Genomic DNA, 72,089 nt, shown 5'->3' with positions numbered 1-72,089 from the left:
GAGGATAGTTCCGTACTAGGAATGATATATTCATGATTACTACATTTCATCCTATCAGAAAATCCAAAGGGAAAAATCATAATCATTTCCATAGGTTCCTAAAATACATTTGGCAAAACTCACCATCTCTTTAAAAAAAAAAAAATAATAAAACAAACCAAGTGAGGATTCCCTAACGTGATAAAGTAGATTAATCTCAGTTCAAAAATAAATAGTATGTTTGACAGGTATGATATAGGAGGGAGGGGAGAGGGAGGGGGAAGAGCAACGGGTAATGGGTCATGAAAATCGACTACAATGTATATTGAGAAGTTAAAATTTAAAAATTAAATAAAATTATCTTTAACTTTTAAGAAAAAGTGTGAAAAATCAAAAAATAAAATAAAAGTCCTTTAAGACAAAAAAAAATAGTATGTTTGAGTTGGAAAAGATATCTACTAACTGCACTGTTATTTGTATAGTTAATTAAGTTGAATTAAATTCAGGTAGGCACTAATAAAGTTAGACCGAAAAAGATAAAGAACATTAGAGGAACAAAAACTACTACAAAAATAGTTAATTCAGCAATTAATGGAGTAGCATATTAATTCATAGAAATCAATTTTTTGACACATATAACTCACAATTAAATAGAAAACATATGGAAGAAGGAAGTTTACTTATAACACAAGCTAAAAAACTAAAATACCTTGTGATAAACTCAACGTGAAGTGTTAAGAAAACTAGTTTTCCCAAGAGACACAAAAGACTTCAATTAGTAAAATTTGTACCGTGTTATTGAGTAGAAAGATCATAAAGACACCTTTGATGTCAATTCCCGTTAAGTTGTGATCTCCATAAATTTACTGTGGTCTTAAGAAAAATACCAACAGAATTTTTAAAATAGATGTACTACATCTAGAGTTTATGTGGAAAAGAAAACAAGCATGAATAGCCAGAAAAAATTTTTAAAAGAAAATGAGGGATGATAGACCCACGATAAAGCCAAAATAATTAAATAGTATGGTATTGGCACATCAATAAAATTATCAATCAGGGGAAAGAAATAGTTCAGACATACGCTGAATACATGAGAATTTAGTTTATGAAAAAGATAGCATGTCAGTTCAGTGTGGGAAAAGGTAAATTCAGTAAATGGTACTGGGGGACAACTAAGCAGGCATTTGGGACAAAAAGTTGGATCATCATTCCTTACAAAAATATACTCCAGATGGAACAAAACTTTAAAAAATAATGCCATAAAAGGCTTCCAGTCAAGACGGCAGAATAGACAGTCCTCAGCATCACTGTCTTCCACAAAGCAACCAATTTACAACTATAAAAAAGCAACAACAGCCAAGCTGGGGCTGCTAGAGCTCAGGGTAAGAGGAGGAAAGACCTATAGAGTATATGAAGGTGGGAGAAGCCATGAAGAGAGAAAGAAAAAACCACTCCTACCATTTTGTGCCACATCCACTTTAAAGCTGGAGCTGCTGAGCGCACAGAGCAGGAGCCGGCAAAAGCCACAGCTGTGCCCTTCAGATGAAGTTGCTTGGAAGTGGCAGGGGAGAAGAGGGCCTTGGTGGCCCCCAGGACAGCAAGACCACTAATAGCGTTCCCATGGACCCACATAGGAGCAAGGAGCCACACAACTGCAAAAAAGGAGCCACTCAGAGGCTGGTGAGTCATTGCAAGGGATGGTGCACAGCCTGTCCCATGGGAAGTGTTTCCAGCATAGGCAGTGGGGGAGACCAGCCCACCAGGGGAACACTGGGGCACAGCAAAGACACCTGATCTACCGCCAATCAGTGTAGGCCCACTCAGAGGAGACTGGTCAGGAATATAGAATTGCATGGGGTGCAGTTTGATGAAAAGACTCAGGCCCAGATCAGAGTTTCTACACAACCCAGATGCAACATGTCTCTGGAGAGCCAGAAGTACCTATAAAGTCAACCATTAAAACCTGAGCTGCACAAAAAGCCTTCCCTAGGGAATCAGCAGCAAAGCAGCAATTTAGCTAAACTACACAGCTCAAGTACTGGTCCCCACAGGAAGTTTTAGAAGTAAGCAAAGGACAAAAAATTAGTTCCAGTCCAGGCACACCACCAGCACCTCAGGGCCCACCCAGGGACCTGAGGCTTGGATCTGGGGACCAGACCCCCCTGCCATAACCAGGCACACTGCCAGCACCTCACGGACTGCCTGGAGACCTGAGGTATGGAGCTGGGGACTGGACTCCCCTCCCACAGCCAGGCACACCACCAGCACCAAGGAGCATGCCAAAAACATCACCTCCATGTGGGTAGCCCACCACAGCCACCACAGTAACGATGGCTGCCACAAAAGTGGCTATATGCCACAACCACCGTGCAGAGTCCACCAACCACTGGAGTGCATTGACACAAGGAGAGTTACCAGCAGAGACCAAAAAAAAGAACAGGATGTCTCTCTCCACAAAGCCCCTTCCAGAGTGACAGAAGAAGCATCTGCTCTATGATAATACTGAGTAACCTGAACACACCTCTCAGCATTGGAAAGATCATCTAGGTAACAAATCAACAGAGTAACAATTACTCTTTCAGAACGAGAGAAGAAATCTAGGGTAATTAGAGGGGGGAGGGGGGAGGTAAAGGGGGATGGGGAGAGATTGGACAAGAGGCATAAAGAATAAGTACGATTTGTAACAATATATATGCTAGTAATATTGATTTAATCAACATATGTCAACATTGAACCCCAAAATATGTATAATCAATTATGATTCAATAAAAAATTTTTTAAAAGAAAGAGTCACATAAGTGGAATAAAAGCAATTTTTGGCTTTGAAAAGTGTACTGCTTTGATAGGAGATAAAGTTAATACATTAAATAGTGAATTATTGAGGGCTAAAATTGTACTATTAGTATTCCAAAATTAGAGGTTATAAATGTAAATGGAGGTAATTAAGGATGAATTGCTTCAATCGTTCATTTATTTAGTATTTGAGTTCATTTAACTCACAATTAATTATTCCTCTATATGGATTACTATACTATCTACTTTATATATATTATGTAAAATTCAAGACAACCTCATTTTATAGAACATAAAACTGGGGCCCAGATATATCAAAAATCTTGTCTAAAATCATATTTAGATACTTATTTGATTGATCAAAGTTTATGATCACCTTATATGTTTTAGTTTATACAATTGCATTTTAGGAGTTCTACATGAAAAATTGGGTTTCTGCCAACTGAATTGGATGTACATGGGTTATGAGCCACATAATTTAAACAGCTGTGCTTTTTAAGAAATAAATTATACTAATTTTAAATAGTGAAAAATAAATAAATAAAATAAAAATAAACAAATAGATAATAATGCCATAAAACTACTTGGGTATGCATAGGAAGATTCTTTTATACCTTCACATGGAGGAAGCTTTTCTAACTATAAATCAAAATCCAGAAGCCATCAAGAAAACAACTAGCAAATTAGACTACGTATAATTTTTTTTAAGTCCTGCATGATGAAAATCACTATAAACAAAAGACAGATGACTAACAGAAAACATTTGCAATTCTGTCCACTCATTCAGCCCTTATTTATAGAGTGCCAGCTATTCTTCTAGATGTTTGGGACACTACAGTGAACCAAACAAAGAAAGAGCTAATTGCCTTCGTATATAAAGAGTTCCTAGAAATCAGTTTTTAAATGATCAACAGCAAGTGGTATAAACAGACTGTTTACAATTAAGGAAACAAGAAGCTCATTGTATTAGTCCAATATGAGACTGGGTAATTTATAAAGAACAGAGGTTTATTTGGCTTATGATTCTGGGACAGCTGCACCTGGCACAGGCCTCAGGCTGCTTCTATTCGTGGCAGAAAGCGGCTGAAAGCAGCAGGCAACTGGTGGTACAAGCAGATCACATGGCAAGAGAAAGCAAAAGAGAGAAAGGAGGTGCCAGGGCTTTTTAAGCAACCAGCTCTCGCAGGAACTAACCTGGAGAGAACTCACTCACTACCCCTCTTGCCCCAGGGAGAGCATTAATCCATTCATGAGGGATCCACCCCCATGACTCAAACAGCTTCCAGCACTGCCACATTGGGGATCAGATTCCCATATGAGTTTTGGTGGGGACAACACAACCAAACTCTATCACTCATAGACGTGAAAAAAAATTCAACCTAATTTATAAAAAGGGATGAAACAAGATGAAACTACTACACTGAAATACACCTGTCAAATTAGCAGAGACCCCCAAATTTGATCACCCCAGTATTGATACAAGTGTGAAGAAGGGGCAGCTTCACACATTGCTTGGTGGATGGTAATGGCACATGAATAAAGATATAAATCAGTGAAACAATAAGCTAAAACGTAATTTGATTCACTAGCAATTACAGTATTGAAGGAAGGTAAAATGCTAAATTGGTACCATTATAGTAGCTATCAAAGCACAAATGCACATAACCTTTGCTGAGGAATTTATCCTGCACATAAACTGCACACCTAAACTATGATACATGTGCATGGTTATTCTTTTGCACCTTTCCCAAAATTTGTATCCTCAGTCTAAATCATGAGAAAACACAAGATAAAACCTGATGGAGGAAAAACTTCTACTATACTTAACGTGCCCTCTTCAGAAGCATCAAGGTCACAACAAACGAGGCAGAAAAACTCAGAGTGGAGGAGACCATGGAGGAGTGGATCTTGGAACAGAGAAAGCACACTAGCAAAAAAACTAGGGAGATCTGAATAAAGCCTGGGGTTTACATAACAGTACTGACCCAGTGTTAATTTCTTAGATTAATGAGTACATCGTGATTATATACAATAACATTAGCGGAGATGGGTAAAGGGTCTCAACCTCCGCACTGTTGGCATGTGGGGCTGGATCATTCTTTGTTGTGGGGGGCTGTCCAGAGCACTGCGGGATGTTCAGTTCAGCAAGCCTGGCCTCTACCTACTGGATGCCTATAGTAACACCCCTCCCAACATAGTGACAACCGTAAATGTCTCCAGACATTCTCTAATGTCCATTGCAAACTCACCTGGTTGAACAGAACTGATAGCTGCTAGTGATACTCTGATATCAACTAACTAATGAAATCCTTTACCTCTTGATGCATGAAAAGGAGAAGAAACAAACGTCTTCGGTGTCTATGACAATGGCTTTTAATCGACACGTTGATTTACCATAGAAGGCCTATCTAGCAGTGATTCACTTAATGACTGCCTGTAGCTCACCAGGAGAAAGTTGCGGTTTGTCAGAGGGTCTTTAGCCACAACCCTGAGATATGACGCCCTGTGTCATATTACAAAAAAGACATGGGAAATTCTGTAGACATCGGAAAGAAAAATACATTGTAAGAGTCCATACCCAGTGGGTTTAGACTGTCCACTCTGATGCCATTGCTATGTTGAGAGATATCTTAGAAAAGTCATTTCTATCATTGTGAAAACTCTCTTCAGAAGAAAATTATAGCATAGGAATATCTCCGTGTTTTCAAAATCGTATACGTGGGGATCATTCCTTAAAGCAGGGATCAGCCAAAAAAAGAACTCATGAGTGAATGGACAGTGTTAGGGGTCTCATTCCCTGCACCCCCTGGGTCACCCACCCCGCATCCGAAAACGCTTGTTCCCCTCTGACCTCAGAAACTTTTTGGTGCTTCCTCATTAAGCTCTATTAAGTGTTATCATTGGGCTATCTGTCTGAGATTTGAGCCAAATCTGTTGCCCGATCCTGAACTCGTTGCCGGCTTCTACTCTGTCTCCCACGCACTGCTGCTTTCCCACGGGCGCGACAGCTTCCTTCTGCACGTGCTTTTGAGGGAAATGACTTCAGGAAGAGGTTGTTTCACACCAACTTGAACAGATTTTCTAACTTAAGCACTATAGTCAATTACCCAGCAGCCTTTGGACACTGGTTATGAAGTTAGATCTTTTCAACTCTTGGAGGGAAATGCCTCATTTTACTCCAAGATACCAGTAGAAATGAAAGGAGAGAAAAGGCATTAGCGTTCAGACAGAAAACAGGGACGTATGATGGGTGAAAATTACAGGAGAGTCCACGTCAACTCAGCGCTATCAGGGCTAAAACGGAAATCCTAGGCGGCTTTCACCATTTCCTTAAGAGCTAAATTGCAGAAAGTGACATTACAGTCTGTCCTAGAAGAAGGAAACGTGCATCGCCGTTACTTATGGGAGCGAATCAGTTACTCGATTTTCTGTGTTGTGGTCGTTCTCACAGTGATGAGAGAGAGCACCCTTCTGTCTATAGCTATCTGCGGTTTTCCGGACCAGGCAGAAATTCTCGCATTTTCTCTCTTTAACTGTCAGCTACAAAAGCAGAGGCAGCTGCTAGGCCCTCGTGCCCGAGCCAAGGGCCTGGGGCCAGCAGGGGGAAGGACAGGGGTTTGAGCTTCCCTTGTCCTCCGGATGGCACGGGGTCCCCGGGCTGCCGAGCGGTCCCCTCCCGCGTGCCCAGGCCGGGGCTGCTGAACTGCGAGGACGGGCGGTGGCCTCGCTGCCTCCGCGGGAGCCGCCTCCTGACCCCTGACCCCTGCCCCACCCCGACCCCGTCGCTGAGGCCACCAGGTCACCTCCCACGGCTTCAACCACCCCCAGACCCCGCTCCCCTCGCCCTGTGGAGCCTCCTGCCTATTCCCCGGGAGCAGACTGAGCGAGGCGCGCGGCTCCCCAGCTGGCCCAGGTGTGCGGTGGCACGTCTGATAAGTGATCATCAGTCGTGACGAGGTGTCATTCATTAATACCGATTACCAAACTAATGTTTTATTTCTGTTAACATTTTACTTAATGTTTAAGAAGTATTAAAATGTTCACATAAGCATTATTATTTAGTGTCATTTAAATAATAATAATAACAGGCAGCTTTATTGTCATAGGTATCGTCATATTCTTTTGTTCAAAGACTACACCATGGTTTCTCCAACTTGGCACTATTGACATTTGGGGCCGATCAGTCTTTGTTCTTGGATGTTATCCTGAGCATTGTGGGGTTTTAGCAGCATCCCTGGCCTCTGACCAATGGGTGCCTGTATGGCACCCACAGCTGGGACAATCAACAATGTCTCCAGACATTGCCAAATATCTGAAGTACCAAATAACACCCTGCTGTCAAGCACTGTACTATAGCTACATTTATTTAAAAAATAAAAAGGATAAATCTCAAAAACACACTTTCAAATGAAGAAGATTGGAAGTAGAATATTATGTGTAGCACAGTGCCATTTATGCAAGTTATATATTTTATGTAATTATTTTATATAATTCTGAATATAATTTAGTTCATATTTATTTTATTCATATATATTTATGTAGTAATTTATTAACTCAAATATTTATTAGATATGTATTCATAAAATTGACTAAGGTAATTTTAAAATATAAATTAATATATTAATTATAAAAATACAGCCTATATTACATTAAATATAGTAAATATTATACTATTTTATAAATTATATAAAAAAGGAAAACAAAATGGTATTTCTGGCATAATAGAGGAGGCCAGAAACCAGGCAAGAGGTCATTTGGATACCTTACCTGTGTTGTTCTTTCTACCTAAATCCTCTTTAAATATTTTTCAAACACCAGTTTCATGATATTCCCCTTATAGAGTCGGACAATATAGCTGTAAACAAAGCATTGTCCCTTCTCCCATGGAGTTTGCTTTCTAACGGGGTGGAGACCAAAAATAAACAAGTAAATAAATGCATATACTACCCAGGGGGTGGGGTAAGTACTATAAGAAAAAATAAAGCGAGGGATATATACAACTCCATCAACACAACTGAGGGTCCCCAGTACTTTCCTCTGTCCTGTCACCATGGAATTCCACTCTCCCTTACAATGAATTCAAGTTATTTACACTTTTGAATAAATGTTTCCATTTGATGGCAACACATACTTCATTACAGTATCTCAGCAAATAAAAAGAAGATATTTTATCTACTTAGAAATAAAGATTCCCAAAAGATTTAAATTGTTGCTGAAAATATAAAATCCTGCACTTTCAATGCGACAATTTTTGTTATATACCAAAAGTCCTGGACTGAAACTGTAAAAGTCTAGTTTTTAGTGTGGAATTTTTCTCTGACCCATCCCTGGGCTTGACAAGGCATTGGAACATCATGAAGTTCCAGAATGGGCTTGGGCTCTGAGTGCATCCATGGAGACACTTTTGTCATTTGGGTGAGATATTCCTTATTATGTGGGGCTCTCCTGAGCCTTGGACCATGTTAATTATCTCTTGTCCCTACCCTCTAAATGCCACAGTCCTCTCCAGTCATGGACACAGCTCCAAAACAACCCCCCACATTTCCGGATGCTCCCTGCATGGGGTCAGTACCATGCCTAGGTGAGAAAGACTTCTCAATCTTTAACATTTATTTTTGGACTACATTTGCCTACTTACCCAAAATTTCATATCTAACAACCATATATAGTTACCCTAAGCAAGAGCTGGTAATCATTCATTCGTTTCTTGGGGCTTTGTATTAATTTCCTCTTGAGAATTACTTTACCTTTAGAAGTTTTATTCTTTGTATAGCTTCAGAATTTACAAAATTATTAGTTCTTTGAAATACTGTCCTGCTTATTTGATGTAGATTTTTGTGGGCATTAACCCCATAGCTCCTTTCCACAAGACTTATATCTCAGCTAACAATTAGTATTATCCAGTTGTATTAAAACACAATATGTGTGATAACATAGGTCCACGATTCCCTAACACTCCTCTCTCTAGGGGTAAATCTTAATTCCCCTCCCCTGAGCGTAAGGGCTTAGAGATTCGCTTCTAACAGATACAGGGCAGATACATGGCACATGTCACCTAATCCATGGGATCAAGGTGAACATACAGTGGTGTCATGTGGACAGCATGCACCCCTGATGACATATGCTGAGAAGGGCACTTCACCTCTAATTTTCTTCTCCAAAAATCCCTATGCTCTGCTTAAATTATGAGAACACATCAGACAATATCAAATTGAGGACTTTTACAAAATACCCAACCAGCCCTCTTCAGAAGCATCAAGGTCATGAAAAACAAGGAAAGACTGAGAAACTGTTACAGAGTGCGGGGAGACTAAGGAGGGGTAGATTCTGGGATGGAGAAACATTAGCAGAAAAACTGGGGAAATCCAAAGAAACTCTGGAGTTGTGTTGCTCTGATGTTAATCTTTCAGTTTTGATGAATGCATTGTGGTTAATATCGCATTAGGAGAACTGGATGAAGGATCCAGAGCAGGCTTTCTCAACCTGGGCACTATTGACATTTGGGGCTGGGTCATTGCTGTGAGAGCCTTGCTATGCTTTGTGGAAAGTTTAGCAGTATCCCTGGCCTCCACCCACTACACACCAGCAGCATCTCCATTTTACTGCACCCCCCTACCCACCCAAGTATTGAAATCCAACAATGTCTCCAATATAGTTCCGTATGTTCCGGAGTGGAGAAGGGGCACAAAATTGCCCCAGGTTGAGAGCCATTGTTACATAGGAGCTTCCTGTATCTCTGCAATTCTTCTTAAAATCTAAAACTATTTCATATTAAAGCACATATATGTATATATCTATAAGTAGATATATAGTTATATTTTAGCAATAGCTAAGCAGTTGTTGAAAAAGTTGCCTGGGCACTATAAAGTGAACTAAAGATATGAGGTAAAACAAAGCAATGGAAAAATTACAAGTTCAATTGGCATCATAGATAACAACACAACAGACAGAAATGTACTTTAAAAATAATAACAACATGTATTCAAATGCAAGATATTGGCACCCATCAGCATAAGGATGGTCTTAATAATTATCTAAAATTCTTTTTAAATGAGTTATGTTATACATCCAAATGTATTAAATACTTATTGGGATACCTCCCACTGTACTAGTGTCATAGGAAGCACTATTTCCATTATTACTCCTAAAAGTGATATTAGGAAAAAAGGTGCATAGTTTTAGCTGCCTGGGGTCTTCATATTAAGTATCCTTCCTGCATGATCATTCTGCCTAAAGATATGATTCCTCTAAGATTTTAAGCTGACAAAAAACTAACCTAGTGTTCAACAAATGTCAACCATATAAAACATAATTGTAGAGAAATGTCTATATTTTGTTCACATACAGACAGTTGGACCAGGAATTAGTCAGCCCACTTTCTAAAGTAGAAAGGTTGTGGGAAAGGGGCCGGGGAAAACCCCCCCTGCTCTGAAGACAGACACAAGACAAGGGCCGTATATGAAGACGGAGACACACCCACGGGCTGGGCCTTCCTTCTTGCTTGAATGATGATTTGAGAAACTAACTAGTATCTTGGCTCCTCCAAGAGTAGGAAACTGAGGCCCAACAAGAGCTAAAGCCCAGGCAATGCAGAACTACTACTGTGGCCACTGTGTGCCACATCCACCACGGGAGCATCCTCCCAGGGGAATAAGGTGCAAGAAGAGGAAGAAACAGGTGGGTGGGGGCACTGTTCTCTTGTGTCCACTGCACCTCAACAGACAGGCCCTTGGTTTAAGAGGCAGGATGTTAAGCGTGCTTCATTCACTCACACATACTTGCTAAGAGCTAACCGTGATTAGCCAATATGGTTGGGAAGAGTTCCTACTGCAAGGGCATTTAGATTCCATGAACTTTTCCAAAGTAGCAGGTGCAGAAATTTAGTGATGCCAAGACCCTTGACCACCAAGGCCAGTGTCTTGAGCCCATCAGAACATGAAAAACCAAAGTGGAGCCAGTAACTCCTGAGATGCCAGAATGTGCACATCATTCCATGCCCCATTTGAGAATAAGCCCAGGACATGGGGAGGGCAAAGGGCTTCTAAGATTTCATGTGGCTTGTCCCCAGTCTTTGTCAGGAGGGTCTCCAAGTACAGAACACCCCATTTTAATTTTATGAGCTGTAGGGTAACCAGCGAGTCTATCAAATACTTTGTCCATCTGCAACAAATAGATTTCTCTGGGCCCTCGGACATGAGGACAAGGCCCAAGTCTGTCCTGAGCTGTGAGCCCCTGCCTGAAGGGTGGCCCCACATGAGCACTCAGTAAGTGATTGCAAGATGGATGGATGGATGAAAGAAGGTTAACATCTCACTGTTTCTAGGGTTTTTCCCTTAGAGAACCCGTGAAGAACTCAATTGGGCAGGGGCTGCAATAATAAATAAGGGAGGGAAAGAGGAACAGTGATTACTTCCCTGAAACTTCCCCTACTCAGATACAAATATTTAGAGATGCATAATAATACAAAATGCTACAGTGAAAGAAGAACCCTGAATATAGTATAGGTGGGGGTAGCTAAAAGGAATTAAAAATGTAAGGAGAGAAAGTTGGTGCTGAAAAGGAAGTAACATGAAAAATAATTGTACAGAGTTCAGTAGTCGATTTAAGAAACCAAAGGATACAACTCTCTTCTAATAATAGATTTTGTACTACTAGTGTGACTTCTCCATGGTCTTTCTTCTAAATGTGACTATGCTGAAAGTCTTCCAAGATTTGTACAGATGGAAAACTAATCAAGCAACAAGCACTTACTGAGTCAAACATGTCTTTTAAAAGTGTGTTTTGATGTAATAAATAAACTGAAATACCATTAGCACAGCTAAATAGAAATCCTACATTTTCAGGGTGTTAAATATAGATGAGTCTGATGAATTCACTTCAGTAATCATTTTGACCAATTGTTTTACCAAGAAATTATATTAACACATACACAAGTAACTTCTTTAAACAAATGACTAAAAAGAGGTGAAAATGTTCACTCGCTTTCCTCAAGTGTGGGAAGCCCTGCTTTGATGCTAATTCTCTAAGAATTGGCTCCACTGCCATTTCTCATCAATGGGGCCAGGCAGGGCCAACTGTATCCAAGGGGTGGTAAGAATCAGGCTCTTGTTTCTGGAAATCAAAAGGACTAAATGGGAGCTGGGCTGCTGTTTTATAAGCACAAGACCATTAATCCCCTTACCTTGGATACAACAGCACATTGTTCATTTTTAGATCACAAGACTTATCCTTAAATAATTAGGCAGAGGAGGAAATCCATTACATGCCCTGCACCATCTAACTCAGAAAGAGAAAGCCGTGCCTGAGTTAGACTTCTACCTCTCTTGCTAAAAGGGACCAATTATCCTACAAGCCAGCATTTGAGTAAATGCTAATGTATGTAGGCAGATACATTTCCCATCTAAATTTAGATTATTGCTTTCTTAGAAACTACTTTCAGCATTTTAAAATTCCTGGTAAATCATTTTAGTAGGTCTGGCCTAGATCTCATTGTGAATAGTTGAAAACATGTGGTTGCCATCTTCAAGTCCCAAGAAAACCTCAACTAGCGTGACATATGGAAATCAGAGCTTTCTATCAACTAAGTTTTTTCATCCATCTTCCAGTCTGCTTTTAAGAAAAGCCAGGAAATAACAAAGAAAACCATTTGATATCAAGATTTGTGAATAATAATTTTGAAAGAATTGTCTTCTTGCTGTCACATTTAGTCCATCTTCCTATAATATCTACTACGGCTAATTTCTTGGGCATGGGACCTGTGCAGTCACACAAACCTATGACCTGCTGTTAAAGTGTTGAAATTCTTAATCATTTTGAACAAGGAGCCCTCCATTTTCACTTTGCACTGAGCCCTGTAAATTACATAGTCCATCCTAACTTCTAGAACTATAGAATAGCACATCAGAATTTCATACAGATTAATAATGTACAACACTCATGTTTTTTTCTATACACTTCAAAGTAATTCCCATATACAACTTAACTTTATTCAATGGCAAAATTAGTAGATGCTTAGCTTTTAATGAACGATAAAGTCAGATTCAGTCTAAGGACTAAATATGTATATATATATATATAACATCACATTTTAAACATTTTCAAAAACACATTAAAATTTGTTATTGCAATGAATTCTTTTCCATTTCCCTTTCTAAACTGATCTCATCTGGGATCAGAGGCCATGTCTTCTGTAGGGGTCAGCAAGATTTTCCAAAAGGGCCGGATGCTAATATTTTGGGCTTTGGTCGCATGCTGTTTCTGTAAGGACGACCCATCTCTGCTGCTGTAGAAGGAAAGCAGCCACAGACAAAAGATACACAAATAACCAATGCTGTATTCCCATGACACTTTATGTGTGCGTACTGACATTGGAATTTTAGATGATTTTCAGGTCTCACAATTCTTCTTTTTCATTTTCCAACCATTTAAAAATGTGGAAATCTTTGCTAGCTGTGAGTCTTATAAAAAATTATGCATTGGGCTGGATTTGGCCCGCAGGCTGTGGTTTGCTGACTCCTGGTCTCATCCCTCATTTCAATCCCAGTTCCCAGCACGTAGCAGGCTGTCAACAGCGGTCACTTAACTCTGTGGATCCGGCCACAGCAGCGCCGCTCCACGGGCCGGCCTCGAGGGCCGCGATGCGGGCACAGGGTCACGGTGCTCTCACTTCTGCCTTTGGCACTCTGTCGCCCTTTCTTCCTCTCCTCCTGGCAGCACCTGGAGCCGAAGCCTGAGCTCCCCTGTCACTTCCGCCTGTGAGAGGGTCGGGGTGGGCCGGTCTGGCCTCCAACAGAAGGCGGCTCTCCTGCCAGCGGCTCTGGCCCGAGCGGGGCCTGGATGGCGGTCACTCCCGCGCTCCGCTTCCTCCTGCGCGGGCCCCCTCCCCGTGCGCCACTCTCGCTCATTGGGGACGGCAAAGGGAGATGGGGGATCACAAGGATAAGAAAAGGCCAAGCTCTTTTTCCTCGACCAGGCCGGTCCTCTGTGTGGCAGGCATCAAAATGCTTTCCATTCAGAGTGCAGTGGAGGGGCTTTGGGGACCCCCGGGGACCTCTGCAGGGCATCCTCCCCTGAGCGGCTTCATCCGTCTCCGCTGCACCCTGCCCCCCACCACAGCCTCCCCAGACTCCTGTGGCCCAACAGGCAGCCTCTGCTGGGCCCCAGGAACGTGTCGACGTGCAGATGGCTCACAGGGCCGCCCTCCCTCGCCCCAGCCGCAGGCGGCTTCCAGCTTTGCCCTTCTCCAGCTAAGAGGCAGCCGCCGTTTCTGTCCCACGATTCACTCTCAGTGACTGGGGACACCATCGAATTCTCCAGAAGTCCAGCTGCTGCTGCTCTGGTGGCAACCTGAGAGAGTCCTCAGGGTGTCCGCAAGTTGGCGAGCATCCGAGCAGGAAATAACATGCCAGCCTCTCCCTTGTTGACACCCCCCACCCCCAGAAGTTCTCTCCCTGACTTGAAGCAGTTGGGGAAACAAGCGAGACTCTCACTCAGAACGTAAGCTCACTAGTGTGGAACGGGCACCAACTAATCCGAATGGACCCCGTTGTCTACACCTGCACTGGCTGCACTGGTGTCCATGCGCATGAGCCTGTTCCTGCCCCTGTCCTATGGGGAAGGGAGTGGAAATGGCACAGCACTCTCTGCATTGTGCCTCTCTGACCTTCTTAGGGGATCCCTGGCTTCTCTTCCACTGCCCACTTGGGGTGATGGTGACTGGACCAGGTCAGTCCTTCAGCAAGCCCTGCATGGAAGCAGCCTGGACCTCTGCCCCTGTCCTATGGGGAAGGGAGTGGAAATGGCACAGCACTCTCTGCATTGTGCCTCTCTGACCTTCTTAGGGGATCCCTGGCTTCTCTTCCACTGCCCACTTGGGGTGATGGTGACTGGACCAGGTCAGTCCTTCAGCAAGCCCTGCATGGAAGCAGCCTGGACCTCTCTTTAGAAATCACGTCTTCTGGGCCGACCCCGTGGCGCACTCGGGAGAGTGCAGCGCTTGGGTGCGTGGCGGCGCTCCCGCCGCGGGTTCGGATTCTATATAGGGATGGCCAGTGCGCTCACTGGCTGAGCGCGGTACAGCTGGTCACAAAAAAGACAAAAAAATAAATAAATAAAAGAAATCACGTCTTCTTCCATAGCCAGTCAAGGTTATGCTGTAGGCATATGCCAGTCGTAGGGTTCCAGATATGAAGAGGCACCCTCACGGAGGTCATGAGCTCTGTGTCATTGGTGCTGATGGAACTCGATAAAGGAGATAGTGTAGTAAGGACTGGGTACGAGGCAGAATGGAAATGAGAGTGTTCATTATTGCATTAACTACTTCAGTAGCTTTAATTATTTCTCTTCACATTTTCAAGTCAGGTTATTTTTGTTTGATTCTTTGTGCATCTCAGTATCTTCAAGTTTTCTGCAATATTCTAGAATAAGGAATGAGAGAAAATCAATAAACAGCCAATGTCCAAGATCACTGAAGCCATCCTGGAAAGGAATATTCGTACTACGTTAGTTTCCTAGGATTGCCATAACAAATACCACAGGCTGGGTGGCTTAAACAACAGAAATTTATTTTCTCATAGTTCTGGAAGCTGAAAGTCCAAGATCAAGGTGTCAGCAGTGTTGATTTCTTCTGAGACCTCTTTCCTTGTCTTGTAGATGGCTGTCTTCTCCTTGTCTTTGCGTGTTCTTTCCACAGCGTGCATCTGTGTCCTAACCTCCTCCTCTTATGACACCCATCATATTGGATTAAGAACCACCCTAATGACCTCATTTTATTTTAATTACCTCTTCGAAGACCCTATCTCCAAATATAGTCACATTCTAAGATACTGGAGGTTAGGACTTCAACATAAAGGGTATACAATTTATCCCATAACAAGCTACCGTCCAGAATTCACTCTGCCCACATTGCAACCAAAAGACCTCTGGAAGGCAGATGATTTAAAACCTGACCCATTTGCCAAGTTACTGGTGTCTTCCATCCACCCACCACAAAACTATTTTTCATCCCATAATGCACTGCGTGGTGCATTTTCCCATAGGAGATGCCTCTTCATGTAGAGATGCAGCCTCTTTTATAGCAGCACATGTAGAATCCAACCCAGCACTTGAATTGCATCTTAAACACACCCTGCTTTATTAAGCCACCCTCATCACTCATCCCCCTGACAGCAGTATTGCCGGGACTCCTACCGCCTGGCAGCAAGATCTGCACACCCCTCCATCCAGGGCGTCCTGCCAAGAGCAAATTCCTCCCACTTGGAACATTTTTCCTCTTGCAGATTCCTTCTTATTAGTCCAGTCTCAGCTTAAATGGCACTACCTCAGGCCTTCCCTTGACCACCCAACATAAAGAAGCCCCCACCTCAGCCCACCACACCCCATCATATCATATCATTATCAAGGTAGTCAGTAGTTCTCCTGGTTTGTAACACATATTTACCACCAATCTCTCCACTGGTCTACAGACACCATGAAGAGCATTTCCTAAGGACACTCACAGTGGTCAACCATGTGTCCCAATTTTGTTTTGCAAAATTTTGCATACCATAGGCCTAACAACAGCTGTCATTTGTGTCATTTGTGACCTATACAGTTTGTTGCTGCTTTTTTGTGCAACATCACACAAGTAAAGGTGTAAGTAGCCACAGGGAATGGATTGGGGGGACTTTAGCCCAGGATAATTTCCATCAGTACCTCTCTCATAGCCACTCCATATAAATGTGGGATCTCAGCAAAAGGGGAGCTTGCTGTCAAAATGTAATGTCAACACAGGTTCCCCATAGCCTCCCCACTCATCAACAGAGAAAATCTGTGTTAAGTTTAGTGAGATGGAGAAAAGAGAGAGAGACCCGAGTCAGGAGCCATTTCAGCCAAAAGGTTTATTCCACTAATGTGGTGGGGAGACTGAACAAGATCAGTTCCCGTGAACTAAGGAAAGCACGGGGTTTATAAGACTTTTAGGGAGGGTTCAGACAGAGTAATGGGCAATTTCAAAATCAGTGGTATGCAAGGTGACACAGACCTTGTATTCCAATGACATCCGGTAGGTTAAGTCATAGTTTCTTGATTAGCCACTATCTCAGTACAAAGCATTCCAGCCTGAAGCCTGCTAGATGCAACCCACAAGACGTTCCCTTGATGATAACGGTACTGTTTGCCCCTTCCCAGGAGAGGAATCTCAGTTTTCCAAGCAGAAAAGGGAAAGAGGAGAGGGAGAAAGGAGAAAGTTGCTTAACCTGGCTGTGCTGATGTTAGCCATGAGGCCTAATAATCTGAAGCCACCACTGTTTCTGAGGATAGATATTCTCATTGACTACTGAAAACCAGAAGGAATGCCTCATATGTCATTAATGGCTCATTTCTTCAGAGGATGGGTTTTAAAAACTAGTTTACACTGGAGTAAAACAACTCCCTTGAGCATGAAGAAAGAACTGGCTTTGGACAGGCTCCCTTGCATATCTGTAATAACTTCAGACAAAAAAAAGAATGACTTACTGAAATACAAATAAAATCCAATCTTCATTTTGGTGAATAATTTTAATATTCTCTTTCCTCAAAGCTACTTTCATAAATACAAGGAAAAATAAGTTTGAGTTTCATTCTCCCTTTGGCTCCTTCCCCTGCTTAAGGAACAGAAGTGTACCGACCTCAAATCTATGAACTTGGAAATCAAGAATGACTGCTGGGGTTTTATTGTGTCCTCTAAACTTCATGTGTTAGAAAGTTAATCCCCAATGCAACAGTATTGACAGGTGGGACCTTTAAGAGGTGATTAGGTCATGAGGGATCTGCCCTTGTGAATGGATTAATGTCCTTATTGCAGGAGTAGGTCCCTTATCTCTAGAATGTGGCTTCACAGGCCAAGTGAAGTTATAAAAGTTTGGCCCTCTCTTGCTCTCTCTGACACACTCTCACCATGGGATGCCTTCTGCCATGGTATGATGCAGCAAGAAGGTCCTCACCAGATGTGGCCCCTTGCTTTTGGACTTCCCAACCTCCAGAACCGTGAGCCGAATAACATTTTATTTTTAATGAATTTCCCAGTTTGTGGTATTCTGTTATAGCAGCACACAAAGAACTAAGACAAGGGCCATTGTTGATCAGAGTCACACTATTCAGACAAGGAAAGCTTCTTAAGAGAATGTGGAGATGGAGGATGAGCCTGCTCAATTGTGGATGAGAACAATAAGCTCAGTGCAGGAGATGAAAATGAAGATGCTGCCAGGCTGTCACCAGAGCATAACTTTAAATTGTTTTTCAGATCCTGGGGATGATTTGACCTGATCTCTGTCCTTTCATTTGTTCCTCTTAAAACCAAGAGCATGAACTGGCTGGGTGAGAGTGTAGTTTTGGGTACAGAACAAAGCCCTGAGCCATTTAGATCAGAACAGGATTGACACAGTTCTAGATTGGGTTGGGTCTCTTGCCAGTGGAACAAACTTATCTCGAGTAAGGGTGAAAGGATTGAAATCTTGTGCACTGGATGTAGTAGATTTCTCACTAGGGCATTCAAAACATTTCAAAGAGAGAGGCTCCACACATAAAAGGAATTGAGTACACATACTAGTGAGAAAATGTACAACTTACGAGAGGATAAGAAAAGAGATACTAAAACTAAACATATGCATATTCTATGACCAGCATTCCACTTCTGGGTAAATAACCAAGAAAAAGCAGATGGAAAATACATGTACAAGAATTTTCATAGCAGCTTAGCTGCCTGCTGTGCATATACTTGGCACATACTACATGCTCAATAAGTGAACGAAATTGAATAAACACATCTTTATATCCCACATGTAGCATCACAGGCCAGGTGACACATATTAGTTATGTCATCAGTTCAAGATTTCTGGTATATACTATACATTAAATACTTTAAGCAAAACCATTTTATTAACAACCTCCATTTCAATCTATTATTACTGTAATAAAACATCAGACTGAGGTCTTTAGGAATAATTTGTTCAAGCTTAAGATAACTATGCAGAAGGACCCATTAATAAAAAAAGCACAGTGTTATTAGAAAATCAATTTGAAAAATGTATAGCAGGTGATCCAGTTACTGCTTTATCTCCCAGAGCTGGTCTGAAATTCATTTAAAAAACATTTTCTTGCAACAAGATTGGTTTTGATTGGCCCTAAAATCTGGTAGTTGTGAAAATCAAAGTTAATGATATGGAAAAGTGCTGTCCAATGGAACATTCTGTGATGATGAAAATGTTCTATATCTGTGCTGTCCAGTAGGGCAGCCACCATACACAGGTGGCTATTGAGCACTGGAAAGAGCAGCAGATGATGACAAAATGATTTAATGCAACACAAATAAACAGAAAACAGATGTACAATTAAGTGGTCCCAAATATTCCTGAAAGTTTACCCTCAGGCATTTTAGGTGATTTAATATTTTCTTTCCAAACTTGTGAAACAGCTGCAGGCGCAAATTTCAAACTTCAACACATCTGCAGATTTAAAGAAATAACAAGTCCTTTAAGCCAAAAACTTGCACTAAACAACAGAAAACTGTTAATCTATTTTTAAGTTTCAAGGCCATGTGCTTGGTTGTCAGAGTTCAGCATGAATAGAAGTCACCAGAAAAAAGGGCAGCTGTAACATTCCTCCAGAGTGGAAAACACAACACAAACAGAAAAAGAAAATAAAATCCATCTTCCACATAAAGCTGCCTTTACCATTCTGTGACCTGGATTAGAATATCAGAGAAACAAGGGAGACACCGCCTAAAAGATTTAATTATTAACACCTATCATTTGGGTTAATACTTCTGTAGAAGTGGCCCATCTCCTGTTATTTTCAAAATCTGTTTGGAAAACTCCAAACTCTACCACAAAAGAAAGTCCTCTGCTGACAAAGTCAGAACCGTCCTGCCACCCCTCTGCAGTTCTCTCCTGAAGTGTAGGTGGGAAGAATTGAATCTTCTCTGCAGGTTTTCCTTTCCACCTTTTCAAGGCTATTATCTGGCTCACAGATAGGCTATCTTAATTTGGGAAACAACGATCACTGTTTCCTATCTCTAGTGAACAAAGGATGCCCTTCAGAGACTGGCCTCACCTGACTCAGACCACAGCAGGTGAACACACCAGGAGAGCTTCTGCTTCCAACAGAGGGATTGGTTTTGCTCAGCACTAAGGTCTGGCACTTGTATAAAATCTAAATTGATGATATAAAGCAGTGTGGTCCAATGGAATATTCTGTGATGATGGGAATGTTCTATATCTGTCCTATCGGATATGGTAGCCACTAGACATGGCTGGCTATAGAACATTTGGAATGGGGCTTGGGCTGCTGAGATATGGAATTTTTGATTGACGTAATTCAATTTAAGTTGCAATGTGTGGCTGGCTAGTGACTTCCTTGGTCAGTGCAGCTATGCAGCAGCAGTTAAGAGCTACCTGCCATGAACTAGGTTCACTGGATTATTTCTCTTATACCCAGAACAACACCTCAGAATTGTGAGTATAATCATCCTCCCTGGGAGGGAACTGAGGATCTGGTGTTTAAGTCACTGGCAGCAACGAGATGAGTGGAATGGGTGTGGACTTACCAGCTGGGCTGAATTACACTGGGTCCCTGTCCCCGCCACATGGAACCACACTGCATCTCTGGCCATCATCGGTTAAAACTGATGTTGCAACAAAGCCTCAGAGAAGCGCTGAGTATGGAGATCATGGGTGTGAAAGAGGCTTTCTTTCCCCTGCTGGGTGTTCCACAGTTGCCACAGCAGCCCCCGAGGGTCCATGTCAGGGCTTTTCTCTCTGCCGTGCTGCCTCTTCATGAATTCAGTTCCCAAATCACACCTCGGTCATCGAAAATCATGAATGGAAAAATCAGTTTGGGTAACCCTGATGTTAAGTAGAAAATTTGGATTTTTAAAGCAACAATGAGGGCCGGCCTGGTGGCGCACTGCTACAGTGCACCGCTCGGGAGCGCGGCAGCGCTCCCGCCGAGGGGTCGGATCCCACATACAGACCGGTTCCCACTCACTGGCTGAGCGAGGGGCGGGCGCAGCACGGAGGGTTGCGATCCCGTTGCCGTCCCGGTCCGAAACGGGTGCGACACTGAGAGTTGCGGTCCGTTGCCAGACACGAAAAAAGACAAAAAGGAAAAAAAAAAAAAGCAACAATGAGGAAAATCACAAGGACCCTTCTGCAGCGCCTTGAGAGACATATTTCCCCCTCCTGGGAAGGCTGGTATTTTATCATAGGTGACCCACTTCTGTTAGCTAAATCCACCCAAGGAAGAGCTCGTGTAACTAATCCCCGAAAAAAATGTCAGACTAGTATAAAGTCATCTTGGGAAATGTTAGACTAGATAAAGTCATCATGACAAGAAAAAGTCAATACACATGGAGACAGAGATTGTAACAAAATGTTTTATTTGCGTCAAGGAACATAGCCATGTGAGAGGCATAGAAACCTGATTCAGCTTTCCTGTAGTCTTGCACTTTACAAAAGTGACAAATTGCTCCGTGTATTTTTACTGAGTCATCTATGTGAATAGGACTGAAGACAGTAAAATACTTCAGTGTATCTTATTCAGTGTAAGCCACTCATTTGGAAAGAGAAGAAAATCTCATCTTTTGAATTATGACTTCTCAATGTTTGTTGTATCATTTTTTAAAAAGAGCAATAGAAATTCTTTATAGAAAATACAGAGAGACAAAAAGAGAAAAGTAGAAATCACCTGTAATTCTACTGGCACCACTGACCATTGTTAATGTTTTCTAAATATTTGGAACATATCTTTCCTAGCCTTATGTTTTCTTTTGTGTGTACATGTGTAAATACGGATACATTTCCTCTTTTAAAAAAAAGGGATCATACTATTATACAGCTTTGTCGTCTTCTTTCTTGAACTTAGTGTATTTTAAATGTATTTCCACATCACTAAATATTTTTTTATAATACAGGTTTTAATGATAATCTAATATTGCATTTAATTTATGGATCTATCATATGCCTTTTAATCTAATTTCTTATTTTCTTTTTGTCATTAAAATAAACAATAGAAACTAACACTTTTTCACTTATTTCTAGTAATATTTTTGGTATAAATTTAAATTTGGGGGTAAAAAGGTGTGAGAAATGTAGGGTTTTAATTTGTGTTAATTTTTCTTCAAAAAGGTTATGTCAGTGTGCATATTTTTTGCAGTATATGAGTGTCCATTTTCCAGTATCCTGCACCAAATATTATTGGTCCTCAAAACAAATGGTATAACAGTATATGAATACTGCTTTGATTTGCAATTCTTTGTTTCATAGTAAAGCTGAACATTTTTTTATGTTGAATGATCATTTGTATTTCTTTCTTTGTTAATTGTTTAATTGATCCTTTGCCTCTTTTTCTGCTGAAGTGTTTATTCTCAAATTTTTTGCTTGAATTTGTGTGTCCACAGACATTCTTTGCCAGTTGTCCGTTCCCATTTTAATTTGATATATGAATATTCTCTTGCATATTTCTGGAAAGCAATCGTATATTTTATGTCATCTACACATATTTTTAAGTTTCTCTCCTACTTTTCAACAGTAATACCTAGCTGTTGATGTCATTATTGTTTTGTCTCATTGTGGTGGCACTATCAGAACACGGTGACATAATGATGGAATATCATGGACGTGTGTTTTCTTCCTTATTCTAAGAGGAATGTTTCTCCTCCACAGAATCTGGTGAGTCACTGTCAAATATGATGTGTCTTGTGATAAAAGAATCCTGTTATTCCTAGTTTATTAAAGATTCTTTTTATCAATCGATTTTGAAATTTAACTATCTTTTTAATATCTATTAGTATGATCATTGGGTTTTTGTCATTTGGTGCATTATACTAATAAATTTCTTTAAATTGATCCAACCCTTAGATAAACTATTTTGGATTATTTTTTATTTGATTTTGACTATTTTGATTATTTTTAATATGCTACTAGGCTTATTTTGTAATTTTTTCTCCTAGGATTTTTAGATCTATTTTCAGAAGAGGAATAGTATGTAGGTTCCTTTTCAGGTGCTAATTCTTGAGGATTTTTCTTGCCATTATATTACCACCTTGAATATTGTATAGAAATATTTCTAGCATTTTCTATGTTTAAAAATACTTTTAAAAGGATAAGAAATAAAACTTTGCAGGTTTTATTTTGGACCATGCATATTTGGGGCAAGGAGTTCTCTGAAAACTTTCCATTTCTTCCACTGTCATTTATTTCAGATTTTATACTTCTTTCTAAATCCATTTAGACTCTTCAATTTCTAAGGAAGTCATTTATTTCATTCAAAGTTTCCAGTATTCCTATGAGCATTATATAATATTTTTAATAAAATACCTATATTTGTTGATATGTTCTCTTTAAATTTACTAGTGAATACATTGATTTTTTCTTATTTTTCATTACATCTGCCAGAATTTTGCTATTTCTTGTTATTTTTTCAAAGAACTTGCTCTCGGATTAATTTTTACTTCTATTCTTTCTGTTTTCTGATTCATCCATCTTACTTACATTTATTAAGTCATTTTTCTAGTTGTTGTTATATTTGTTTTATGTTCTTTTTATAACTCTCGAGTTGACTAATAAGCTCATTTGTTTTTAGTCTTAGTTAATAATGAAAACATCCATGGCTATAAATTTTCCTCTGAATACTGCTCTGGCCACATGGCATAAGAAGTATAGATGTAGAGTGATTTCTTTGTCATTAATTTTCAAAATAGTCTATAATTCTAGTTTTCATTTTTTTCTATAATCCAAAAATTACTTTAAAAAGTGTTTTATAAATTTCTAAGTTCCTTTCAGATTTAACTATAAATATATGTATATATTATATTTTAAATAATATTCTTATTAATCTCAAGCAAATTAATGTGTTTTTAATCTTAGAATTTATAAGAGGAAGTCTGTACAGTTCACCCATTAATTTCCAAATATATTTTATAAATAACTTCAAATAAGCATCTGACAATATTCTTTTTAAAGGAATTATAACCGAATACTGCACTGTTAGAGTACATTTCTGTTTATACAACAAAAGCATTATCTGTGACTTTTGTATTATTATAAAACAGATCTATCATACAATTAAAGGGTATGAAATGGAAGCTTTCTTAATGGAATAAGATTTTTATATCTGGATAAGGAAAATTCATGCCCATGGGCTGAAGTGCTTGTATGTTTAGATTTGTTTGACAACAGCAAAAGAAATTGTCAAGTGTGTGGCCCAAAGGGGCATGATTCAAAATACAGGTAGGTCCTGTCAGGGGACTAGAAAGACAAAAGCTCAAATGACAAATATGAGACACTTCAATAACTCGACTTCAAATCTGAAGATGCCACAAGTTACTTGTCACATGGAAGGTACTAAAAACAAATTCATTGTTAAATTGCTTGATGGAGAGCTCAGTAAAATAAATGGAAAACAGAACTAGATACTAGGGTTTTTGCCTCTCAACATACTGTCTTTATTTGCTTACACTTTTCAAAACCTTGCACAAAATTAGTGTCTGTTTTGATATACAAGTTTTAAGTAGTAAACTTCCAGAGGATTCATATCTGTGTAACTTGCTTCATAAAATGCTCGTTCCAGCAATTTCACATATGGGAGCTTAATAACTTATTAGTAACCATGGTAATGACGACAAATAAAGCAGTTTCAATCATTCTGAATATGTTGCTATTTATTTCCAAATGTTCAGAGTTTAGAGAATGTAAATAAAAGTTCAGATTACTGTTGCCACGAGCAACACCAAAGGGCACCAAGTCTCCTGAGACAGGAAAAAGAAATCGCTTTCTCCATGTTTTTGACACTCCACAGCACTACTGAAAAGCAGTTTCTATTCACGTAACTTCTGATCTACTGCTCTGGAGTAAATAAAATATGAGGTCACCCAAAAAGACAACAACATCTTGTGTTGTTCTTTTGATTCATGCAGGATGCCTGTTAAAGTTCACCAGAGCCATAAATGCATGTGGGGATATGTAGACTCCATTTACCTGCAATAAAGCAAGAAGTAGGGAAGGCCTTTTGCTTTTAAATTTTTACCCTGATTATTTGGTTTCATTGTCACAAACAGGAATTTAGTAAACCTACAGCACTTAAAACTAGTAGAGTAAACTGTGAAATAATTTCAAGTATTACGTTACTCTGTATATTTTTATTGGATTCTGAGAAATGTATCTGGCTGTGACACATTAAAAGAAATCAAATAAAACCTTTAATAACTGAGCATAAAAACTTTTTATAAGATAAAAACTTTTCATTTTTTAAGTTAACATCTTAATTAAATGGCTCCACTTAAGGATTTTCTAGAATAGAAGTTGTAGAATTTCGAATAAATGTGATCCTTCATAGTTTAAATTGGAATTGATAGACTATGTAATAGGCAATATCAAGATGTTTATATTCATTAATACAATATTTTCAGTATAATTAGATAACAAAATGATTTTATTCTCTTTAAATTGGCAGTTGGCATTAAGATGCATGAAGAGACAAGATATTTGTCTACTGCGCAAATCTATTCTATTTTAACCCAGTGGTTCTCAATCAGGAGCCATTTTTCACTGTCCCCCCCCCCCCCCCCAAGAACAACTGGCAATGTCTGGAGACATTTTGGGTTGTCACAACTGTGGTGGGCAGGGTGGGGATGCTACTGACATTTAGTGGGTAGAGACCAGGGAAGCCGCTCAATATCCCACAATGCATAGGGCAGCCCGCACGACAAAGAGTTATCTGGCCCCAAATGTCAACAGTGCCCAGGTGGGGAAAGCTTGTTTTAAAGTACTGGTGCCACTCATTGTGCAGATGCTTTTGGATAATGGACCACGTATTCTTTCCCAGTTTCCCAATTTTAGAAAGAGCAACTTAGGATCTAGTATTTTGGAGTAAATATGAGGGTACTTCTAAAAGTTCATGGAATTAAAAAATAATATGGACTTTCTTTTTTTTTTTTTTTTTCCTTTTTGTCTTTTTTTCGTGACCGGCAACAGGATCACAACCCTCGGTGTCGCGCCCACACCGCGCTCAACCAGTGAGCGGACCGGTCTCTATATGGGATCTGAACCCTCAGCGGGAGCGCGACCACACTCCCAAGCGCCGCACTCTACTGAGTGCGCCACTGGGCCGGCCCATAATATGGACTTTCTGAAGTACCCCCATATTTAGTGCTGACACCTTGGTTAATTGGCATCATTACTTTTATCGTTCACATATATAAATAAATAAGCCATATTCAGAGTAAAACATCCTAGCTGTAGGTGTAGTGAGTTTTCTCTATACCTGCTTAGGTACCAATGATGGAGTTCAATTTTGACCACTGTGTGGAAACTTCTGGTCTAAGAACTGCACCGTCTACCTTGGAGAGTTCTCAACTTGGCATATCTATCTTATACCTTTTACACTGCTTGTGCAACTTGAATTTTTACTTTGACTTGAGTCTTTTTTTTTTTTTTCTTTTAAAATTCTGTTTTCCTCTATGGTGAGCACAGTATTTTGGTATATTCTTATGAAGGTTTCCCCCATATTACCACCTTCAGCCTAATTTATCAATTTACAAATTTCCTCTCTTTTTGTTTCTCTTTATTAACTCCTGTTCTTCTTATTTGGGATTATTTCCCTTAATTCAATTGATAAGGAGAAAGAAATTACCAAAGGCCTGAGTAGTGTTTCCCCAAAGATTATCGTTTAATAAACTCCATGGGATACTAGTTAAAATGAGAGCTTAGTCTAACATATATATAAAATAAGCTTATAACTTATCATTTGCTCTGTATTCTGAATTTACTATTACAATAAGATCATTTATCCTCTTAAGATGGCTAGTGAGAAAGTAGAATAATCAAACCTATGATTCTTATTTCCAATCAAATCTCAAGGAATGTCTTTGTTACTATAACTTCATTTTACCCTCCCTCATGTACTTTATCTAACTTGCCTAATCAAAATTTCATTTTATTTTTCTGTTTAAGGCTCATGAAAAAAATACCTGGCTTCAATTTTTAATACAAATTTTGTACTCAAGTTTAATCCCTTTTATATATCCCCTTCTTAAGTAAACATTTGACTGTTCATATTGAGTAATAAGATGGAAAATTCTTTATAAGAAGTATCTACATGTTTTTGGTACCTTCCTTTTGGGACCAGTTTTGATTCCCACAAATGCTGTTTGGGGAGGAAGCCATGTCTCCCTTCTTTGTGTTCCCACTAGGGTCCTGCTGGCCCTCACTTTCCATACATCCTGCCAGTCCAACAGCCCTTGATTAGTAAGAACAGACATATCAAAACTCACTGTCATGGACTGCCCTTCCTACCTTCCATTATCTTTCTCCTGTCGTTTACACGGAAGTCCTTTTCACATTGAAATCTTCATTAGTGCCCCAGGGCCAAGTCAGAGAATCCAAATACTTTGTTCTCTAAGCTCTGAACCCAACTTGGCTTTTCAGGTGCATATACACTCATGCTCCCTCCCCTAGCCCCTCTGAGCCATTCTACCTGCCAGTCCCTGCAAGTTGGTCACATCCTACCTCTGTCCTCTGTGTGTGTGTGTGTGTGTGTTTTCACACCGTTTGCTTAACTTGAATCCTGTGAGTTTTGATTTTTTACCTTTAAACATCTTAGCCATTGTTCCAGGTCTATTTTAATTTATCATATCACCTCCTTTGAGAAACCTTTCCTTTCTTTTGCTTTTGTTGTAGAATCTTATAATTGGCTCATCAAATCCATTTACTTCTTATCCTCTCCATCTCCTGTGTTCCCATAGCTTTGTTTTTTGTTTGTTTGTTTGTTTTTTCTGTAGAAGACTTTCCTGCATGTTTTATCTCCTCATTGTCCGCAGACTCTGAGAAGTTGTCGGAATATGCAGGTGCAGTCTCAAGGCCCAGCTTCTTCTCCATCATCACGAAAAGGGACTGTTCATCATGGGGCAGAGCCCTGTGCCCCCCCTCCCAATGCCACTTGGACAGAACCCAGGGAGAGTGACCTCCTGGGAGTATCCATGTGGGACCTAGCATTTTGTCCACATTTGTATATGCATCTATTGCCCACATGATCTACTTTTGTGTCCTATAAAATTATGAGTTTCTGGAGGGCAGAGACTATATTTGGTTCATTTTTGTACTTCTCATAGCTCATGAATATTTGATTTCTGAATATAACTGAACTGACTAATCCTAGTCATAAACTGGACTTCTATGGAGCCCAAAACTGTTGGGAAAGTAGTGTCTTCAGGTATATTGCACTTTTTATCTCATTTCTAGCTAGGAAAAACAAAAAGCAAAAAACAAAAATAACTTCCAGGATCGATCATAAACAAAGAATCCTGGGTTTTAGAATATTTTGTCTCCATCCTGATATTTTACACTCTATTTTATGAGAAAATCTCATGAAACTAGCATATTCAAAAGTCTCATCAAATTTTGTAGGTTAATTAACAGCCATAACTGTTATGAACTTTGACTTATTTTTCACAGTCTAACATTTTTTTACTTCAGGGAAAGTTAATCACTACTGCTTGGAAATAAAAATTAACTCAGACAAACTGAGTGAGTATAATTTTGCCAACATTATGGAGCGGTTTTCAAAAAGTTCATGGAAAGATTCACATTATCTTTTAATTTATTTTTCCATGTATTTTTTTGCAGTATCCTCATATTCTTAAACCAGAGGTGTAAAGGACAGTTTCTTAAACACTACGCATGAGTACCTCTTTGTGGGTCTCATTCTGTGAATGAATACCAGTAAGTCATAGTGGGTCCCATACAGTCAAAGCAAGACTGTACTGAGTCTTCTGATATTCCTTCCTAGATGTTCACGTATTTATACTGCTTCTTAGGCATTATCCCAAAAGTTTTCCATGATCTTGGCACACAATGCTTGTATTGCTAAGCTAAAATTCTTGCAGCCGTACACAGCGGTAGGATGTTTGGTCTTTAGTCATCCATTTGTTGTCGGTTGGAGTTTACCCAAAAGTGTTTAGCCCTGCCCATACCTACCTACTTTGCAAGCCTTTATAAAGAGGTGGAGGGGTCCTCAGGCCATGTACCACTTTGGTTAGATGCTCTCATTTTTATAACAGAACCTTAAACTATCTTCCTCCTGGTTGACATACAAAGCATATCAATTAATCAACATCTCAAAGTTTCTGCCCTTGTTTTGGCCAGTGACAATGACTTTGAACTCTCTCCCATGTGATAATTATCAACAGCCCTATAATAAGAAATGTTGTTTTTGGAGGACTGTAATATCTCTCTCCATTCCTACAACTCAGGGATGCCAGCTAGGTTGTTGTATGCTCACCTGTCCTGTACGCACGACAGACAGTGTTAATTAATCACAGAACTTTTCCTTTCTGAGCCTGGACTCAGCCACAAAACTTCACAACACAGTTTATTTCAGGCAGCTACTATGAATGGACCAGAGTTGACATGCGAGTTGAAACCTATTTGTCATCCTGGGGAAAGACGATCATTGAGGGCCTGTGTGCTCAAGTGAACAGAAGTTTTGATGGTTTATAGAATTGATTTAATGCACTCTGATTGTGCCAACAGTTTCTATTGAGGGGATCTGCGTGTAACTCCTTATGACACTTAGTCTCCACTCAGCTCACTACATCATCTTCATGAGGAAACAGACTTTCCCACAGGACTAAAATTCAAGAAAAACTGTGCTTCTAACAAAACAAAACAAAAACCCGGGTGATTTTTATTTTATAAATACTGGAAACCTTAAAATAGTCACTATCTATCTTTTCTACAGAAATTCAAAAACTTAGAGTCAAATTTCTGGCCTGCCCTTGACAACTGCTCTGGATCCAATGGAATGCATGCTTAAGTGTTAATTTTATTGGTTGCATTATTCTCCTTCCATTCAGCTTCTTTTTCCTTGGTTTCTTTAACTCTTTTATCTAGTACTGTCTGTATTTTAGTATGGTGCCTCAATCATTTGTGGAAGAAGGTGAGGTAGAATCACTCAATAATTTTAATACAGGTTGCAATCAACTCACTAATTTTTATAGAGGTTGCATTTTAACCAATCTCTGTGAGATTGTCATTTTTCAGAGAAAAAAAATGACCAACAGTTGAAACATTTTACAGATGAAGCAGGGTTCCCAGGGTCAGGGTGTTCTACTGAAACTTGTTCTTTTCTCTGTGTTCATCCTAGCACAACATTTTGAATATTCTCACTGTCTTCGAGCCAGAAATGGAGGATAGGAAAAGAAGAAAAAGTAACTAAAATGTAATCATAAAATCTTTATCAGTGGCATAAGTAGCAAATCCTACTGCTATAAAGGGGGAGATTATATCTTTCTATACATGTGAAAAGGGTAAATATTCGATAAATATTTATTGAGAATTTATTGTGTAGAGAAGTGTACTAAGTACTATAAAAGTGGCTTCCTGTGTTTGCCGCTCAAAAATATTTTTACTAATGGAATCAAGAAGACCAAGTCTTTTTCCACCTATTGACCCCTTCCCACATCTTCCCTAACTTTTTCATCATTTCTTGTCAAAACCCAAGTTAGGACAACTTCTTAAGCTCCTTGAAGCTTGTCTTATTTGTCAGGGACGCATGTACTCGATAAATGTGACTTGAATGAATGAGTCAGAGATTTACACACAGGGGAAGAAAGATGGTTATAACCGCTTCACGTTTTTCTTGTGAAGAAAACGCAGAGTTGTAAATGACGGGAGCAAAAATAGCAGAAGAGTGATCTCAGAGCACAGGGCTGCAACCAGAGTTTCATTCTAAGTGGGGCGATGTCTCCACAGGCCCTAGACAGCAAGAGGGCACTAGGTGCCTAGCAAAGGTCATGGAGAGGAGACGTCAGGCAGTAGAGGAATTCTGCATACTCCACTCATCTGCCTAGCATTTAAGATCGGCCTGTAGGGCTAGAAGAAACACGCTTTCACAGTTCTGGTTTACAGGATATGAAAACTGGCTGGAAGGAACACGGGTTCACAGATCCAGTTTGGAGGACGTGAAAACTGGCTCGAAGAAACTCGAGTAAATTGGGCATGAAAACTGGCGGGAAAGGACACGTCCAGTGTTGCTTCTCTACTGAGTCACCTGTTCCTAACACATCAAGTCGTGGCGTTTGGAGAGAATCTGAAAAAAGTCATTTCTTAGACGAGGATCGTAGGCCAGCAGTCCGATTTCACCCCACAAACGCCACTAGCTGTGGGCAGGGAAAAGGAGGGGGGTTGGTCAGGCGAGGGGCGGGGGCGGGGGCGGGGCCAGAGTGGAGCGCAGAGGCGTGGCCTAGGGTGGAGGGGCTACTCCACGCGAAGCGCAAGGCGTGGCTTCGGCGGGAGGTGTGCGGCCAGGGCGGAGAGCAGAGGCCCGCACTGTCTGGTGGGGCGTGGTCAGGGCGGTACGTATCAACGTAGCGGGGCGCTGGTCTGTCAGGTGGGGGCTTGGCCCGAACGTGTGGGGCGGGGCGAGGCGCGGCTATAATGGCTAGGCGCGCGGGCAGCGGGTGTCCGGAGGCTCGCGAGCGGCGAGGTTCTTGACCTGGGGCATTGCTGAGGTAAGGATGGGCGGCCGAATGGAGTGGGGGCGACAGCGCGGGCGGGCCGACCCATAGCGGTCCGTGGCCCTCCCCACGACCCCCAACCCCGCCGTTCCAGGTCCCAGAGCCCGGACAGCTGTTGGTCTTGCGAGTATTTCGTGGGTCCCGTCGGGGCGCCCCAGGGGACTTGGGGGGGGGGGGGCTGTAATGGGGCATCTCCCTTCCTCACCTCAGCCCTCTTCCTCCACTATGGGGGTCACCAGACTGCTGCATCTCCTTTAGGGTTCGTAGCACTTGATGGAAGAACAGCTGTCCCAGAGAATTTGTGGGAGCGAGAGGGCAGTTCCTTGGGAGGGGGTGTTGTTAGGGTTGGTTGAATCTAAATAACTCAAGAAAGTCCAGCCTGCTGTGAAATAGCTGCAGAATGAGTAAGGATTGCAAATCTGAGGTTGCAGTTTGCAGTTCCAGAAACCGAGGCGCAGTAAGCTGGTACTCACTCGGGTTTGCATTGTGTTTCTGTCCACCCCCCTCACCCCCTCACTATGCCAGTGGCTATGGACAGACTCACAGCCAACCCCAGGGCAGGGGATCAGCATCACAACTGTGCCATGTAAACAATCTGAGTTTTCTTCACTGCACAATTCCTTCTGGCCTTTTTGTTTTGTGCTCCGCCCTAGAGCTGGAGGAGAGCAACCTCCAAACATTTTTGGTGGCTGGGATTCTTTGTGGCATTGGTCAAATGCTTCTGCGCTCAGGCCGGTGGCAACTCGTTAATATTAATGTCAGGGCCCTCTTCTCCCTACTATTTTCGCTGGGAAGGTTTGAGAAATTAGGGGGAGTTAATGTGTACACCTTAGTTTGTATAGAACTTGTTCAGTCTCAGCTACTGAAAACCACATTGCTTTCTGCTTCCCTTCTTCCATTGCTGATAATCTGGCCATTTCCAGTCTGCTGTTTGAAAGCCTTTCTGGAGCATGAAGAGGAGTAGCCCTGTTTCTCTGGTGAGGGAAGCTGCCCCAGACTCTACCTTTGAGCCGTTCCTGCACATCCCTGAGTGATCACTGTTCCCAGATATGTTGGAGATGGAAAACCTTTCAGCTTTCTAGGGCTTTCTTTACTCAGATATTTTTAAGTCAGTACCTGGGTTGGAATTCACTGAAAGGCCAAAAGCAGCAAGGGTACCGTACTCTGCCTGTGCAGACCTGCCCTGTTCTCCCTGGAGCCAAGCAAAAGGCTTCCACTGTTGTTAGGATGCAATAAAGGTTGAGTGAATTGTGAGTGAATCAGTGAATATGAAGATTTTGAAAATCTGATGGAAAGGAGGAAATGCATATCATCTGATTGGCCAGACTGGGAAGTTAGTTGCAGGACACAGAGCCGTTACTAGACACGTATTTTGAAACCTCTGGCAATCCCAGATAGGGATCATGCTCTCAGAGAAGAAGTGGGTGAAAGGGAAAAACTAAGCTTTCTCAGTCAAGATATGGCAACATAACCTCTAACTTAGATTTTGAGGAATTCCAAAAGGCTTGCTTACTTTTTTTTTTTAATTTTTATTGAATCATAACTGATTATACATATTTTGGGGGTTCAACATTGACATGTTGATCGAATCAATATTACTAGCATATATATTGTTACAAATCGTACTTACTCTTTATGCCCCTTGTCCAATCCTTCCCTATCCTCCTCTCCCTCCCCCCTCCCACCACTGATAACCCTAGATTTCTTCTCTCCTTCTGAAAGAGTAATGGTCACTCTGTTGATTTGTTGCCTAGATGATCTGTCCAGTGCTGAGAGGTATGTTCAGGTCCCCCAATATTACCATAGAGCAGATGCTTCTTCTGTCACTCTGGAAGGGGCTTTGTGGAGAGAGATATCCTCTTCTTTTCTTTGGTCTCTGCTGGTGACTTTCTTGTGTCAATGCACTCCAGTGGCTGGTGGACTGTCTGCATGGTGGTTGTGGGATCTAGCTGCTTTCGCGGAAGCCGTAGTTATTGTGGTGGCTGTGGTGGGCCACCCACATGGAGATGATGTTTTTGGCATGCTCCTTGGTGCTGATGGTGTGCCTGGTTGTGGGAGGGAGGTCCAGTACCCGGATCCATGTCTCAGGTACCCGAGTAGGCCCCAAGGCACTGGCAGTGTGCCTGGCCGGAACTAACTTTTTGTCCTTTGCTTATTTCTAAAATGGGGAAACTTCCTGTGGGGACCAGTACTTGAGCTGTATGGTTGAGCTAAATTGCTGCTTTGCTGCTGATTCCCTAGGGAAGGCTTTTTGTGCAGCTCAGGTTTTTACAGTTGACCTTATAGGTACTTCCAGCTCTCCAGAGACATGGTGCACCTGGGTTGTATAGAAACTCTGATCTGGGCCTGAGTCTTTTCATCAAACTGCACCCCATGCAATTCTATATTCCTGACCAGTCTCCTCTGAGTGGTCCTTCGCTAACTGGGGTGCCGGTCAGCTGTCCTTGCTGTGCCCCCGTGTTTTCCCAGTGGGCCTGTCTCCCCCACCGCCCATGCTGCAAACACTTCTCATGGGATGGGCCATACGCCGGTCCCTTGCAATGACTCACTGGACTATGAGTGGCTCCTTTTTTTCAGTTGTTATGGCTCCTTGCTCCTATGTGGGCCCACAGGAACCCTATTAGTGATCTTGCTGTCCTGAGGGCGACCAAGGCCCTCTTCTCTCCTGCTGCCTCCAAGCAACTTCATCCAAAGGGCACAGTTGTGGCTTTTGCCAGCTCCTGCTCCATGCACTCAGCAGCTCCAGCATTAAAGTGGCCACAGCACAAAATGGTAGGAGTTGTTTTTTCTTTCTCTCATCATGGCTTCTCCTGCCTACACACACTCCGTAGGTCTCTCCTCCTCTTCCCCTGAGCTCTAGCAGCCCCAGCTTGGCTGTTGTTGCTTTTTCATAGTTGTAAATTGGTTGATCTGTGGGAGACAGTGAGTCTGGGAACTGTCTATTCTGCCATCTTGACTGGAAGCCAAGGCTTGCTTCCTTTTGAAATCACGAGGTGAGAAGATGAAGGATAAATCTGATGGGAATCAAATAATTTTTTTCAATATAATTGTAACCTTTAGTCTGAGTACTTTTTTTTTTTTTTTGCTGTTTTGCATAAGTATAAATGGCTTAATCAGGCAGAGTTCAAACTGCTTGTCATTTAATAAATACACGGTTTATGAATGATTCTTTGAGAGCTTTCAGAATCTTTTTTTCTCACACACTTCTGAGTCTGCAAAACAGCAGATAAGGGATGTGTTAGTAAAATCCAAGGATATACATAAATAATCAGTGATAGTAAAGGCACATAGCACAGAAAGCTTAGCTTCCCTGTGGCGCATCAAGCCCATAGACCCATCTTTATGGCCAAACTTAAGCATGGACAGATTTTTCATGGAATACAGTTAGGTGCTGTGTTTGATGATTAAAAATTGTTTGTGATTTTACAAGCTTGAATTTTGAGTTCAGTGAGTACATTTAAATAACCAACTCAATAAACTTTTACTTTTCATTTAACAGAGGGGATTGGCCTTAGGACTGAGCATTGTATTGTTACAGATATTGTAGCTTAGCATTAGCTGAGTTTCTGTTTATTTGAATTTTCCTGTATCCCTCCTTCCATGCTGATTCTTCCCTGATTGCCTTTGACTGTTCCTTCTCAGTCTCTTGGCATCCTTAATCACTTCTTTTTGTCAGTCTCCCTTGATATACCTGTAACTCCTGGGGGGGGGGGGGGGGCGGGGGGTTTTTCTTCTGTATCTAGCTAGTGACTGCTCCTGAGCACCAGAGCTGCTTTGCCAACTCTCTTCTAGACCTTTCCTCTCGGCTTTCCCCTTGGCACCTCAAATCCAGTATGATTAGTGATGAGACCATTATCTTTCCCTCCCCTGTTTCTCATGCCAGGTTCTATTTCTATGTTCAGGGATTCATCCTCCCCCTACCACCAGCATCACGCCAGCTGCAAAATCACAAGGCCTTCTTCTACTTCTTCCCTTTTTTCTCCTCCAGTTGAGTGCCAAACTGTACTTCTTTTTTTTTTTTTTAATCAAAATGGCTATCTCTTGAATACAGCAGACCTTGTCCATCTCTATGGCCATACGCAGTTCAGTGCTTCATATTCTCTGACTTGGATTATTGGACTTTCATTTCAAACTCTTCATGCCCAAACCTGAGCTACTGATTTCCCACCCCAAACCTCTTCTACCCACTGTCTTCCATACTTCAGTTTGTGGTAATTCTATCCTTCCAGTTTCTTAGGCCAAGAATCTTCCAGTTTCTTAGGCCAAGAATCTTCCAGTAATCCTCAACTCCTTTCTTTCACATCTTACTCACTGTATCTTCAAGATATATCCAATATCCAACCACTTCTTACCACCTCTACTGTGACATGCTTAGTTCAAGTCCCTGGATTATCCTAAATGGTCCTCCTGCTTTTTTCCTGCCCACCCACCAACTGCCCAAGGCAATTTTCAATAGGACACACTGAGTGACCTTTTAAAAATGTAAATTAGATTGTTATTCCTCTGCTCAAAAACCTCCGTTGTGTGTTTATTTCACTTAGAACAATGGTTCTCAATCTGGGGTAACCCATCCCCAGCCCATGGGATATCTGGCAATGCCTGGAGACACTTTTTGTTGTCACAACTCTGGTATAGTGTGCTACTGGCATCTAGTGGATGCCAGCCAGTAGGGATGCTGCTAAACACACTGTGATGCACAGGACAGCCCCCTACAACCAAGAATCATCTGGTCAAAAATGTCAACAGTGCCTGGGTTGAGAGACCCCAACTTAGAGAAAGAACTCTTAGGATGGCCTAGAAGTCTACTGGGTCCAGCGTCCATTATCCCCGTACCTCATCTCCTACTGCCTTCCTCCTGGTTCACTCCACTACTGCCGTATTGGCCTCCTTTCTGTTTCTTGAATGTGCCAGACATGCTTCCACTTCAGGATCTTTGCACAGGCACTTCCCCTGCCTGGAGTGCCCTTCCTCTAGATACCCATATAACTAATTCCCTACCTCCTCCAATCCTTTGCTCAAACTTCACCTTCTCAATGAGGTTTCTCCTGAGTGATTCATTTAAAAATACAACACTTCCTCCCTGGTGGCACTCCAAATTCTCCTTCCCCTGCTCTGCTTTTTACTGAACATATTCTAACTGTCTGTACAACTGATGGACTTATTACATTTGTTGTTTGTTATCTGCATCCCTCTACTGGGATGTAAGCTCCACAAGGGTAGGGACTTTTTTTTTTTGTCCCCAAGGAGCCTAAAACAGTGTCTGGCATTTAATAGCTGTTCAGCTGATATCTTGATAAAGAAAGAATGAGAGAGTGAAGGACTGAATGAAGGATGGCTAAAGGGATCACCCCCTCCCTGACTTGGCCAGCTGCACTCTTCGCCCACTCCCTGCCATCCTGTGCTCACTGTTGGTGTCATCAGAAGCCATCAGAGCTTCTGCTGGTACACATGGAATAATACCTGAAAGGCCTCCCATCTATGGGAAATTCATATTCCCCAGATCAATCTCAAATCCCCACCCAGCCCCACCTTCCACTGTGCCCCCTGGGCATCTGTCTGGCTAGTGTGTGACAAATATGAATAGCAGACTTGGAATGATGGGGTGCTCAGATACACTCTTGGCTTTGTTCCAAAAAACAGGTTTGGGAGGATTATTTTGTTTTGGGAGGGTTTTGTTTCGTTTTTGTCTAAAGGACACAAAATGAGATCTGCAGAGTCAGTGTCCCCTGCAGTAAGATCAGCTGCATTCTGGGGAACAGGCAGAGGTTCAGACTTCTGGACCACTACCAGCCAGTCTGCCACTGGGTGGTGGGCTTTGTGGAGGAGAATACTAAGAGGGTGAGAGTAACTTCAGGCCCACTGGAGCCCTCCTGCCCCCTATCCTTAGAGAGCTGGTCTGGCGGTGTGCAGGAGACACTTCCTGTGGGCCAAGTTTCATTGGTTGCCAGCCTCGGCATTGTGCACAGACAGCATGACTGCAGAGTTTAGGGCAGTTTCCAAGGCATGACCACGATCCTGGCGGTCAGCCTCAGCCTGCTCCACCAGCTCAGCCTCTCCTGAGTGCTTTCCTGCAGCTCTTTGTGAAGCAAAGCCAAGGGTCATTTCCCCAGACTTCTCTGGGTGCCATGCTAGCAGGCCTCAGACCCCCCACACAGCCTTTCATGCAGGGCCCTGAGCCCTGGCCACGTGTGTGTCCACTCATCTGTTTGCTGGCAGACATGCCCTTGGCCTTGTCTTATCACAGCCTTTCCTTTGAAGGTGAAGCTGGCACGTCCTTTCTATTGAGTGTATGTTGTCCTTGGCATCATCTTCCTGGAAATTACTAAGTCTCTCTTCCCACCTAGATTGCAAGGAAGCAAGGAGAGCTTTTCCACATGTTTGCCTGCATATCCCTGATACTGGAATTGTTTATTGAATAAACCTAAGGTTCTCCATATTTCAACCCCAACTGTCGTCTCTGGCCTTGGCATCCAATCACTGCTCCCACCATGTCCTCATCATTCTTGAAGTTTCCCCTGGCCATCCTTCTGCCTTTGCCCCTCCTGTTGAAACTGTCTCTCTCTACGACACATGATGGTTCGGATGACACCCCTTCCTGAAATTTAGAGCCTCTGCCCTGTGTTCTCATTGCACTAAATCAAGGCTGTCATTGCATCTGGCTTGGATTAAGAAATATCTGTTTGAGTATGCTAAGTAAAGTAAGCCAGCCACAGAAGGACAAACATTGTAGGATTCCACTTATGTGAGTTAACTAGAACAGGCAAATACACAGAGACATAAAGTAGAATAGAAGTTACCAGGAGATGGGGGATGGAGGAGGAGTTATTGTTTAATGAGTACAGAGTTTATGTTGGGGATGATGAAAAAGTTTTGGGTATAGATGGTGATGGTTACACAACATTGTGAATGTATTTAATGCCACTGAATTGTACACTTACAATTGGTTAAAATGATAAATATTATGTATATTTTACCATAACTTAAAAAAAGGTAACCAAAAAGAGAGAGAAGTTATTTGTGTAAATAGTTTTTCCTTGTAGATTACAAGCTTGTGGGAAGGGGGAAAGAGCATGACCTTTTCATCTTTACACAAGCACAGTGCTTGACATGAGAGAATTGCTCACTGTTGCTCCAATTCAGGAATGGAAGTCAATGGAAAGGAAGCATTAAGGCAAGGTTTCCCCATATCTTTTAGCAGTTTTTGAAATTTTTTTAGTGTCAAATCAATTTTATCTGAAGGAACCCTGATTAGTTCCAATTGTTTGATGGTGATGGCTTAAAAAGAAAAAATATTAAAAGTCATCCAAAACTGCCTTCCGTTTTCTTAGTTTTTTCATTTATATCATAGATAGCATTTTAGCCAACTTAATTGTAGTACTAATAACTTGCACGTATGTACCACTCACTAGCATTTTCAGAGAGCTTTCTCATAGCTTGTACCATTTCAAGTCACAGAGTCAACTTCTTCTGCGGTGTTATTGAACAACTATTTTTCCTGCTCCTCTGGTACTAGACTCTTGCTAAGTTTTAAGGGTGTACATTAAGCCTTAATCTTTTTTTTTTTTACTAAAATGTATGCTTTATTAGCTTATCACTAAATATTTCTGTCTCACACTTTTTGTTTCAGTTTCACAAATTATTAAAAAAAGGGAAGATTTACTATGAATTGAGCATTGCACATGGAAGTTAAAATAGCAATAAAGCTTATGGGAACCTTGAACACTATACTTTGTTGTTTTCATAGCTGGACATGTTTTCTTCAGTCACAACTTGGTTCTATTACATAAGCCAAACTTTGTGGGATTTTTGTTTTATTATTTTATTTTATCATTTCATTGTAATTTATCAATATACAATGTAGTTGATTTTCGTGTCCCTTTACCAATTTCTCCTTTTCCTCCCTCCCTCTCCCCCCTCCCCCCATCAACATCATGTCTGTTCACTTGACTTAACAAGTTCAACGAATTGTTGTGATTATTGTGTCTTCTTTTATTAAGGCTTAATCTTAAGCATTTCAGTTCATATAATCCTTTTACTCTGCTGAGCTGCAATTATAGCTTTTTTGTTCGGTTGGTTGATTGTTTTGTTTTGGCAGCTGGCCAGTTAAGGGGATCCAAACCCTTGACCTTAGTGTTGTCATCACCACACTCTAGCCAAGTGAGCTAACCGATCAGCCCTGCAATTATAAATTATGCAGTTTATGCTGAACATGGTCTTTCAAGTTAGGAAGAATATAAAGTTCCTAATCTGAGCTCTTATCCAAGAAGAGGGTGAAGATATCAAGAGAAAAGTAAAGTGGTTACATGAAAGGTTACGTTGATACTGAGAAAGTCTATTGGGTTACTAGGCTTTTTTGCTATCTTTTTAATTTTGAAAAATTTATTGTTTTCATATTCTGTAATAAACTATCACCAGGGGCTGTTTCATACAGATCATTTTTATGGAAAAGAAACTATAAAATAGGAGGTTATTTCCCTATAAAAATAAAATTATGAATGAGTTGATATGATGTCTGGGATTTGCTTTAAAATAACCTGGAAAGTGGAAGGGGGGGGTGTAAATAAAACATGATTTACCTTGAACACATAATTATTGAAATGGAATATTGGATTCATGGGTGGATTTATTATAGTTTTCTCACTATATTTGTATGAATTTGAAGTTTTCCATAATACAAAATAAAGGGGAAAAAAAGCAGAATTAGCTTCTGAATTGAGGTGGCAATGGTCTAATATTCTGTAAACCTGCTCAGTTAATTCAGTTAAGGAGGGTATTTGAAAACAAGGTGCTATTATTTGGCTCAAGGCACTATCAAGATAATCCCTTGGAAGTTTATTACCAGTCTGTGTTTGAAATCCTGAGTCAAACTTTTGCATATCTTAAATAAGGTACATTTTGACGTACATGCTCCCTTCAAAAATACATACACACAAATATACACATAAAGGGATAAAGAAAACTGATTTTAACTTTGGTTTGAGAATGTAAAACACCTCTTGGGCAGTGCATACATAAATTAGATGTCCCTGGCCTAAAGACCCCAGGTAGGGAGTTAGGCCTGCAGGTGAGGAGCCACTGTAGGATTCACAAACTTCCTACTGGTTCCCTTTTACGCGATGGCCCTCTGAGTTCAGTGGATACATTCCCAAACTCATGCACATACAAAGCGCATGGCACCAGGGCTAAAGACTGGTACAGATGTAACACTCTGGCCATTGAACGTGGGAAAATGGGCAAGGTGAATCTTGAACTCTCTCTCTACCTCTTGCATGTTCACAAAGTTTCAGATGATGCTTTCCAAGGTATTCACTATGGTGTTCTGGAATTACAGTTACATTAACTTTGAACACTTCTCCAGGCAGATGGCTTGTTGATAGCCGGTTAAAGAGTTCTGCCTGGACCCCTCAATTGTTCCTTGTGGGTAGTGATAGGAAGTAACTCTGCTTCCCACTTTCATTGGACACAGCTAATCAGATGTGATTTTCTCTGTTTTCACTTAGGTGTAGCCTTCTTCCCTGTAGCTCAGGTGCAGCAGGGTCAAGGACAGCAGTACAGAGAGAAGAGCTAATTCACAGCCAGCTAGTAGCAGGGACATGCATGAAAAGAGACGGGTGAAATCACTATGTTGGCCTCCTTGCTTAGCATCGCTGGGGATCACGTGAGTTTTGTATCTTACACTCTTCTTGAAAAGATGATATGAAGAAATAAAGTTCAGGTCTATGAGTGAAATGTGTCTTTAGGCCGGCCCGGTGGCGCACTGCTACAGTGCGCCGCTTGGGAAGCGCAGCAGCGCTCCCGCCGAGGGTTCGGATCCCACATACAGACTGGCCGCTCACTGGCTGAGCGAGGAGCGGGGGCAACACCGAGGGTTGCGATCCCGTTGCCGGTCCCGGTCCGGTACAGGCGCGACACTGAGGGTTGCAATCCGTTGCTGGTCACGAAAAAAAAAAAAAAAGAAAGAAATGTGTCTTTAGGCCGGCCCGGTGGCGCACTGCTACAGTGCGCCGCTTGGGAAGCGCAGCAGCGCTCCCGCCGAGGGTTCGGATCCCACATACAGACTGGCCGCTCACTGGCTGAGCGAGGAGCGGGGGCAACACCGAGGGTTGCGATCCCGTTGCCGGTCCCGGTCCGGTACAGGCGCGACACTGAGGGTTGCAATCCGTTGCTGGTCACGAAAAAAAAAAAAAGAAAGAAATGTGTCTTTAGTGCCCCTCAGTTTCTCTTTTTGTGCCTTTGCCCCCCAGTCAAGGCCACACTGCTGAGAGCCCTCCTTTTGACAGGGGATGGCAGAATCTCAGGAGGCAGACATACTGCTGTGACCTGCTTTGCTGTGTGTTTCCATGTTCACCTTTTTTTTTTTAAATACAAACATGATTGAGGTAAACTTTGTATAACATAAAATTAAGCTATTTTAAGGGTATAATTCAGTGGCCTTTAGAACATTCAAAATGTTATACAACCACCACTTCTGTCTAGTTCCAAAACATTTTCATCACCCCAAAAAGAAACCCCACACCTACTAAGCAGTCACTCCCCATCTCTCCTTCCCTTGACCCCTAGCAACCACCAGCCAGCTTTCTGTCTATAGATTTCCCTGTCATGAGTATTTCCTGTGAATGGAATCTACGTGACCGTTGTGTGTGGCTTTTTTCACTTAGCATCATGTTTTCAAGGTTCATCCGCCTTCTTACCAAGTACCAGGACTTCATTCCTTTTCATGATCTTGTTCACCTTTGCATCATAGCACCCGATGCAGTGCCTGCAGCAGAAGAAATGCAGTAGATGTTGGGATGGAAATGCTAACTGACAGAGCTCCCGTCCCTGTGAGGCTAGGTCAGGTTCATGTTCGGCTACGCCCCTCTTATAGATCAGGCAGGACTTTGGGGGTCCTTTGGATCTTACAGGTAGGGATATGAGACTCTCCTTCTAAAGGACAAGCATTTAAAAGTTTGGAAAGTATAAACGGTCCTACAATTGGGGGGTGGTGGCATTTGAGAAAGCCCTCAGTACTGTCATGTCATGCTGGCCATCATGTCACGGTTCTCAGTTCTTGACATTAAAATCTCTGTCACCAAGGAAGCCTCCTGAGGTCTTTCAGCTAGTACCTCGAACACCTGTGGGGAACCAGGTCTTGAGAGATGCAGCTGTGATGGAGACAGACACAGTCCCCACAACCGTGGGGCTTAGTTGCTGGGGAGGATGGAGTCGTAAAGGACATTCCTGGTCAGGTGCTTCCTCCAGCTGCCACAAGTGCTGGGCCCAAGAAGAGGGTGCTGGGCCAACCCGGTGAGCAGGTGCTCAGGGAGGCTTCGAGGGATCATGCCGCAGTTAGTTGCCTGAAGGGTGGGCGGGAGTGATCCAGGCCAAGATGGAGGACGGGTGGTCCAGGAAAGCAAGAGCATCAGCACAGGCTGAAGAAGGGCAGGACATGGAGAAGCAAAGTCCGTGGGGCCGGGGGCAGGCAGTGGATGTGAGGCTGAGGGCTCCACAAGGCCAGGGTCCAGTCTCACAGCCATACCAGCCCCATGGTTGCTCAGATGGTGTCCCCAACAGCTGTCTGAAAGCATCTCAACTAATCCCGCTAAACACTTCTAAATCTGTGGTGGAATGATTGTGTAATCAAGGGAAAAAATGTTTCTTAAATTTCAGAACTTGTTTGCTCACTTGGTACAGGGATGGAAGATTTCAGGAAAAATGAATGAAGCAATATTGGAGGGGGGAGGGGAAGAGAAGTGTGCACAGCCGATGTGACTGTAATTCCAAAACAGCATTGTGAATACCTTGGAAAGCATCATCTGAGACTTTGTGAACATGCAAGAGGTAGAGAGAGAGTTCAGGATTCACCTTGCCCATTTTCCCATGTTCAAGGACCAGAGTGTTACACCTTACACTGGCAAAAGTCACAGATTATATTTAAGCTTAGATTTCAAAACCACCTATGACTATTTTGGCAGGATGTATCTTAGGTTTCTTTTCCTTTTTTTTTTTTTAAACAATCCAGATACAGATGTTATTTTTATTCAGGCTGCCTAGAGGAAGCTTTAACCTTTGGGTTCTTCCTACATGAAAATACCATGCTGAATTTCAGGAAGTAAATTACTTTTTAACTATAAGAAACTGTACTGTAAACAGTCTTTTCATTCCTGTAGATAAAGAGAATCTTTTCTCTGGACCTCTAATATTTGCCAACCCCAAGGGAAAAGAAAACATGAGTCAGTCATCTGACCCTGCCCTCCACCAAGGGGACCAATGGGTTTGAGGAACAAGAGCGCATAAACCCTGGCCCTCCCTGCCCCTCAGGGTGTGTACTGCTGTTCTGAATGTTGTTATCCTACCTAGAGGATTCCTAGGGATCTCAAATCTCTATTGTTTACAGCTTTCCTCCTCTGCCTTCCTCCCTTTAGGGTATTAGGTCCCTTCAAGTTATTTGGGAAGTGATAGAGAATTCAAGCTAAGGATGTTGGTGATGAATAGCCTGAGGGTCATTCTTGGAGTCTCTCCATGCAAATCACTTTGGAAAAGGTTCCAGCTTCCGAGGTCCATGCCAGTGAGGCCCTGCAGCCTCTATACCTGCACTTACAAAACCCGGAACCGAGCCTGTGAGTCCACTTCTGCCTCAAAGAGAGCAGAAAGGCTTGTTGGTTTTATAACAATCACATGTGTTAAGCATTTGTGGCTATGGGTCATTGGCATTCCAGTGTGGGATTATATGCTTTAAGATTATATGTGAGAATGACTGTTTCTCTATTTGTCTACTAAAATAAATGTGGAAAGTTCTTTCTTGACCAATTTTAAGATGTCAAAATGATGTCATGTGGAGACTGGCCAAGAGAAATGTCCAGTTTCAAATATTTTGGAACATGTTCTTTATTGTTCTTGTTAGCAATTGTGTTTTTACTAACGTTGGTCCACAGACTGCAAATTATTTCTGTGACTCTTAAGTTTTTGAAAGTTGCATATTAATGTTTGCAAACAGTTCAGTAGCTTCACATTCTAGAATATTCTGTCCCAAATTAGAATTGCTGAGTAATCCAAGCTGACCTGCTTGCAAGTGTGTGCTCTGCTGTAAGCACGGAAGATCAAGTGAGGCAGCAGATGGTCTTCCTCAAACCTCTTCCACCTTGTTCCCCTCCTGGAAAGACAGATCCCCATCCACGTCTGGATGTTGCAGGGGTTCTTCATCATGGCACTATTGACATTGGGGATGGACAATTCTGTGTAGTTTGGGGCTGTCCTATCCACTGTAGGGTCTTTAGTAACATCCCTGGCATCTACCTACTAGATGCCAGTAGCACCCCCACCGACTTATAACAACCAAAAATATCTGCAGACATTGCTAAACAAGCTCTGGGGGACAAAATTGCTCTCTGGTTAAGAACCATTGAGATGATAGAAGAGGATACTGTATTTGTTGGAGAGAAGAGTTTGAGTTTATGAAGTGGCTGAGTATATCATTAAAGAGGAATTATTCATGTTTTCCATTATTCAAAAGAGGTTAACACACAGTTTTCAAATGCTGGTTTGCACTAAGGTCTAGGTTTCTTGACTTTTTATGTTTACTCTCTTTGACCCTATATGCATATAATAAAAAGAATGGGTAGAAATGGAATGCTTATAAATTAGTAATGCTAATCTGGCTAAATCTAAGGGCTTGAAACTGCTCCATAAATATATTTTTATTGTAAGTTTATTTTGTCTCCTTCAGCATTGACCGTGTTCTCATTAAAATAAACTGGCCGGAGTCATAACAAATTTCTGGTTGCTGGGTGTGGCATGCCCACTTCCTACCACGACTGGCTTATTCTAAACACTGGCACTTTGTGGTCTAAGGCTTGAAATGGAAAATATTAGTCATATTTATGTAGTTACCAAAGTTTTGCCTTTTTAACAGGAAGTTGAAAGTTAAAGGTCTAAAATCCAATATGCTTATGTCTCTAGGATAGTTTGCTCCTTTTAGTGCTGACAAAAAACAAACAGTAGTGGCTTGGGGAGGTGACAGCTTTACTTCATTAATTTCCCACATTAGATGACATGTTCCTGTTGGTAACTTACTAGGAAAAACAGGTGACAGTTACCATTTGATTTTGCTTTTGGCATATTATTTTTGGCATTTTGGTCGTTTCACCCAGGAGAACATGATGGTCTTTGCTGCCCTGGGCCTTAGAGCATGCCCTCTTGGGATATTCCAGTCCCTCACCTGCTTAGTTGTAAAGACAATACTCATTGTTTCTGGCAGCTCGGTTCCCCAAGGGAAGGCTCAATGTACACTTGTGACCAAACATGACCCAAGATTGTGAGGGTTAGAAAGTCAATATTGGCAGCTGCTTCTCATACTGTGATTGTAATCATCATTATCATCATCTTCATCATCATCGTTGGCCTAGTGCCTGCCTCAAATGTTTAAATCTGACCATTTTAAGATGAGATGAAGCAGAATAAGGAGTAAATGAAGTAGGAAGTTGCGGCAAATTATGAAAGCAGCATTTCAGGACAGCCCTGTGCCCTGCTTGTCTACCTTCCTTCACTCCCCACCTTCCTCTCAGCTAATCATTGGCTTTCAACTCAAATTGCTGTTTGCTACTGTGTCAAGTGCAACCATTATGGAAAACAGTATGGAGGTTTCTCAAACAACAATAGATAGATCTGCCATACGATCCAGCAATCCCACTTCTGGATATATACCCAAAGGAATGGAAATCATCATGTCGAAAGGATACCTGCACTCCCTTGTTCACTGCAGCTCTATTTACAACAGCCAAGATATGGAACCAACCTAAATGTCCATTGACAGACAACTAGATAAGGAAAATGTGGTATACATACACAATGGAATAAAAAAGAATGAAATTCTGCCATTTGCAGAACATGGATGAGCTTGGAGAAAATTTTGATAAGTGAAACAAGCCAGGCAAAGAAAAAGAAATACTGCATGTCCTTATTTATAAGTGGGAGGAAGGAAGGAAGGAAGGAAGGAAGGAAGGAAAGAAGGAAGGAAGGAAGGAAGGAAGGAGAGAAAGAAAAGAAAAAGAGAGAAAGAAAAGAAAAAGAGAGAAAGAAAAGAAAGGAGGGAAGGAGGAAGGGAGAGAAGACAGACCACAGTAAAATGTTGAACTTTCAGAAGGAGAGAACAGACCTATGGTTACTACAGGTGGGAAAGGGGAAGAGGAGGGGGATTAGGGAGAAATTGGGCAAGGGACACAAAGGATCATGTAATAATTGTGGGGAAAATAGGATAATTTAGTCAGGCTCCCTCGGCTTAGGTCTGGTTGGGGGTCAAGCAGCACATTCCTTGTAAACAAGTTGTGTGTGGGTGGAGTTAGTGCACACCTGCACCAATGTATCTTTTTAGTTCTGTTGCTATTGTGTGTTCTTGAGTTTGTGAAGCAGAAGTTGGCCGGCAGAGCTTGTGTCTAAAAATAAAGCATGTTTACTCTGCTGGCAGCTGCTCAGTTTTTCTTTGGACTTTGCCAGTAGCAATGGAGTTTCTGAGTTTCTCTTTGTACTGCCTAGCTCCTAGACGTGTGTGTGCTGAATAAAAGACTATTCCTTCTTCAACCAAGCCTCCAAGGACCTTTATGCCAGTTACCTAGCTCATAGACCTGCATGTGAAGGGTTTGTGAATGGGCTCGAGGGGTCTGTTAGCTCCAGACCCTAGCCCTAGCTCTACAATAATGAACATGATAATAACATTTATTTGATCATCACATATTGCACACAAATACTGGTAGTCAACACTATACCCCCAAAATATGAATAATCAATTATGTTTCAATTAAAATTCTTTTTTAATTAAAAATAAAAAAAGAATCACTGGAGGGGCTGGCCAGTTAACTCAGTTGGTTATAGCACAGCCTAGTATCACCAAGGTCAAAGGTTCACTTCCCCATACTGGCCAACCGCCAAAAGAAACAAACAAACAAAAACAAGGGGAAAAAAAAGACACAGAAAAAGAATCACTGGAATAATAACAAATCCGTACCTTTTCCATTCCAGATGATATTCTTTCTATTTCACTAAATTCTATTAAATTCATTTTCCTATGGTCTAAGATCTCATGCCTAATTTTTTTTAATGTGACAATTAGGCTAAATTTCACTAGATGATACCCTAAGTGAAATGTATTTTATTTTCATCTTGGATAACAAGTGTATAGCCTAGAAGTCCCCAAAGTTAGTACTGTCAACAGTTACCATCTGCATCTTGACAGAGTAGTAAACAGCAATTTGAGTTGAATGATTACCTGAGAGGAAGTTTGGGAGTGAACAACACATCCATACTACCAAGACTGAACCAAGAAGACATAGAAAACCTGAACAGACCAATAATAAGAAATGAGATTGAAGCAATAATCAGCAGTCTCCCAACAAAGAAAAGCCCAGGACCAGATGGCTTTGCTGATGAATTCTACCAAGCCTTTAAAGAGGAATTAATACCAATTCTCTTCAAACTATTCCAAAATATTGAAACAGAGGCCACTCTCCCAAACTCATTCTGTGAGGCCAGCATCACCCTGACACCAAAACCAGACAAAGATACATCAAAAAGAGAAAACTACAGGCCAGTATCTCTGATGAACATGGACAGAAAAATCCTCAACAAAATATTAGCAATTAGAATACAGCAACACATCAAAAAAATTATACATCATGATCAAGTGGGATTCATCCCAGGGAGGCAAGGATGGTTCAACATACATGTCAGTAAATGTGATACACCACATCAACAAAAACAAGGACAAAAACCATATGATTATCTCAATAGATGCAGAAAAAGCATTTGACAAAATTCAACACCACTTCATGATAAAGACTCTCAGCAAATTAGGTATAGAAGGAAAGTATATCAACACAATAAAAGCCATATATGACAAACCTGCAGTGATTTTTAATGTTCATGATTGATCTCCCTACTTTTAGAAGGGAGAGAAACATTTTAGGACAACTTGAACTAGAATGGCACTATATAAACTGTAGCCACTATCTCCATGAGAATACTACATGTAAATTTAAATTTATTAAAATTTTATAGTCACATGTGCCTAGAATTTACCATAGTGGACATTTTCATCATCAGAAAAAGTTCTACATGATAGCACTAATCTATATTATAACTGAACTGTGTTAGAAAGTTCTATTATTTCTCCAATTAATTTTGAAGAACACAAATAAAGCCTGGAGAATGATAAAAAGCTTATTTTGCAGTGTTTCCACAAAGAACTCTGATAATCTCCAGATAATATAGAATCGGGATGCCCCAGATAGTCCTTTGTTAACATTCAAATAACCTTGAGAAACAATGGGTGGATTAGGAACCCCTTGGAATTGCATTAATGGCCTCAGAGTTATCTTCAGCTACCTGGGACTGACAAATAGTCCTGGAACTGACCACCAGGAAGTGCAGGCTTCATTCTCCTGTGCTGATAACTACAGGTGTATACTCTGGTTGATGGACTCAGCATGAGTGCCTTTTAAAGCCCTGATGCTCTAACAAGGCACTTTGTGATTCTGTGAACATCCTTAACAAAGTCAGATGGAGGGTCCCTGTGTATCCTGCCAGTGAACTAAGGCCAAGACATACAAAGATGGTCTACAATTATGTGAGGAAATAGCACATCCCAAGAAAAAGGCATGGCAAGACACAGGAGAAAAAGCAGATGAAGTATAGAGCAATGCTGTCCAGTAGATAATGTGAGCCTCAAAGTTAATTCTATATTTTCTAATAAGTGCTTTTTTAAAAATACAAATAAACAGATAAAATTAATTTTACTAATATATTTTATTTAACCCAATATATCCAAAATATTATCATTTTAACATGTAATGAATATAAGAATTATAAATGAATTTTTTTACATTCTTTGTTTTGTACTAATCTTTGAAAGTCCCTGGTGTCCTACATTTATAGCTCATCTCATTTTAGACTAGCCACACAGGGCAAGTGCCTACCATACTGGAAAGTTCAAGTACAGAGAGAGTGGGTGCTGAGGAGTAAGAGCAGATGGAGGGGATGCTTAATTTAGGGTGGAATTATTAGGGAAGGGGCATAAACTGACCTTGACAGCCTGGTAGAATTTTTTTAAATGTGATAGAAACAGGCAGATATGATCATGTGAACGCAGGAGGTATTCAGGGTAAACCAGCTTGCCTGGTAGAGAGATGATGGGTGTGAGGCAAGGACAGAGAGCCTTAAGATCGACTTGTTTGGTTTTCTCTATCAGTAAAATAAGCATTTAGTGCCTCCTCTGTGCCTGGTACCAAGTCTAGCCCTGGAAGCTGTAGAAAAAGTGCAGGGCACAGGCCCCATGGGCTTGGAGTTGACACAGACCCTTTGAGCAGATAAAGCAAACATACACTACATGAGGAATGACTGGGTGCTTAATGGTGTGAGAGTGAATGCAGTGGGAATTCAAAAAAGCAAAGATAAGAGTGGTTGGAGAAAACATCATCACAGAGATAAGACTTGAACTGCAAAAAATTTCATAAGTGGTAAGGAGAATGAAAGGCATTTCAGCACAAGCAAAAGTAGGGATAAGTTGGTGGGCATTGGTGAGAAGAGTAGCATACCAAGTCGAGTAGCAGGGAAAGTGAAGTAGCATGGCAAGGAGAGAAGCATGGCAAGGGGACAAGCATGGCAAGGGAGTAGCATGGCAAGCAGAGCAGCAAGACAAGAAAAGCAGCACGGGAGGACCAGAGTTTGGGAAGAATGAGCAGAAATGAGATTGGATAAGTGAGGTGGGTTCCTAATAGGAAAGCTGGGCACTTGGACACAGAAGTTACGACTTGATGACTTAAGTCTATAGCACAGGTGCAACATGATGAAGGTGATAGTTTAGGGAAACCACTTGAGCAGCAAAACAGAAGAGCAGAGGGGCGTGGAGGAGGAGGAAAAGCCATCAAGACGCTTCGTATGAAAGTGTGGGGTGTAGGTGCCTGAACTACGCTAGTGGTCATGGGCAAGGCAAGGAAGAGATGAGCCCAAAACAGTCTTAATGAAGAAATAATGTGGTGCTCAGTGGGGTAAGAGGAAATAAAGCAAAGAGGAGAATCAAACTGTCTTAATCCATTTGGGCTGCTATAACAACGTACCTTAAACTGGGTAATTTATAAGCAACAGAAATGTACTGCTTCCAGTTCTGGAGGCTGGGAACTCCAAGATCAAGGCACTGGCAGATTCAGTGTCTGGTGAGGGCTTACTCTCTGCTTCAATGACTGTACCTTCTGCTGCATCCTCACATGGTGGAAGGAGCCAGGGAGTTCCATCAGCCTCTTTTATAAGGGCACTAATCCCATTCACAAGAGCTCTGCCTTCATGACCTAGTCCCCTCCCAAACGCCCCACCTCTTAATACCATCACTTTGGGGGGTTGGGATTTTGACATAGGAATTTGATGGGGGGAGGGATACAAACATTCAGACCATAGTATTGATTGAAAGCCAGCTGGCTTGCAGAGCTGTGGGGGAGGCAGATCAGTAAGCACATACACATATAATTATAACTACTCCTGTGTAATAATGTTGTGGAAGAAAAAATAAGAGTGCTATGATTACAAAATAATAAGATAAGGGGATCATGTTATAAGAAAGTAGTTAGAAAAAACTGCTGAGGAGGTGACAATTAAGCCCAAAATCTAAAGATAATGTGAGCCAGCCCTGAGCTGAATGAGGGGAAATTGATTTCTGTGGAGGAGGAGCAGGAACAAAGGGGCTAAGTAAGGCAGGAATGAGATTTCCATGTTTCAAGGGCTGAAAGAAGGACACTCCTGAAGCTGCAGAAATAGTTGGTTACAATGAACTGAGTGGTTATGTCCCCCTAAAATTCATATGTTGAAATCCTAACCCCAATGTGATATATTAAGAGCTGGGGCCTTTGGAAGGTGATTAGATCATAAGAGTGGAGCTTCATGAATGGGATTAGTGCCCTTATAAAAGAGACTCCAGAGGGCTCTTTCATGCCTTCCACCATGTGAACACACAATGAGAAGGCACTGTCTATGAACTAGAAAGAAGGCCCTCACCAGACACCACATCAACAGGCACCTTGATCTTGGACTTCCCAGACACCAGAACTGTAAGAAATAAATTTCTTTTATTTATAAGTCACCCAGTCTATGGTATTATGTTATAGCAGCCCCAAATGAACTAAGACAGTGCTAAAGCACAAAATAAATCAAAGCTAGGACTAGTCATATAAATAACTAAAACCGAGCACATCCTCAGCATAGAATCTGAAGGGCTTTTGTCGCTCATCAGCTGTGGATTACGGACACCTTCTTAATGACAGTGTTACTTTGCTCACTTAAACCATGGTTGATACAACCATTATCTCTATTTATTTCATTTTTCTTATGCAAGAAAAACCGGAAAACGAAGCCTCTATGACTGAGAACACATCATCATCTTTCTATTTTGAGGGAAAATATGAGCAACTACCAAGAAATTATTTCAGTCTGTTTTGTGTTTAAATGGAGTTTAAATGGAGTAAGAGAAGGGGAAGGGAGAAAAAAAGGGTGAGTTTATCTTTAGCAAAACAAGCCCTTGGCAAAAAGCTGCCTCAACTAAGGGGACAGTGACCACCCCCTCTCCCCGCAGTTGGGGGATGGGTCTGGGTTAGTAAAGGAGGACATGGGTAGGGGGAAAGAAAACCTTCTGGAAGTTGAACTTGTAAACCAAAGGGCATAAATTGATAGTAGCATTAAGGTCATAAAAGAGCAATTGAGGGAATAGGCTGGTTTTTCTTGGGCTGATGTTTGCACGGGTGTGAGAGATGCTACTTTCCTGTACGAAGTGAGAGACAATTAAGGTGATCTCTGCATGAAGAGGGCATCATCTTAGGGACCTGATCATTAGTTCAGTTCTTCCCTAGTCTTCACAAGAAATCCTCATTAATTGGCTTTGAAGAATGTGAGTCCTCAAATTATCAGCCACAGTCTCTTTGTGCCAGGAATCTTTACAATAAAATCTGGGCTGTTCTAGGGTTTTCTAGAAGTTTAAAAGTTAACACAACTTGAGAATATAGCTTCCCTCTGCCCCCCGCCCAGCAGCAGCAGTTGGATAATCAATATTCAAAGGGCATTTATTTAATAAGGCACTACAGGGCAACAAAAAAAGAGAAAGATATGGCGCCTGCCCACAGGGAATTTGCATTCTCATCAGATTATAATATGACAATATTGTACCAGTTCATATGCATTTTTGATTTTAGATTTCTGAAGCAGAAAGTTCTTGTTTTTCTCTAACGTATGTTCTTGTTCTTCACAAGTTCTTTTATACTAAAGGAAAAACCCAAATGTTGGGTTCAGGCCTCTCCAGAGGTGGAAGTGCTGTGTTATATGAAAATATAGAAAGGGAAAAATACTGTGAGTTTGCATATAACTTTTAGCTCTAGATGAGAATTTCTCAACTTTGGCACTATTGACATTTTGGGCAGGGAAAGAAACATTCTTTCTTGTGGGAGCCCGTCCATCCTGTGCACTGTAGGATGTTTAGCAGCACCCCTGGCCTCTACCCACTAGATGTCAGTAGCACCCTCCCCCAGTTTTGTCATCCAAAAATGTCTCCAGACACTGCCAGATGTCCTTTGGGGAGCAAAATCACTTCCTCTGCTGAGAACCTGGTCTAGACATTCTCAGGAGAGCTCTCTTTATATTGCTGAGTGCTTTTGCAAAACAAAACAAAACCAAGGTTAAGATCTTGACTTCCAGCTTTGGGCAGCTAATGAAGCAAGAGGAACGTCTCCTGTCTAAGAGTAAATCAGAGGCAGGTTTCTGGATTTTATGGCAGTAGGAGGAGGCGCAGCCATATGTGGGGGATTTGGCTGAATAGCAGCTGCCTTGTCACTTTCTTAAACCCTTAGACTCATTCTTAGCAAAGGGGTGAGATGCAGAGGGTCATTGGTAATGATTTCTCTCGATGACATTTCTCCTAGTTTTCCTCCTTGCCTTGATTCTACTCATCTGTGGTGCTTCTGAAGGGCAGAGAAGGGGACCACCCCAAACTGATACATGTGGGTTCCATTCCTCATGCATGGATGTCACAACAGGTCTATCTGTGTTATCAGGAACTCTGCTGATTTTTTTCAGGGACCTGCTACAAAGACCTGGTGCTTGACTATGGAAGAAAATCAGCATTAATGATGTCTTTAGTGCCTTTGTGGACGAATTGTCTGTGTACACCTTAACGATAATGTCCACATTCATGTGACAGACTGCGAACTCCCGGGACCTTCACAGTGCTGATATTCTACCCAGGTTTTGCAGGGTGGCTGCCTAGTCCTCAAAGTTTGCTCACATGAGAGGTGAATTCAGCACGCACACTAGGTGGGGTGCGCCTTTCACGGGATGCAGGCTCCATGGGCCTTTACGTCCACTACCCAAGCAACTAAACACTGACAGTACTTGATAGAAAGTTTGCTGTCCAAAAATTCTTCCTCCATTTCCTTTGTTGAAAAATCTGTTATTGAAATTAAATTAATTTGTCTTTGTATTTAAAGCTAGTTTTGGGGGTGGGGCTTAGGAAACTATCCACAAAGACAAGAAACTTATTCGTGAATACCTTGTTTCCTCATGGACTAGTCTCAGGACTGACATGCTTGCTTTAGGTGAAGTTAGTAGACAGACTGAGACACGTTGGTTTTCCAAGACAGCAGAATGGTCCGCAAGGTGCTGTCTGACCTGCCTTTATCTTCTGCTTTATTCAGTTGATGATGGCCCTAAGTGGCTATTTCCTAAGACTTTTAGTTTCTTTCTTTTTTTTTTTTTAAAGATGACTGGTAAGGGGATCTTAACTCTTGGTTTGGTGTTGTCAGCACCACGCTCAGCCAGTGAGCAAACTGGCCATCCCTATATGGGATCCGAACCCGTGGCCTTGGTGTTATCAGCACCACACTCTCCTGAGTGAGCCACGGGCCAGCCCCTAAGACTTTTAGTTTCAATTAGCCTCCACGGGTTCCCCACCTGTGGAATTGTCTCATGTGTGATGCTAGACAGTGGACAATCTTGCTAATATCCCCAACCTGCTTTCTCGTAGTGCATCCACTCTGGGAGAGCCTGGACCTGGTTCCCGCGGGTGATCGACAGTCGCCCATCAACATCCGGTGGAGGGACAGTGTTTATGATCCTGCTCTAAAACCACTCACCATCTCTTATGACCCGACCACCTGCCTCCACATCTGGAATAATGGGTATTCTTTCCTCGTGGAATTTGAAGATTCTACAGATAAATCAGGTGAGGATAAGATCTGGTGGTCTTGTCTGGAGTTAAAGGAACAGTGTCATGTCAACACAGGACAGGTCCAACTCCCTCCATGGTAGTACTGACGTCTTTGTTAACAATGGCATGGAACCCATTGGTCTTACTTTTAAATGTATCAAAAGTTCCTTTCTAGTTTTTATGTGCATTTTCTGCAACTAGTATAGGTAGTATTTTTTTATCAATGAATATAGTCATGAGCTGCATAATGACATTCTGGTCAATGACGGACTGATTATGTAGAAGATAGTAGTCCCATAAGATTCTAATGGCTATACCATACAGCCTAGGTGTGCAGTAGGCTGTTCCATCTAGGTTTGTGTAAGTGAGCTCTATGATGTTCACACAGTGGTGAAATCGCCTAACAATGCATTTCTCAGAATGTATGCCCATCGTTAAACAATGCTTCACTGTACATGTATCTCTATATAGAGATTTTATAATTGGTATAGAAGATAGGGTGTGATATTGAAGCTTTGCCAGAAATTGATTTTGTATGTGTGTATTAATATGTACTAATTTTCTCTGCTGACTTTACATGAACTTTTATATTAAATAGTAATACTAGTCATACTATTTAATTAGATTTAACTTATCAGATTGCAATACACTTGAAATGAGACAAAAAGAAATTCATGTGTGTATTAGATTACTGCCTTAACAACTAGTTAAGACTAATCATATATTGGAGAAATGGAAACTTCTGTTAATTTTGTTAAAGAAACAATGTTACCTACTTTAAAATAAACACAGTTTAAGAGTTTTTAAAATTCAAATTATATTGCTTTTGAATTTTTTTTTTTCAAACTACCTGGATATAAACTAATGTGAGTGATTTCAAACACTCAACTTTTGGTGTTTATGGAAGACAGAATGTGATTAATTCTATACAGGTTTCTTATTCCCTTTTTTCTTTTTTTTCTTTTCTTTTTTTTTTCTTAACTGAATTTGACATTATCAAATAGTTTTAATTAGTCTGAAATAATTATTATTTGAAATAGTGTATCTAAAGTGATAGTTCTCAACCAGTGGCAACTTTGCCGCCCTCCCCCCACCCCCCAACCCCTGGGACCAGGGACTGGTGACACTTGGCAACATCTGAAGGCATTTTAGGTGGAGGTGGGGGTTGCAACTGGCATCTAGTAGGTCAAGGTCAGGGCTGCTGCTAAACGTCCAACAGTGCACAGAACAGCATTAACACAGAGTTATCTAGCCTCGAATATCAATAGAGCTGAGGCTGAGAAATCCTGATCTAAAGGAAATTTGTTTTCTCTCATGAATGTGAGGAAATGAGTTCATGAAAGTGATAATGAATGAAGTAAAAAGTGTAACTTAAGGCATAAATAGAAATGTTCACTCCTGTATTTATCCTGGCTCTAGGATTCTCACCCATATATTTGTTTTCTTTGCATTTTCCTAGTGATGCTCTGATACTTAGACATGACCCTCTGGCCCAACTGCAAATAGACTGCTCCTCGAATGGGCTTACTTTCTCTCTGGTTCTCTGCTGTGATTCAGGAAGTATTCGAGTCTGTCCTTAAGGGCATAGGTGGGTCCATGTCTCCCATACTTTTGTTTCTCCTCTGTGGTATGACACAGCCCCCAAGCCTGAACATCAAACTGATGTATCTCAAATAAGGAAGGAGTTGTTCCTTTTCCTTCCAGAGTCAAGGGCATCTTTCCTCATTTTTCCAAAACTCTCAAGTGTGTTTCCATCTCAGCTGGAAGCTTATAATATTATGTTGTGTATAAGGATTTCAGAAATCTTCAGAACAGCAAACTAAATTCCTGTGTTCCGGATGACCATCTCGCACTCTGGTGAGCTCCACTGGTCTCCCTTAGAGCTCTACCATTATCCTTGCCAGAGCTAAACTGATGGGCAGATCCAGTCTATAGAGTACCAACTCTCATACGTTCACTCTGGATGCGCAGCAATCCTTTCAAGTCTCAATCTCATCTAGGTACCTGGCAACCTTCTTTCTTTTCTTCTGAGGATCCTAGGTATTGGTGGGCTTTCTAAAGCCCTTGACAGTCTAGGGACTTTCTCTTACCAATATAGAATACAGTTGGCTCTCCACATCTGTGGGTTCCACATCAATGGATAAAACCAACAGCAGATCAAAAATTTTTTTTTTTTTTGTCCTTTTTGAGACCGGCCGCACCACGCTCAGCCAGTGAGCGCTGTGAGCGCACCGGTCATCCCTATATAGGCTCCGAACCCAGAGCAGGAGCACTGCTGTGCTCCCAGCGCCGCACTCTCCTGAGTGCGCCACGGGCTCGGCCCTCAGAAATATTTTTAAAAAATAAAATAAAAATAACAATGCAATAACAAAAGATTATACAAGTTAAAACAATACAAGGGGCTGGCTCAGTTGGTTAGAGCATGGTGCTGATAACACCAAGGCCCAGGGTTTGATCCCTGTACTGGCCAGCTGCTAAAAAAAAAAAAAAAAAATACAGCATAACAACTATTTAATAGCACTTGCATTGTATTAGGTATTATAAGTAATCTAGAGATAGATGATTTAAAGTATACAGGAGGATACACATAGATTATATGCAAGTACTGTGCCATTTTTTATCAGGGACTTGAGCGTCCATCAGCAGGGTCCTGGAATCAATCCCCTACAGTTACCAAGAGAGGACTGTATATCATTGCTTGATTGAGTTGGAAATCTTAGGAAGTTGTTTAGTGTGTTTCTTAACCAAATGAGTTGAGCCCAAGAACTTCCGGGGCAAATAGCTGTTTGTTTTATTTTTTAGCTGTCTCTTTTTCTTTTGAACAATAGATTCAAGAATTCTTTATCTACCCATTTTCATGGGTAATCTCAGATGAAAAACAAATGACCCACATTTTCATCATAATAGCTCTTTAAATACCTACAAACCCAACTGATTAAATCATTCTTTGATTCTGCCCTCCCTAGGTGAGTCAGTCTCACCCTGTTTTTATAAAATATGCAAGAAAAATTGTAGAGAGGTTGGTAATTGTCCACTTGTTTGGTTGGGAAGGACTAAAACTGATAGTCCCTTTTTATTATGCTTTAATAATTTTCTTTAAGATACCATCAATCTTTAATAAGTATCTCTCTCTCTCTCTTTCAAATTTCAGTGACTGCCTCTTATTTCCTGCTTGTTCTTCACTGCTATTTCTTTCTGCTGTTGCAAAATAATCAATAGCATTCAAAGAAGAAAAAAGAGCAAATGAACATATAAAAAATAAAGAAAAAGTAAAAGAAAGCAAAGACATCCTAGAAATGAAGGCAAGAAACAATTCTAGAAAAGTAAGCATCTAATAAATATCAATGTCTATAAATTTCAAAATACAAAAAAACAGCACCGGGGCTGGCCTGTGGCTCACTCGGGAGAGTGTGGTGCTGATAACACCAAGGCCACAGGTTCGGATCCCATATAGGGATGGCCGGTTTGCTCACTGGGTGAGCGTGGTGCTGACAAAAAAACAGCACCTAAGAAATGCTGCTAAAGTGTGCTTTATAAAGATCTGGGATAAAGTGCAAGGTAAAGGATCTGGGGAAGGTATGTGACAAAAATGAATCATACCAAACCTTATGGGATGCAGCTAAAGCAGTGCTTAAAGGGAAATTTATAGATGAAAATGCATGTAGTAGAGAAGAACTTTCTCAAATCAGTAACCTAGCTTTCCACCTTAAGAAACTAGAAAGGGCAAACTGAACCCAAAGCAAGCAGAAAGAAGGACATAGTAAAGAACAGAGCAGAAATCAAAAGTTGCTTCTTTGGGAAGATCAACAAAGTTGACAAACCTTCAGTTAAGTTGACCAAGAAAACAATAAAAGGGAAGACTCAAATTACTAAAATCTGGAATGAAAGAGGGGTCGACATGACCTACCTTACAGAAATTACAAGGATTATAAGAGAAGGTATGTGAGCATCTCATACCACTATCCTCTGCTGGGTATTGTTTAGTTATTTGGTTCCCCTAAGTAGGACAAGTAAATGATTTTAATGAGTGAGTATGAGAGATTAAAAAAAAAATATCATGGGGAAGGGCGCTAAATTATCCCTGGGCTAACATGGATGATTCCTGTAAATTATCACCGCTGAAATTCCCCTTACTGGCAATGTCCACAGGCATTAACGAGAAGGACAGGTGAATCCCATTGTTCTCCTTCTACAGGTACTTCCTGCCCCATCCCACTTCACTTACTTTGCACTTTGATGGGGGCATTGCCAGTGAACCTAGTAAGAATGCTTTCACAAACATTTTAAGTTCTCCTTCCCTATTTTTGGTCCTACATTTACTTTAAAAACTAAAAATAATTTAATGATTTTTAGTAAATTTACAGAGTTGTGTAACATCTATCACCTGATCCAATTTTAGAACATTTCCATCACCCCAGAAAGATTCCTCATGCCCATTTCCCGCATTTACTTTTATGGTTTTGTGTATTACCTTTCTCTTCATCTTTTTCTCTGCTAGCTCCTTCACTTACGCATTGAAAAGCAAAAGAGGGTAGTGAACATTACAGAGATTGCTTATTGTAAGCCAGACTCTATGCTAGATGTTTTATATTTGTTACCTATTTTTTTATAAGTTTAATCCTTTCTCATTTTACAGCACAGGAAAAACAAAATATCTGTAACCTCAAATACATAAGTATATACTTATCTGATAGATCTTATGACTGTTCTGCTCTCTAATTCACTATCTTCTGTCTTCCTTCTCTGCCCCGTTTCTTGATGACTATACTTCCCCTTCTCATCCAGTCATCTGCCCCACCTGACCCCACCCTTTTCCTTGGCTCTTGCCGAGGTTACCAGTAACATCCTAATTAACAAAACCAACAGACACTTGACAGTCTATTTCTTTAGTTCCTGGTTTCATTGTGGATCTACTAAGTGCCACGCACTGTGCCAGGTGCTCAGAATAGAAAGAGGAAGAAGGGATGGTCCCTGCCTTAAGAGAGTTAAGAGTGTGGTTGGGAGATAGAACCTAGATGAGATGATGCTCATGCAGAGTGCTAAGTGCTGTGACGGAGGTATGCATGTGGGGCTGGTGGGAGAAGGTGGAGGTGACATCTGGGCAGTCTTTGTGGAGGTGGAAGGGTGAGGCAGTGTGATGCTCGTGTTAGGTATTGCTGTGTGTAAAGTGTAGGAAGGAGGCAGCAGAAGAACAAGTTCAGAGGTAGGCAAGAGCCCATTCATGGAGCGTTTTTCAGACCACGCTCATCGACTGGGAATCAGGGCACAGTTTAGCTTGGTGCTCTGGCTCTGGGTCTCTCATAGGGCTGTGATCAAGATGTTAGCCTTGGTTGGGGTCTCGTCTCAAGGCTCCTCTGGCAAAGGATCCTCTTCCAAACTCACTCAAGTGGCTATTAGTGGGATTCAGTTTGTCTCAGGGCCTTCATTCTTGGGGACTGATGGCAGGGGCCACTGTCATGTCCTTGCCATGTGGGCCTCTCCATAGGGCAGCTCACAACATGGCAACTGCCTTCATCAAAGCAAGCAAGCAAAGTCAGGGAGGGCAAGCAGGATGGAAGCCAGAGTCTTTCTGTAACCTAATCCTAAAGGTGACATCCCATCACTTTTGCCCTTAGAAGCAAGTCATGAGATCCAGCTCACACTCAGGGAGGGGATTATACAAAATTGTGAATACCAGGAGATGCGGATCATTGGGCATCGGCTAAGAAGCTGCCAGCACACATGGCTAATGACACATAGCCGATTAATTCAAACTGAGGTCCTTGTCCTACATACTACATACTCTTAGCCACATTATACAGTAGAATTACCTCCCTGTCTCCTCTCTCCCTTGTGTACAATTTGTTTTGGTGTCCAGCACATGGTGAGGACTTAATGATCTTTCTAGCTAGCAAGTGCCTGAGTCAGATGCCTGGGCCTCTAACTTCTGTCCCAAGGCTCACGAATGTAGACATACCCACAGGCCAGGGAATTAATGAGAATGAGCAAGGCTGTGAGAGTTTGAGAAAAATGGCAGCTCGTCGACAGTGAAGACCTATCTAAAGGGGCGGCCTACTGTCTCCCAGTGGGATTGTGTGCCCATCATGGCCAGGGCATCTCGTTTTCACAGGTCAAATTGGAAATGTGGGTTTTTATATGAAATTGCCCAGCTTTAAATGTTGATATCTAATTACAAAATGTGTTTAGTACTTTGTGAATCAACACTGTGTGGGTGAGTCAAAACACACCTGAAGACGAATTCTGCACCCTTCCCTTCCCTTGCAGCCACCCATTGGTGATGTCTCTTCTCTGTCCTGCTCATTATCTTTGGAGGAGACACAGTTAGGGTGCAGGAAATGTTGCCAGTATTGTTCTAGGGATAGGACAGAAAAGCTAGCCCTTTCCACTGCCCTGGTCAGTTAACTTGGGACCAGAACTTCAATTTTGTTCAACAGATTGGATTCAGTATTTGCCAAAATCGTGCTCACAATATACAGCTGACATAGAAAAATAAGATTTTTTTTTTTTTACAGTCCTCCTATTAGTGAATCATGTGGTATTATTCTCTGCATCTTTCCTGCCCCCCTCCCCCAAACAGAAGTGGTCATTGGTATCTTCACGTGCCTCTTACAAAACTTTTTTTAGAGGAAATTATGTAAGTACTTTTCAAAAGTGGTAAGATACATAACAGACCACTGCGTGACGTATTCTGTGTATTTGGTCCTTGGGATCGCTGTTCTTGTTTATTTGTGTGCATACAATTAAACTAATGATGTAATAAACAGTAAAAATCATTAAACTGGATGAGATGGATAGTTTTAGTGTTGTTCATTGCCAGGGTCTGAGGGGATGGAAGAAATGAGGAACTAAAAGGCCTTGGCAAATTTAAGAAAAAAAATCAGGAAGGATGACTTTAAAAACTTGTCTTAGGGCCGAGCCCGTGGCGCACTCGGGAGAGGGTGGCGATGGGAGCACAGCAGCGCTCCCGCTGCGGGTTCGGATCCTATATAGGGATGACCGGTGCACTCACAGCACTCACTGGCTGAGCGCGGTGCGGCCGGTCTCAAAAAAAGGACAAAAAGAAAAAAAAAAACAAATAAACTTGTCTTAACTGAATATTTTGCCTATCATGTATTGATTTCACAAGTTCCAGAACAGCCTAGTCTAAACAAAAGCTATTTATTATCCACCACGGTAAGAACAGTGGTAAAGTGTATGGATGGCTAACATTGTTCATTCTGTCCAATGGGAGCTAGGTGACAATTTTTGGTTTTTTAGTTGACAATAATTATATATATTTATGGGGTACAATGTGATGTTTTAACATAAGTATACAGTATGGAATGATTATAGCAAACTAATTAACATACCCATCACCTCACATACTTATCATTTTTTTGTAGTAAAAACATTTAAAATCTACTCTTTTAGCAATTTTGAAACATACATTGTTATTAACTATGGTGAGCATGCTGTGCAAAGGATCTTGAAAAATTCTTCCTCTCTAACTGAAACTTTGTACCCTTTGACCAACATCTCTCAGGTGATCATTTTTGGCTTGTAAATTTCCTATTGCAGTTCAATGAAGGGGAAAGAAACACTGATAGCTTCAAAAAGTGAAAAGCAGGGCCAGCCCGGTGGCGCACTGCTACAGTGCGCCGCTTGGGAGTGCAGTGGCGCTCCCGCCGAGGGTTCGGATCCCACATACAGACCGGTTCCCGCTCACTGGCTGAGCGAGGTGCGGGCCCAACACCGAGGGTTGCGATCCCGTTGCCGGTCCCGGTCCGGTACGGGCGTGACACTGAGGGTTGCGATCCGTTGCCGGACACGAAAAAAGACAAAAAGGAAAAAAAAAAAAAGTGAAAAGCAAAGTGTCAGTACATAAAAGGAGAGTATCTTTTGTCCTTATATTTCAGTTTTAGGAGATTGTGTTGGATAAATATGCTGAAATTTGCATTTTATTGCACATAAAAGAAAACCAGACACAGTAAAAATAGAATATAAAGATAAGTCAAGAACTGGCCTTTAACAATTGTATGTAGCTTGCAATGTGGTTGAATCTTGGTGTCAACTCAGTCTTGCATCAACCACATGGAAATCCAGTTTATTAAACACTTGTATATAATACAGCATACTCCATTTAAGACAGTCCACATAAAGAGTCCACCCACAGATTAGCCTTTCCCCCACAGTCCCATAAATAACCGTCCCCTGAATTTTTGGATGTGCCATTTCAGTGATTGAGGGAGGACCCCTGGAACACAACTACCGATTGAAGCAGTTCCATTTTCACTGGGGAGCCATCAACGCCTGGGGCTCTGAGCACACCGTGGACAGCAAATGCTACCCAGCAGAGGTATGTAAGGTCAGGAAGAGTGATATGTGTGGAGAAGTGGGGATACTTCTGAGGTTTCTAGGTCTAAGAAATTATCAGGAAGAATCAGGTGATTCCTGTGAATGTAAATAGCTCCCTCAGGGACATATTTGATCATTCCCAGATTAGACATGTAAAAATGGTAACTTCCCTCATCTCAAATAATATAGCTGAAATGAACCTTAATATTCTGAAAGAATTCTAAGCTAGGCTTAAATCACAGCCTAAAGTAATCACCCAGGCAACAGTGCAGGGCCCCAAGGTCAGGTTAATCCTGGGGCCGGCCCGTGGCTCACTCGGGAGAGTGCGGTGCTGGTAACACCAAGGCCACGGGTTCGGGTCCCATATAGGGATGGCTGGTTGGCTCACTGACTGAGCATGGTGCTGACAACACCAAATCAAGGGTTAAGATCCCCTTACCGATCATCTTTTTAAAAAAAAAAAGGTTAGGTTAATCCAAATGAGAGACGGTGGGAGCCTAAATGAAGGCTGTGGCAATAGAAATAGAGAAAAAGAGCAAGATTTATCAAGCATTTCTGAAATAAAAGCAACATTACTTGGAGGTTGGGTCCTCTTCTGGAGAGAAGGTGAATTTAGCCGTGACCTCGAGATGTCTCACTCGGGAAGCTGGATGATAATCATTCATGAATGACGGATGAGGAATAATTTGTAGGGAAATATAAGGAAAGCATAAAGAAATAGAATCTCTTGACAAATTTTTCCCTAATTTAGTTTTAAATGTTATGTTAAAAATAAAAATACATTTCAAGTGGTTATCCTTCAAAGAAGAAATTTGTCTTCAACTCCTGTTTAATTTCCATAGGGAGAATCTACTTCTCTCAGTATAAACACCTTCTCTCCTTTAGATGCAAAAAAGGCTTTTAGATATTAGCATTTCTTGCAAATCAGGATGGCAAGGGACAGATGTTAATCCCTCACTAAAATGTTATTTTGCTATATGAATTTTCTTTTATTTTTTCCCCATATAAATCCCTCTATTCCTAAGTAGTATTAATTGCTGCTCTTGCCTAAATTTCTTCCTGTTCTTTATTATTATTTCATTTTGTAGCAGTTTGTCATATGCTTTTCTCAGTGGCTTTATGTTGGGTGAGGAAACATGTTTAAATATCATATGTGGAATGAGACTCTCAGTTTATTTTGGAGCAATCCTGTATGGTCATGTGTTAAACCCTCTTTTAATGGTGTTTCAGTTGCACTTGGTGCATTGGAATGCTGTCAAATTTGAAAGCTTCGAGGATGCAGCACTGGAAGAAGATGGTTTGGCTGTGATAGGAGTATTTTTAAAGGTAACAAAAATCTCACCAACTTTAAATGATGTTTTGTATCCTAGCATAAAAAGATAGAACATTACAATATTGTTATTTACTTTAAGAATAGTGGGATCAATACACTGATGAAAATAAACAATGGTTAAAATACAAGATTGTTACAAATATATTTCAAATAGGATAAAAATGCACAGTTCAATGGAGTAGTTGCAAGCCACATGTGGCCATTGAGCACTTGAAATGTGGCTACTGCAAATGTGGAACAATTTTTAATTTTATTTAATTTTAATTAATGTAAATGTCAGTTGAAGAACTGACACTTAAATGGAACTGGGGGCACCTTTCCCTGCAGGCACGCTGACCTTGTCAGCAAAGAGCCTGCTCATTTGTTCTGTGTCTGATTTAATTTAGAGATGTTTATAATAACATTCTAAATTACCAGTGTAAGTGTTTCAACCCTGTGGTTTGTTTTTATGTAATCACCAGGTGGTTAATTTGAATTCCCATTTTGTTAGAGTTTTTACACCGAGATGTCCATTGTTTTTAATACTTTCTCATTGATTGTTCTTTAGCTAGGCAAGCATCATAAAGAACTACAGAAGTTGGTGGATATTTTGCCATCAATTAAGCATAAGGTAATATTTTTTTCCTAAGTCACTTGAAATATATCTTGTGTTTCAATCTCAGAATGGAGACATTAACAAGGCACTTTGAATCAGGAAGTATAATTAAGTGAACTGTATTCAGGCTCTCTTTGAACATTGCCTTAGAAGGAGACTTGCTATTTATGATGCTGTGTTGAAAGAGCCCCTGGCCTCGGGTCACATTACAGGGAGCAGAAGTGATTGCGTTGGTGATCACTGAGCTTTCTGGTTTTACTGCCATGCCTCTGAGGACTTGGGGATTTAGGAACATACTGCTGTCCTCTGTTCTGTTCCTGATGCACTGGTTCCTTCTAAGTCCTTGTGAAAACACTCAGCGCAGCCTTCTTCTCTCTAGCTGCCCTCCCAAGGTGGAGAGCAGAGAAAAGTTTTACAGAAACTTGACTTGTCCAGCTATAAAGAAAAATGACTCCTCTCCTTCAGGCTGGATACCTTTGTCCAACCCCCAAGATTAATTCTTCAATATTCAGAATCCCAAAGGGGCCTCTTCCTGGAAGTCCATATATTCCCCCATCCCTCTGTCCCTCTACCTCTTTCTCCTTTCCATCTCCCTCTTTTTCCCTTTCTCTGTCTCTCCCGTTAGTCCAGGATTGTGGCTCCTCCTGATTTGCATTTCATTTTAAAGGGACAATTCTTTGTTAGTCTCTCTTGGAAAGGGCGGGGTGGGGGGGGGAAGCTAAGAAGCCTCCTTGTTTCTGCACCAGCCAATGCCTAATACCTCCCAACGATACTCAGAGGAAACTAAACTCACTAGAATTGAGGAAGAACAAGGTTTGGGCTGTTTTCCCACTGAGGAGTAACAGAAATACACAGCTGATTACAGAAACAAAGCGTGGGCATGATTCTGTCCCAAACAGTGACTCTTCAGGGAGCTGCCCAGAGGTACCCAGAGGTACCCAGGACCACTGCTGGTACCTGGACAACCATAAGAATCATCACCTCGTCATGCGATTCCTGAGTGTTTCACCACTAAATAATGACTTGGTGACCCCCGTCTCTTGGCCAGGACACCCTCGTGGAATTTGGGTCATTCAACCCTTCATGCCTGATGCCCACCTGCCCGGATTACTGGACCTATTCAGGATCTCTGACTACCCCGCCCCTCTCCGAGTCTGTCACCTGGATCATTAAGAAGCAGCCAGTCGAAGTTGATCATGATCAGGTACATTCTTTCCACAATTTCCACCTAAGGAAATCCTAGTCTGCCTGTTTAAAACAAGGCTGGGCTCAAACTTTGGCATCAGTTTTAATGTCTTGTAATGCTTGTACATTTTTATTGAAATATGCTAATGTCTTGTTTCAGTTTGCAGATGAATTTGGGGATGCTTCAAATTAACTATAGGGAAGAGCTAAAGCATAGAAGAACATAAGCTTTTTTCTTCTGTACTGGACAGTGACATATGTTTTATGCATTGCGTGTTTTACAAATAATTTTATGAATCTCTATATAGTCAAGACTCTTTTAAATGGAAGAGTGAAGACTGGAAATGGATGTGTTTGCAGGGATGGAAAAACTCCACCACCATCCTCTTAGGGTCCCAGCTGGGTTCAAGAATTAAATTGACATAATACAGATTAACAGGAACAGGAGAAAAGCATAATAAAAATTTTACGTGGCATAGGAGTCCTTATAAAGAAATGAAGACCCAAAGAAGTAGAGTGAGTTCCTTATATACTGAATTGGACAAAGAGTACTAAGTTGCAAAGAAGCAACTAAATTATGTAGGGGGGGCTTAAAAGATGAGTGATCCTAACAAGATCTGTACAGCATTCTGTCTGTGTCAACTTCTCATCCTTGAGGGTAATGATGTTGCATCTTTCTAGTATAGAAAGGGCGTGTTTCACATGGAAATTTCATCTTCTGCTTTTAAGAAACAGCATGAAGGTCAAAGTGATCTTTTTGCATCTGCTATTTCTCAAATGTCTTTAACTTAAATAGTCAATATCCCGGGGTGGTATATTTTAATCCCTTCATATTCAAAACCCTTTAAAATCCTTAAGAGAGTTTTGCTGTAGAATCTCAAGATAAAAACAGAATCCAACAACATCTGCTTGGAAATTTTAATGTAAGTTAGTTGTTCTGATCTTGGGATTTATTTTTCCCTTAAAAACTACGTATAAATGGTGGTTACTTTGTCAATACAACAAAATCCTGTTTAATTCATAATATAACTAAACTAAAATAATTTTTGCTCATACTTGCTTTATGGCATTTTTATTAATTACAAAGAATTTTCACAAGAACAAAAGCTTCCAGTTTTTTTATTATACAGTCAGCTAAAAGATACAATGATGTAATGATATAATGGGAAAAAAAACCTATTTATAATGGAATCAAAACTATAAAATACTTTGGAATAAGTTTAACAAGGAAAGTTAACATGAAAACTTAAAATGTTCCTGAAGGACACAAAAGAGACTTGAATTAATAAAACTAATGCCATATTATTGGAGAGGAAGACATCATAAAGACACCTTTGATGTCAATTCTCCTTAAGTTGTTATTCTCCATGAATTGTTTATTCTCCATAAATTTAATGTGGTCCCAATAAACATACTAATAGGACTTTTAAATAGATATGCTACTTCTAAACTCGTGTAAAAACAAATGTGAATAGCCAGAAAATATCTTTAAAAAGAAAATGAGGAATGATTAAACTCACAAGGTTATAAAGCCTCAATAATTAAGTAACATGGGACAGGCACACGAATAAAGAGATCAATCAAGGGAAGTGTATTAGGCAGGGTTCTCCAGAGAAACAGAACCAACAGGAGAGATAAAGATAGAGACAGAGAAAGAGATTTATCATAAGGTATTGGCTTATGCAATTATGGAGGCTGAGAATCCCACAATATGACATCTGTAAGCTGGAGACCCAAGAAAGCCAGTGGTGTAGTTCAAAGGCCTGATAGCCAGAGAGCTGATGATGTAGATTCCAGTCCACGTCTGAAGGCCTGAGAACCAGGAGCTTCAAAGGCAGGAGAAGATCGATGCCCCAGCTCAAGCAGTAGGCAGAAAGCAAATTTAACCTTCCTCTGCCTTTTTGTTCTATTCAGGCCTTCATTGGATTGGATGATGCCCACCCACATCGGGGAGGGCGATTTGCTTTACTCAGTTTGCCAATTCAAATGCTAATCTCATCTGGAAACACTCGCACAGACACTCTCAGAATGTTTAACCGAATATCTAGGCACCCCATGGCCTAGTCAAGTTGACACATAAAATTAATCTTCACAGGAAGAAAATAGTAAGTTCAGAAATATGTCCAAATACATACGAGAATTTATCTTGTGATAAAGATAGCGTCTCAGCTCAATGAGGGGAAAAAGATAGAGTATTCAGTACATGCTGCTGGGGAACAACTGAGCAGATATTTGGGAGAAAAAATTGAAGCCTTATACAAGAATATATCACAGATGTATTAAATGTAAAAAGTACCACCATAAAAGTACTAGAATAAGCAGAGGAAAATCCTTTCATACCTCCAAATGAAGGAAGCTTTTCTTACTATAAATTGAAACCAGAAGTCTTAAAGAAAGCAACTAGTAAATTAGACTACATAATTTTCGAAAAAAATTTCTGTATGATGAAGACCACAAATGACAAAATACAGAGCTTGAGCCCATAAGCCTGGGCTTTGTGGCCTGTACATTTAGTCTACTACTGTCTTTCATATTAAAAAATTGACATAACACTGAAAAATAAATAAAGTAAATAAATCAGAGGGTCAGTGGCCCATATGAGGACTTTTCTTTTTTTTTTTTTTGTCCTGTGGCTGGCTGGTACAGGACTTTTTAAATAAAATTTCAATACAGAAAATTTAGTAAGAAAAAAAATGTTACCTGTCATTTATAATTCTAGTTGCCTATAATCTTACCATTCAGTTTAATCATTGTTTGGGTAAATCCTCTGGTCTTTTATCTATACAGATATACATAAATCCTTCTGGTCCTTTGCCTATATAAATATGCATCATTTTTATAACATGGAATCATTCTATACATACCATTTTACTGCTCCTTTTATTCAGTGATGTGTGGAACATTTTCTAGATAATAAACATTATCTTCAATATTATTTTTAAGGGCTACATACGAGTCAATTTTATAGATCTAATGTCCTATGTTACTGGTACCTGAGCTATTTCAAATCTTTCGCAATTAGCTGAATAAAAATAAACATTAGCTACTTGCACAGCTTCCTAATTAAAGAGGGCATATGTGTCATTTGCAAGTGCAGCCATTGTGTCCAGTGCTTGCCTCTGGTCATAGTCCTGACTCTTCAGCTATACTTGGCCTGAAGTCTTTGTTCCAAACAAATCACATGCTTGCTGACTGTGTCCCAGGCTATCTTCTCCCCAGCTACAGTAAGCCGGATTGACTGAGGGGAAATGTGAACGGGTTCCTGGCTGGCATGAAATAAAGTGTTCCATAGCACGGTTGCCCAGAAAGCCAAGGGGCTATTGATTGAGGTCACGTCAGAGAACAAGCCCTTGATAGTTTGGGTTGCTCCTTTTGTGTTGAGCTGTACTGTCCAATACATTAGCCACCAGCCACATGTTAAATTTAAATTTAAATATACGTAAATTTCAATTAAATTAAATAAAAAATTTAAGTCCTTAGTCACACTAGCCACATTTTACGTGCTCACTAGCCATATGTGGCTTGTGGCTTGTGGCTACCAGAATGGACCATGCAGAGGACATTTCCATCATTGCAGAAAGTTCTATAGGGCAGCACCAGCAGGGAGCATGCCACTGCCAGTTAAGACATCTATATACATTGCTTTGCCCACCATGCCCAGGTGTGACAGGCAATCGAGAATACATTTTTTATGTTGACACTTCAGTTCAATTTTTAAAAAAAAAGGCATTTTTTTGCACTGTTACTATATGCATCAGTTCTTTCCTTTATTATCTTCTAAGCTGGCTACTTCGCTCATTTAAAGATGCGATTCCTTGGTAAATGGCTAATATATGGGGGACAGGGCCTTTGACCCCACTGTTTGGATCCGAAGGGCTCCACCAGTTTTACCACCTCCTGCTGCTCTCCCCACACAACAACAACCAGGCATTTTATTCCCTGTCAAATGGTAAAGGCATCCTTACCCAGAAATAAGTTCTCTGGTATCCAAGCTGAAGCAAATATTTCAGAATTGTAAAAATGGAAGTAATTTATTCATAAGGTAAAGCTGGTTTTCTATTAAAATTATTTATGCTTTCTGTTTCTATTTCTAGCTTGAGCAATTTCGGACCCTGCTTTTCACTTCCAAGGGGGAGCAAGAGAAAAAAATGGTGGACAACTTCCGCCCCCTGCAGCCCCTGATGAATCGCACTGTCCGCTCGTCTTTCCGGCATGATTATGTGCTGAATATACAGGCCAGATCCAAGCCGGCCACCAGCCAAACACCACCCTAAGACATTCATATTAGGCAGTATTTTGCTTTAACATATTCTAGCTTTTTAAAAATTTTTAACTAGACTATTCTAAATGCCCAAATTTAATAACATTTATTGATGTGCATTTCTTGGTATGGGAGTGCTTTTAGGAAAGCTATTTGGTAACCAAATTGTTACTTTTATTGACAATGATGTTTATCCTTAAGTATCAACAAGAGTCACCAGTTTCTCCTACAGCAACCTGTTGGTAATTGCAATATCTTTTTATGTCTGACATTTTTGAGCTATCTTCTTATGTTTACCAATTAGTGGTTCTATAGAGTTATAAGTAGGGATTATAATGAAAATGTTTGACATTTATGTCTGACATTTTTGAGCTACCTTTTTATGTTTACCAATTCTACAGAGTTCTATAGAGTTCTAAGTAGGGATTATAATGCAAACAACTGGTGAGGCCCAGACTCTGACCATCCAGAACACAGGATTTCAGAAACAGCCACGGGGCCCTGACGGGTGCTTCCTGGCTGAACATTGGCCATGGTTTTAGGTATATCATATTTCAAAACATGAATGTGTGTTCTTTTATAAGGGCTTTTTGTTGAGTATATTCGCTTCAATCTTTAGTTGTTATTACTAGTACATGATATGCTTACTATCAATTTATGATATAGAAAATATATTTTGTAATCATAAGAAAACAAGGACTTTTACTATATCTGGAAATCCTTTTGCATTTCTGAAGATCAGGTATTTTACCTAAAGGCTTGATCATATAGAAAGCATATGCAGAACATTTTAATGAAAATGCTTAAAGTGCCTAGAACTTAGAATTCTTTCATGGTACACTTATAATTTTCAAAGGACTAATAATCTAATAGTCTGTAGTTTATATTATTATTTTATATTATTTGTACACTTACATAGAAGATAATGATAATATTTCTCACAGTGGCAGAGCTAGCTTGGCTTCCCTTTAAAACTATCTGAACTTGATAGGTTGCGCAAAGAGTATAAAGAAATATCATGATTTGTAAGAATGAATATGCTAATAATAAATAAAAATTTGAAATAAAAACTATCTGAACTTTATTTTATTTACTCATTAGTCAGGGTTCTTTGCAAGGCAGATGATCAACTTAAATCTCCCAATTTATACAGTGGTTTAGAATACTTTTGTTTCAGTAATAGGGAGAAAAACTTGTCAGGCAAAAATCTAAAATCTTGATAATTCAGGCCTTCTGATTCTAAGATGGCGACGGGTCTGGAGCGGCCGTGACAGGAGACAGCGCGATCCTGTGAGCCGTGCGCTGTGATACCAGAGTATTGATTGCATTTCCAAGAGCAACAAAAGGCGAATAATTCTTTCAACAACGATCCTACATCGACAAACAAGTGGCAGCAGGTTCGAGGTTTTGGGGCCGACACAGAGGAGGACTCCCGAGAGCGCCCAAGCCCGGCTACGGGAACAAACGATCAGCCCAGACAACAAAGGCCAGGAAAGCCAGCGCGCCAGACCGGCCCNAGTTGCATGTTAACTGCCTTTTCTATGCAGGCCTGGGAAGTACACGGCACATCTCTGATTGAGGGCCAGAAGCTGTGCTGAGCACTGGGTCTGCACGACTCCGGTTAGGCCTCACCACAACCCTGTGGAACAGGTTCTGCTATCCCCTCCATTCTACAAGTGAGGAGACTGAGGCTCCGTGACGTTTCATATCTTGCTCTTGGACACACCACTGCTACATGGCAGTGCTGGAATTCAAATCCAGTTCTGTCTCACTCCAGGATTTACACCACTGAATTCTACTCCTGCTGGAGTAAGAAAGTCAGGCCCCCAGATGGGCCGGCCCGGTGGCGCACTGCTACAGTGCGCCGCTTGGGAGTGC

At 41.0% G+C, this 72,089-nt stretch overlaps 1 protein-coding gene across 1 annotated transcript; it reads left to right on the top strand.

The window, feature by feature from the left end:
* Positions 1 to 31,211: 31,211 nt before the first annotated feature.
* CA5B (carbonic anhydrase VB, mitochondrial) lies at positions 31,212 to 71,284 on the top strand. The gene is made up of 8 exons (XM_008593187.1): positions 31,212 to 31,291; positions 43,702 to 43,896; positions 54,321 to 54,518; positions 62,720 to 62,838; positions 64,068 to 64,163; positions 64,718 to 64,780; positions 65,814 to 65,969; positions 70,045 to 71,284. The coding sequence occupies exons 2-8, from the start codon at positions 43,755 to 43,757 to the stop codon at positions 70,222 to 70,224; spliced, it is 954 nt and encodes a 317-aa protein (XP_008591409.1). The 5' UTR covers positions 31,212 to 31,291; positions 43,702 to 43,754; the 3' UTR covers positions 70,225 to 71,284.
* The last annotated feature ends 805 nt before the right edge of the window (positions 71,285 to 72,089 follow it).

The sequence above is a fragment of the Galeopterus variegatus genome, unplaced genomic scaffold, assembly GCF_000696425.1.
Source record: "Galeopterus variegatus unplaced genomic scaffold, G_variegatus-3.0.2 Scaffold8856, whole genome shotgun sequence".
NCBI classification, from domain to species: Eukaryota; Metazoa; Chordata; class Mammalia; order Dermoptera; family Cynocephalidae; genus Galeopterus; species Galeopterus variegatus.
Note: the sequence above shows the minus strand (reverse complement) of the source record. Positions and strands in the feature narration are given on the sequence as shown.

Excerpts from the sequence above, each read along its gene's own strand:
- CA5B (XM_008593187.1), top strand. The coding sequence starts at position 43,755 with ATGTTGGTGATGAATAGCCTGAGGGTCATTCTTGGAGTCTCTCCATGC. Across the intron at positions 54,519-62,719 it reads AGATTCTACAGATAAATCAG|TGATTGAGGGAGGACCCCTG; the intron begins GTGAGGATAAGA and ends GTGCCATTTCAG. Across the intron at positions 64,164-64,717 it reads TGATAGGAGTATTTTTAAAG|CTAGGCAAGCATCATAAAGA; the intron begins GTAACAAAAATC and ends ATTGTTCTTTAG.